Source organism: Staurois parvus, unplaced genomic scaffold, assembly GCF_062004578.1.
Source record: "Staurois parvus isolate SC_StPar_1 unplaced genomic scaffold, SC_StPar_1.0 ptg000351l, whole genome shotgun sequence".
Classification (NCBI taxonomy): Eukaryota; Metazoa; Chordata; class Amphibia; order Anura; family Ranidae; genus Staurois; species Staurois parvus.
In genome coordinates, this window is record NW_028318147.1 from 1,447,635 (window position 1) to 1,519,723 (window position 72,089).

The 72,089-nt window shown below is 44.8% G+C and overlaps 1 protein-coding gene across 1 annotated transcript; it reads right to left on the reverse strand.

The window, feature by feature from the left end:
* Positions 1 to 24,208: 24,208 nt before the first annotated feature.
* PABPC1 (poly(A) binding protein cytoplasmic 1) lies at positions 24,209 to 50,876 on the reverse strand. The gene is made up of 16 exons (XM_089684641.1): positions 50,486 to 50,876; positions 42,865 to 43,083; positions 41,912 to 42,105; positions 41,720 to 41,835; positions 39,767 to 39,906; positions 38,645 to 38,739; positions 36,158 to 36,295; positions 35,428 to 35,523; positions 35,076 to 35,345; positions 34,908 to 34,998; positions 34,308 to 34,421; positions 32,943 to 33,103; positions 32,467 to 32,551; positions 32,259 to 32,389; positions 32,088 to 32,183; positions 24,209 to 24,845 (listed from the first exon to the last, which is right to left on the reverse strand). Exons 2-15 carry the CDS (start codon positions 43,055 to 43,057, stop codon positions 32,091 to 32,093), a joined length of 1,917 nt encoding a protein of 638 aa, XP_089540767.1. The 5' UTR covers positions 43,058 to 43,083; positions 50,486 to 50,876; the 3' UTR covers positions 24,209 to 24,845; positions 32,088 to 32,090.
* Positions 50,877 to 72,089: the final 21,213 nt, after the last annotated feature.

Here is a 72,089-nt window from a genome sequence, read left to right on the forward strand (position 1 = left end):
CTTCAAGTTCATTATTATTCAATTTAGATGAATGTACAACACATGTCTGTAATAAAATATAAAGATCCTCTAATTTCTCTAAGGCCATGACATACAAAGAGAAATTTAACGAGACTGTTAAAAATAACAGCTGTTTAAATGCATAAAACCACGAGGATAAAAAGGAAAGAGCATTGACAGCATGTTCCCCCTGACTTTTCTTTACTGCACTCCCAGATCAGACAGGCTAGATCTGGACAGGTTTCAGAGATGTACATTCAGTAAATCTAAAACCTAATGTGTATAGTTACTTACATACTATAAAAACACACACAAGAGGGCACAAACGTCTTGTGCAATACCTCCATAAAATTTATTCAGATTTTAGAGACAAATGGGTACTCACAAATGATAAAAAATGGCAGGCACATAACATGAATGTTTCAGCCTTGGACGATGCGTCCTATCTTGGAACTGTCTGGTCGGAAACTAACACGTTTCGCCAGTCAAGCCCCCTTCCTCAGAGCTGACAGTTCTGAGGGAGTCAAATGTAGCAGAATAAATGTTGGCCTGAATTTATAAAGAACAATTATTTATTGGCAAAATATTATAACAGAAACAAAGAAAAACGCATTTTTTTTCAATATTTTCAGTCTTTTTTCATTTTTTTAGCAACATTTTGTAAAAACCAGTGGTGATTAAATAACACAGAAATAAAGCTCTATTTGTGTGGGAAAAAAATGATAAAATGTGATATTTCAAATGGCTACAGTGTTGCTTGATTGCACAATTGTCAGTCAAATTGTGACAGTGCTGAAAGCTGAAAATTGGCCTGGACAGGAAGAGGGTGAAAGTGCCTGGTATTGAAGCAGTGAAAAGCCCCTGTATGTTAGTCACTGCTGTGATAAAATGATGCTACCCTAAGGGCGCATTTACACTGCAGCTGCTAAACTGACATCCAGGAGCTGTTCAGCATTTTTTTCAGCAGCCCCTGAACTCCCCCTAATGTTTTCCTATGTGTCCACGTACACATCATCGTTTACAGGCAGTTGAGTTTACAGCCATTTTTTGGAACGCACAAAACTTGCGTTCAGGAGTAGTTTTTATCAAACGCTAAATGCTTGTAAACGCGGTTAACCGTATTTATATGCATTTGGAAGCATTTTTAACTGTTCCATATCCAGATGCTGTCCAGAGCCATTTTTTCATCATCAGAAATGCATGCAAAGCGTTTTCCATATATTCAAATGGACCCGGTACACCAGCGCAGTCATTTCTAGGTTTCGCGTGAAGGAAAAAATGGTAGAACGTGCCGCATTATATTGGGATCCATAGTGAATACAACCAGAAAAGACAGGTCATCTCAACACATACTGCTCTCTCTGCTTCTGCTCTCTATTTCTCTCAAAATGTCTGAAATAGTCAATTATTTACTATTTTTCAGTGCATTCTGGGCATTTGGGAAGGTCTCCTGAGGTTATCTTTTAAAAACGCTTCTGAACGCAAACACGCATAAACGCAGTATGCAAATGCGGCTAAACTGACGGGTTTTTTTACCTACGTTTTCCAGCAGTCAGTTACCATCGTTCAGAAGAGTTTTCCAAACGCCCCGTGTACATGAGCCCTAAAGAGTACAGAGTTTTATGGAGTTTGTCTTTTGTTAGCTGAAGACTCAGTTGCAGTACACACACTGAACAGCAGGTGTAGTCATTGCACATTAACGGCAAGCTTGACTTTTGAATTGCTTATTCTGAGTTAATCAGGCAGCATGAAATCTGGTAAAAGAAATTGCAAGAATGCATACATTTGTTCACGGATGTGCCTCCCTCTGATTACTATACACTATAAAAACAGTGGGCAGCCCTTGCTTGTAGCTGTCCTTGAGCAGCATAATTCTTAAAGTGGAATTCCAGCTTACACCTAAGTAGCTTTAACACTGCCCCCTCCCCCAACACCTTTGCTAACTAACCTGTGTAAGAAAGACATACTGTATATACCTATTTTCAGGCCGTTTCGGTCATATGATTCAAATACCCTGATAGCCAGCGCAGCTGTAGGGGAGAGGAGGGATCACCGACAATGGATGGGTCAATAAAGCCTATAGGTGACATCACCATTCCAGGCTTTACCAGCCATTGTTGGAGTGCACCCCCCTCTTTCCTGCAGCTGCCAATGACTGATACAGGAAATCATGTGACCAGACCGGGCTGAAAATATGTATGTACAGTTGCAAGAAAAAGTATGTGAACCCCTTGGGATTACGTGGAGTTTTGCATGAATTGGGCATAAAATGTGCTCTGAACGGCATCTAAGTCACAACAATAGAAGAACACAGTCTGCTGAACATAATACTACACAAATATTAGATGTTGCCATGGTTTAATTGCACATAACATGTAAACATTCACAGTGCAGGGAGGAAAAAGTATGTGAAGCCCTAGCTTAATGACTTCTCCCAGAGATAATTGGAGCCAGGAGTGAGCCAACTTTGACTCCAATCAGTGTGATGATATTGGATGTGTTGCTGACAGCTGTCCTGCCCTTAAAAAACACACACCTGTTTTGGGTTTACTGGTTTCAAGAAGCACTGTCTGATGTGAACCATGCCTCGCAGAAAAGAGCTATCAGAAGACCTACGATCAAGAATTGTTGACTTGCATGAAGCTGGAAAGGGTTACAAAAGTATCTCCAAAAGCCTTGATGTTCATGTGTCCACGGTAAGACAGACTGTCTACAAATGGAGAAAGTTTAGCACTGTTGCTACTCTTCCTAGGCGTGGTCGTCCTGTAAAAATGACTGCAAGAACACAGCGCAGAATGCTGCATGAGGTAAAGAAGAATCCCAGAGTGTCAGCTAAAAACCTACAGAAATCTCTGGCACATACTAACATTTTTGTTGACACATCTACAATAAGGAAAACATTAAACAAGAATGGAGTACATGGGAGGACACCACGGAGGAAGCCATTGCTGTCCAAAAAGAATATTGCAGTACGTTTGAAGTATGCAAAAGAGCACCTGGATGTTCCACAGCACTACTGGCAAAATATACTGTGGACAGATGAAACCAAGATTGAGTTGTTTGGGAAGAACACACAACACTATGTGTGGAGAAAAAAAGGCACAGCACACCAACATCAAAACCTCATCCCCACTGTAAAACATGGCGGAGGGAGCATCATGGTTTGGGGCTGCTTTGCTGCCTCAGGGCCTGGATGGATTGTTGTCATTGATGGGAAAATGAATTCCAGAGTTTATCAAGACATTTTGCAGGAAAACGTACGACCATCTGTCCGCCAACTGAAGCTCTGCAGAGGATGGGTGAGGCAACAGGACAATGACCCAAAGCATACAAGTAATTCAACAAACCAATGGCTGCAACAGCACAGAATACGCCTTCTGGAGTGGCCCAGTCAGAGTCCTGACCTCAACCCGATTGAAATGCTGTGGCATGACCTTAAGAGAGCGATTCACACCAGACATCCCAAGAATATTGCTACACTGAAACAGTTTTGTGAAGAGGAGTGGTCCAAAATTACTCCAGATCGTTGTGCAGGTCTGATCTGCAACTACAGGAAACGTTTGGTTGAGGTTATTGCTGCCAAAGGAGGGTCAACCAGTTATTAAGTCCAAAGGTTCACATACTTTTTCCTCCCTGCACTGTGAATGTTTACATGTTATCTGCAATTAAACCATGGCAACATCTAATGTTTGTGTAGTATTATGTTCAGCAGACTATGTTCTTCTATTGTTGTGACTTAGATGACGTTCAGAGCACATTTTATGCCCAATTCATGCAAAACTCCACGTAATCCCAAGGGGTTCACATACTTTTTCTTGCAACTGTATATACAGTGCTCAGCATAAATGAGTACACCCCTTTTGAAAAGTAAGATTTTAATCGATATCTTAATGAATTTTGACAGAACTGAGTTTTATAGAACATTTGTTTAGCTCATTACATGAAAGTAAGGTTAATAATATAACTTAGATTACAAAATCTTCAGTTTTGCTCAAATTTATTTTGATGCAAAAATGAATACACCCCACAACAAAAACTACTCCATCTAGTATTTTGTATGACCTCCGTGATTTGTAAGGACAGCACAAAGTCATCTAGGCATGGAATGAACAAGTTGGCGACATATTGCAACATCTATCTTTTTCAATTCTTCAAGAACGACCTCTTTTAGAGCCTGGATGCTGGATGGAGAGTGATGCTCAACTTGTCTCTTCAGAATTCCCCATAGGTGTTCAATTGGGTTCAGATCAGGAGACATACTTGGAGGCTGAATCGCTTTCACCCTGTTCTTCTTCAGAAATGCAATAGTGATCTTAGATGTGTTTTTTGGATCATTGTCATGTTGGAAAAGTGCATGGCGACCAAGGGCACAGAGTGATGGTAGCATCTTCTCTTTCAATATAGAGCAATACATCTGTGAATTCATGAAACCATCAATGAAATGCAGCTCCCCAACACCAGCAGCACTCATGCAGCCCCACAGAAGAACACTGCCACTATCATGTTTCACAGTAGGCACCATGTATTTTTCTTTGTACTCCTCACCTTTGCAACGCCATACAATTTTGAAGCCATCAGTTCTAAAAACATTTATCTTGGTCTCATCATTCCAGAGTAGAGTCCCAGTAGTCTTCTTTTTCAGCATGGGCCCTGGCAAATTCTAGGTGATCTTTTTTGTGCATGGGCTTTAGGAGAGGCTTCCTTCATGGATGACACCCATGCATGCCATTCCTCTGCAGTGTATGCCGCATTGTGTCATGGGAAACAGTCACCCCAGTTTGGCTTTCTACTGCTTTAGCTAACTGCAGTGAACTTGCATGGCAATTTTCTTCAACCCTTCTCATCAGAAGACACTCCTGTTCACTTCTCCGTGGACAGCCTGGACATCTCTGTGAGATGGCTGCAGTTTCATCTTTCTTAAATTTTTGTATCACTTTTGCTACAGTATTCCGACTGATAAGTAAAGCTTTGCTGATCTTGTAGCCGTCACCTTTCTTGTGTAAAGAAATTATTTTCTTTCTCAGGCCTTGTGATATTTCTCTTCCATGTGGTGCAATTGCTGACAGTATGAAATGAGGAGGGGTTTTCTTTGTTATGTAACACCTTTTTATAATCAACTGTCTGCTGGACACCTGTTTAATGAATAATTAGACCTGTAATTGAATTCTTGTTAACCACTTGCCCTCCAGAAGATTTACCCCCCTTTATTATTTATTTATTTCAGGTACTTATATAGCACCATCAATTTACGCAGCGCTTTACATATATATTGTACATTCACATCAGTCCCTAACGCTCAAGGGGTGTACAATCTAAGGTCCCTAATTCACATTCATATACAAGGGCCAATTTAGACAGGATCCAATTAACCTACCAGCATGTCTTTGGAGTGTGGGAGGAAACCGGAGTACCCATGCAGGAGGAAACCCACGCAGGCACAGGGAGAACATGCAAACTCCAGGCAGGAAGTGCCGTGGCTGTGATTAAAACCAATGACTCTAGTACTGCTAGGTGGAAATGCTAACCATTTAGCCACCATTTAGAAATGCTAACCATTTAGCCACCATTTAGCCTCTTGCTGACCAGGTCATTGTTTGCGATACAGTTCTGTGTTACTTTAACTGACAATTGCGTGGTCATGCAACACTCTGCATAAATGAAACTTATGTCATTTTTTTTCCCACATATAGAGCTTTCTTTCAGTGATATTTGATCACCTCTGCGTTTTGTTTATTTTTTGTGCTATAAACAAAAATGTGACAAACAAAAAATCCTTGTTCACTGCGCTCAGTAGCAATCAATTCACAGCTGCACTCAGAAACATCCAGTGTGTAACAACAAATTAACAAAAGATTGTTGTGCTGTGTAACAAATAACTTCCACTGAGATAAATGAATATATATATATATATATATACACATACATACATACAACCACTGTTTACGTGTTAAGTGTATTTCAGCTGATGTTTTCAACAAAATATTTGTGAATGAAGTGACAACAGAAAATCCATCTGTTAAATCACAAATAATTTATGTGATTTAACAGATGGACATTTTATTTCACAGAAACTATTAGTGATTTATTTATGGATTATTTTGTTGTCAATTCATTCACAAATATTTTGTTGAAAACATCAGGTGAAATACATTTAACACGTAAATAGTGGTTGCATATATATATTATTTGTTCACATATTCCCTAATAATTTATCTCAGTGGAAGTTATTTGTTACACAGAGCAACAATCTTTTGTTAATTTGTTATTGATTAAAAAAGACTGATAATTTTGAACAAAAAACAATATTTTTGACTTTTTGCTATAAAATATATCCAATAAATAAAAAATAAAATGTCTTCATCAGCGACTTATAGTGGGACTGCGGTGGGCATTCTGACACTGGGTGGGAACTGACTGCCACTGACATCTCCAGTGACACTCTGCTGTGCTGGGGGAGAGGTTTATGGGAAGGTTGGAGGAGTATTTTAACTAGGATCGAGGGGGAGGGAGAATTAGATTATAACGGGGTACACAGATCATACAGGGGTCTTGGCTTCATTCTTCGCATGACTGGGCCATTAATATTCCTGGCTATGTTCTCTTTCGGAGAGACAGAGTAAATAGGAAAGGTGGTGGTGTTTATCGCTATGTGAGAAGTGATCTCAGAGTGAGTGTGAAAGAGGACCTAGTTGATGGAGAGTGTGATGAAGCTGAAGTATTATGGGTGGAACTGCACATGGGGGTGACTACTACAAAGCTAATCATTGGAGTTTGTTATAAGCCTCCCAGTGTTAATGAGGAGGTGGAGACTCAGCTCCTTGCACAGATCGAAAGGGCTGGGACAGTGATAATAATGGGGGATTTTAACTACCTGGAAATTGACTGGAGTAATGGTACTGCAGGAACAGTTAAAGGGCAAACATTTTTAAACCTACTACAGGACAATTTTATGGTACAGTTCATAGAGACCCCTACTAGGAATGATGCTGTGCTGGACCTGGTAATCTCAAACCATGCAGAGCTTATTACGAATGTCCATATAAAAGAACATCTGGGTAGCAGTGACCATAACATGATTTCATTTATTTTTAGCTGTAAACAGCAAGCACATACAGGAAGAATAAAAACACTCAATCTCAAGAGAGCTAACTTTCCAAGGCTGAGAGCTGCTCTCCAAGACTTAGACTGGCATTGATGAATACAACACATAAATGGGAGTTCTTCAAAAAGTGAACACACTGCAAAATATATTCCCATGGGCAACAAGTTTAAAAGGCTAAAAATCAAACCTATGTGGCTTACGGCCAAAGTTAAAATGGCTATAGATAATAAAAAAAGAGCTTTTATTCAATATAAAAATGAAGGAAAACCATCATCGTTTAAACATTACAAAGCATATAACAAGGAAATAAAAGGAAAAAAAGGCTGCAAAAATTGAAAACGAACGACAGATTGCAAAAGATAGCAGGACCAACCCCAAAAAATTCTTCAAATATATTAATAGTAAAAAGGTCTGGTCCGAGCATGTAGGCCCTTTACAAAATAATCTAGAGTGGGTGACTGGGGACAAAGAGAAGGCAAATTTATTAAATACCTTCTTTAGCTCTGTATATACAAAGGAGCATGGGGGAGCTCATCCATAATGGGCATGGTATTGACACAGCTCCAGATGATCCACATTGGCTTACAATTGATATGATCCAAAAATATTTAGACAGAATAAAGGTGAATAAAGCACCTGGACTGGATGGCATACACCCACGGGTCCTTAAAGAATTGAGCTCTGTCATTTCAAAGCCATTGTTTCTAATTTTTAGGGACTCTTATTAAAGAGTCATTAGACTGGCATTTATCGAGGCCATGAAGTAGTTCGGGGAAAGAAGAGATCTGACTGAAAAGTGAGTCTATATGAAACCTCTTGTATACAATGGACTTGCTCAAAGGCTTGAGATTCAGAATGAGTTTTGAGTTTCCCCAAAGGCTTCCGGCCTACAAATATGCGGGAATAAAATCCGCTGCCTATATGCTGCTCCTCCAACTCCTGCAAGGAAGCAAACAAAGCGGAAGCTTTCTCTGCACATCTCGGGAGTGCCAGTCTTTGTGGCAGGGGTATCAAAAACTCCAGGCAGTACCCCCTTCTTACGATCCCAAGGATAAATTGACTGGGAGTAACCGCTTCCCACTGTGGGAGGTAGACCCCCACCTTCCTTTTATCACAGGAAAACCATTAGGACTTCGAGGACTGCTCAGGAGGATGAAGGGGAGAGAAAGAAGAAAAAAAAAATCGCTGTTCCTTTACTTTTGCCCTCAAGATTCTTTAGCCCTTCCGTTTTACTGGCCTGAAACAGTCTGAGTAGAAACTTCTTCCCCTGCTCCAAAGGTTTTCACTTAATGGGAAAGGCCTTCTATTTGTCCACAGTGCGATCTAATATTGCCTCCAGACCTGGCACAAACAACAGATCCCCTGTAAACGGGAACCTGCACAGCTTGACTTTCGAGGCTGCATCTCCCTGCCAGGTCTTAAGCCACAAGGCTCTATAGCATGGATTTGTTAACGTTACCGAACTCACTGACTCTGCCGAGGCATCTGCAATGTCTGCAGCGGAGTGGGAAAAGAGGCCAAGATTTTCTCTTTGGGTGAACCCACCACGAAGTGGGCCTGAAGCTGCTTGAGCCAATATTCCATATTTCTGGCAACCACAGTAGTGGCCATAGCTGGCTTTAAGTTTGAAAGCGTGGAATCCCAAGACTTCCTTAAGAGGTAATCCATCCTCCTATCCATCAACATCCCCATCCCCTGAAAAGCCAGGTCAGTTTTTCTTGCCACCTGCAAGAAAGCCACATCAAGTTTAGGACATTTGTTCCACTCTGACACTGCATTTTCATCAAATGGGAACCTGCGCTTTAGGGATTTTGCAAAGAAAGGCTTCCTCTCAGGATTATGCCAGTCCTTTTTAATGGACTCCACTAACACTTCATGTACCGAGAACACTTTCCATTTTTGGTCCTCCCATACATCATGTAAAGAGGGGTTTCTCAATCTCAAGTGTGGTGTGAATGGCCCTCAGCAAATCATCCACCTCCTCCAGAGAAAACATACAGTTGTGCTCAAAAGTTTACATACCTTGGCAGAAATTGCAAAATTTTGGTATTGATATTGAAAATATGACTGATCATACCAAAAAAATGCTCTTTTATTGAAGGATGATGATCATATGAAGCCATTTATTATCAAATAACTGTTTGGCTCCTTTTTAGATAATAATAACAGAAATCACCCAAATGGTCATGATCAAAAGTTTACATACCCTAGAATGTTTGGCCTTGGTACAGACACACAAGGTGACACACAGGTTAAAATGCCAATTAGAGGTTAATGTCCCACATCTGTGGCTTTTTAAATTGCAATTAATGTCAGTGTATAAATCGTCAATGAGTTTGTTAGCTCTTACGTGGAAGCACTGACTAGGCTAGATACTGAGCCATGGGGATCAGAAAAGAACTGTCAAACGTACTGCATAACAAGGTAATGGAACTTTATAAAGATGGAAAAGGACATAAAAAGATGTTCAAAGCCTTGGTCGAGGTGCCAGAAAGAAGCTTTTACTGCATTAATGCCACAAAAAATCCCAGTTACAATATGCCTGACAACACCTTGACATGCCTAACCAGGCCTTTTTGTGTCATTGATGCAGTAAAGGCTTCTTTCTGGTACCTTGACCATGCAGCTCATTTTTGTTCAAGTGTCACCATATTGTGCTCCTTCAAAACATCTCACTATTTTTCCAGAGCAGTCTGTATTTTTCTTGTTGTTACCTATGGGTTTCCCTTTGTATCCCAAACAATTCTTCTGGCAGTTGTGGCTACAATCTTTCTTGGTCTACGTGTACTTGGCTTGGTATCAAGAGATCCCCAAACTTTCCACTTCTTAATAGGTGATTTAACAGTACTTATTGGCATATTCAAGGCTTTGGACATCTTTTTATGTCCTTTTCCATCTTTATAAAGTTCCATTACCTTGCTACGCAGGACTTTTGGCAGTTCTTTTCTGATCCCCATGTCCCAGTATCTAGCCTAGTCAGTGCTTCCACGTGAGAAACTCATTGACTTTATAAACTGACATGAATTTCAATTTAAAAAGCCACAGATGTGGGACATTAACCTCTAATTGGCATTTTAACCTGTGTGTGTCACCTTGTATGTCTGTACCAAGGCCAAACATTCCAGTGTATGTAAACTTTTGATCATGGCCATTTGGGTAATTTCTGTTATTATGATTTAAAAAGGAGCCAAACAACTATTTGATAATAAATGGCTTCATATGATCATCATCCTTCAATAAAAGAAAATTTTTTGGCATGATCAGTCATATTTTCAATATCAATTGCAAAATTTCACAGTTTCTGCCAAGGTATGCAAACATTTGAGCACAACTGTATATCTGGAGGAGCTTCTCAGCTCATTTCCAGTCCATTTTCCTGATTTTGCCTGTGAGTCTGAGGAAAAGGAAACATCCTCATCTTCCTCTTCCCTAGGTCCCACCAGTTCCTTCCCACTGGCTGCTGGGGGGACCTGGAGGACTGGCACCACGGCCTGCTAGACTTGGGGGGGGGGACATTCTGGGGCTGAGGTAGAGAAAAGTTAGCCACCAGAGATTTAAAAGACTCAAATGTGGCCGACAATTCCTTAATCAAACTAATCATTACATTGAGAAGGTGCCTGCTGTTTAACTAGCCCTTCAATACAGGCCCCGCATAGCACTTTGGTATAAGAGTCCCTTGGCGTAACCCTGCACTCTTAGTTCCATTATGAGCTTTAGCTTTTTCACTGGCTTTAACCTATGGTACAACACACACAAAGGCAGCCATTAATATGTGACTCCTCCCACCACAGTGCCATGCCACACAGTGCATGGGAGTCCCAAAACCTAAGGCCTCCCACATCCTGTACACTCCAACCACCAGGAGGAACAAAAAAAAACCTCACCCACTGAGCTAGGGTCACTAAAGGCAGGAACAGCCCCCTTGAGCTTCCTCAGCTGAGCTTGTGCTGGCTTAGCCTGGTACCACTGTCTCCACCTCTGACATGTTCACTGGCCCTGGGTGGTCTGCCACTGGGGAACTGCCTCCATTCGCCATAGCAGTCTGCAATCTCCGCCTCAACCCACTTTTACAGTGCTCACGACCAGAAAATGTGCACCAGGGGAAGTCCCACTTCTAACCAAAAGTGGAGTCACCTGCCAGCCAAACATTCTGCAGAGGCAGCCTTCCACCACCATGACTGAGTCTGTGAGAAGCAGACCCCCAGCGCTTCCTCTCCACGTGGAAGCTGAGGATGGATCATTGTGAGCTAAGGTAATCCTGCCTCCTGACCCAAGAAGACATACCTAGGCTCTCTTCCACTCAGGAGACCCCAAAGCCTCCACTAACACGCTGTAGCTCACAAGCACATTGCCCTGGTTTCCCAGCAGTGTCTCCCTCCGGGAGAAACATAACCGAGATCTGGCTGGGAGGCTTTTTTTTTTTTTTTTTTGGATGAAGACAGCATTACCTGCAGAGGAAGGAGCCTTGATCTCTCATGGGTGCTGTTCTGAAAGACACTTAGTTGAATATAGCTGTGCAAAGCTTTCAGTATACATTTTCTCCAGGTGAGTCTAGGACAGGTTCTACAAGTGAGCAAACTAAAGAAAACCTTAGGGTTCCCACCCCAAAGACCATGCTGAAAGCAAACTTAGGCTGCTCTTATGCTGGACAGGGCAGCTATGGTATCCTTAAAGTGTATGTTACCCCAACATTTCATATTCCTGATATAGGTCTGTTGTACTATGTACTTGCATAAAAGAGAACCATTTTCGGGGGCGCTCGTGAGAAGCAGCCAGGATGGCTGCCTAATAATCTTCTGTCTCGGCCACCGGACATATCAGCCGATTTTTGACCTTCAGGGGGGGTCCCTCTGCTTCCTCCCTGGCTCCGTCCCTCTGGCACCTTGATGGGGAAAAAAACGCCGGCCGCTCGCACCTCCAGCGCCCGGCGGACCGTGCGGGAAGTTGCAGCCTACCCGCTGGAGATCGCGGGTGAAGCCGCGGCCTCGATTTTGGTCCGGCCGCCGAAGGCTTCCAGGACCCCGGCCGCGGATTCGCGGATCCCGCCGGGGACAACAGGTGAAGCCCTGGCTGCAAGTTTGGGTCCCCTGCCATCACTAACTGCAGGTGAGATGGATCCTGGCAGTGGAGAAGACCTGGATTCGGAGCCAGCCCGGCAGTCTCACATTCCATCCCTGCGGGATGCTGAGCTCCTGCGCCGCTTCAAATGTATGCTGCAATCAGAATTGTCCTCCGCTACCTCCAAGCTGGCCAACCGTCTTTCGCGGGAAATTCGGGATTTGGGCAATCGGACGAATGATCTCGAGGATAAAATGGACGCTGCGGCCGCGGCCATTGAAAATCACGAACAGGACCTGTGCAACATTAAGAAGGAATTGGCGGACGCACTATTGCGGTTTGAGGATTTCGAAAATCGTTCCCGCCACGGCAATTTGCAGTTAAGGGGTATCCCGGAAACGGTCACGGATCTTACCTCCACTGCTACTGCTCTGTTTCAGGAGCTGACACCCGCTATTCCCATTGATCGGCTCGAATTTGACCGCATACATCGTTCTTTGGGCCCCAGATGACCGGATGGGCCCCCAAGGGACATTATCATCAAGTTTACTTATTACTGCACTAAGAAAACTATCCTCTTGGCGGCCAGAAATAACCCTGATCTTAGCTTCCAGGGGCACCGCTACCAGCTTTTCGCAGACCTCTCTCAGACCACTCTCCAAAAACGCCGCCAGTTGCAGCCCTTCACTTCGGTCCTGGTGAAACAAAGAATTAAATACACCTGGGGCTTTCCGTTCCGCCTCACCTTCACCTACCAGGGCCGCAGTCATTCTGTGGCTACGCCGGAGGAGGCCCATTCTCTCCTGGAATCTCTACATCTTCTCTCGCCGGAAGCTGCTGATCGAAGCCCAGCTCATTCATCTGGATCCTCGGCGAGGCCTCCTCCTTTGGGTCGCATCTGGGAGCGGTCGTCCAATAGGAGGGGGGCTCTCCCTCAGACCCCTTCGCGCTCAAGTCCTTCCTGTTCTTCTCCAGGCTGAAGATGCGCCTTGGAACTCCCACATATCGCCTCACCGAGGGACTACCCTGACAAGATCGTGAGTTTGGCCTTAGGGTCTTCCCGGTTTGTTGACATTCTAGGTTGGGACTGCTCCGGCTTGCTCCTTTGGGTTACATCCCAGGTTAGGGGGGGTCTTTTCCTGGACTTGAGAATCGGGACTTTTTGCTGCCGTAGCCTATTTTGGGTCCATATGATGGTAATTAGGTCTACGTTGGTGGCATTGGGTGATGGTTTCCTTGGGCTCCAGGGTAGGAGGTTGACCCGGTGGGCCTGGTAGGATGGAAGGGGGTTGGCCCCTATGGTTATCCGGGTTTCTATGGGGAGGTTATCGCAGAGGTCCCTGCTCCTGGGACTTTTAGTTTTATTAAGTTTTACTCTATTATATTATGTTCATTGCCTTTTTGCCCCCTGAGGGCTTCTGTTTGATGTTTCCATTTGCAGCCATATGTCCGGTGGTAAAGTTACCCCTAACTGTATCCTTCATGTGTAGGATGCACGTCACCATTGGTGTGACACGATTGCACTGTTGTGTATACTTTTTGTGTCTTTTTCCTTTCTTTGTTCTTTTCTTTTTCTCTGTTTTTTTTCGTTTTTGTTTTCTGCAGGGTTCCGGGACGCCATGGTCCGATCGCCATTGGGAGTGGAAATTGCTGGCTGCTTTAGGCTTTTTTCTGCTGAGCGTGTTGCGTTGATACCACCATGACCTCGCCCCTTTTGAAAATACATTCACAAAATGTTCAAGGCTTCAATTTGCCTCAGAAACGGGCTAAAGTTTTTCATCACCTCAATTCGCAACAAATTGATGTGGTATGTCTACAGGAGACCAGGTTTTCCCAGTCCTCCGCTTCGCGTTATCTTTCACCTCACTATCCCATCTTTTACACGGCCTCGGCTCCTGAAAAGCGTCGGGGTGTTCTGATAGCTTTTAAACGCAATCTCCCCTTTGTCTGTTCTAGGCATTTAACGGACCCCACGGGCAGGTATTTGCTTCTGCAAGGCACCCTCTGGGACCAGGAGGTTACCTTTGTCTCTTACTATGCGCCTAACAGTTTCCAGCATAAATTCTTTTCGCATCTTTGCACCATTGTTTCTCGACACTCTAAGGGTCTTCTTCTTGTTATGGGGGATTCGAATGTTACCTTGGATTCCACATTGGATAGGCGCTACGCACGGGGAGCGACTCCCTCTCATAACTTGGTGCTGGAGGAACGTATGCGCTCTCTTTTGCGGACGGCGGGACTAGCGGATGTCTGGAGGGAACTTCATCCAACTGAACGTGACTTTACGTTCTATTCCAATCCTCATGGCAGCTTTTGTAGAATTGATCATATATTCATGTAGGTCCAGCAGCTCCCCTCGGTCCGGCGGATAACTATTCCCTCCTCACCCTGGTCAGATTATGATCCTTTGGTACTCCACTAGAGATGAGCGAATCGAACATGGCGAAGTGGAATTCGTTTCAAATATTGGGAAATATTCGATTCGCGCCGAATCCGAAAATTAGCCAACTTCGGATGCACGAATCGAATTTTCCCAAAAATGGCGGCGACATGTGTGGCGACGGAGCGGGGATCTCTGGGAAGGCGCGCAGACAAGGCGCGCTGACCCATAATGCATTCATTCATGACATGTGATCGCATTAGCCAATCAGCAGCCAGCCAGCCAGCACTGTGTAATGGTGGAGCTATAAATTGCGGCCATCTTACAATTCTCCATTAGCCTCCGGTCATTCAAGAGAGACAGACCTGTCTGTATTAGGGACAGAGTTAGGGCCAGAGAGACTTTAGGGCCACAGAATCGTTACTTAGGAACACAGAATCGTTACTTAGGGACACAGAATCGTTACTCAGGGACACAGAATTGTTACTCAGGGACACAGAATCGTTACTCAGGGACACAGAACCGTTACTCAGGGACACAGAATTGTTACTCAGGGACACAGAATTGTTACTGAGGGACACAGAATCGTTACTGAGGGACACAGAATCGTTACTCAGGGACACAGAATTGTTACTCAGGGACACAGAATTGTTACTCAGGGACAGACACAGAATTGTTACTGAGGGACACAGAATTGTTACTGAGGGACACAGAATCGTTACTCAGGGACACAGAATTGTTACTCAGGGACACAGAATCGTTACTCAGGGACACAGAATCGTTACTCAGGGACACAGAATCGTTACTGAGGGACACAGAATCACAGAATTGTTACTCAGGGACACAGAATTGTTACTCAGGGACACAGAATTGTTACTGAGGGACACAGAATCGTTACTCAGGGACACAGAACCGTTACTCAGGGACACAGAATCGTTACTCAGGGACACAGAATTGTTACTCAGGGACACAGAATCGTTACTCAGGGACACAGAATCGTTGAATTAAAGAGTATGTCAGACAACACACAGAGGAGTGGCAGAGGAGGCAATGTTTCAGGAGCGAGCAGACGTGGCAGCAGAGGAAGGGGTCGAGGCAGCACTAGTCGCAGCCAGAGGCCAGTGCTCCCGGTGTCATCCAGCGGTCGTGTCTCCACCGACAACCCTGCCGTCATCGATTGGTTGGCTCGGTCGTCTTCCTCTTCCCAGGTCACCTCTGACACCTACAGCCAACGGTCGGTGGGTACGTCAGACACAACCGTTAGTTGGCATGGCCCGGGAGCAAGCCCACTGAAATCACGTGTCCTCTACCTGCCCCTGTCCTTTGGTGTTCCCTCACCAAGCGAAGTATCGCATGCTGTGGGCTCAGCCCCACTGTACAGTGAGGAAGAGCTAACAGAGGGCGGTCAGGAACGGGGGGAGACATCCGCCTCTTCAGCAGCCAGGCGAAGAAGTACTGGCGAGGAGAGTGGCTCGGTAGCCGGTCTAGAGACAGGTCTGTCTCCTGACCCACACGCAGCCGAGGGGGCTAGTAGTGAGGCGGAGACCCTAATTGATGATGATGAGGCTGATCGCACTTGGCAGCCTCGTTGTCATCTGCCAGGCCCGTAATCTGCCATGGGCCCCCGTACCAACTCCTCATGCTGCTGCCAGGCCCGTAATCTGTCATGGGCCCCTGTACCGCCTCCTCATGCTGCTGCCAGGTCCAGAGTGTGTCATGGGTCCCTGTACGGCATCCCATTGCTGCTGTCTCCATCACCACACTCTGCCATGTGCCACTTTCAGGTCTCCTCACACTGCTGGTGGGTTCCATTTTGTCATAGGGTGCTGGCAGATTACGGGCCTCCCATTGCTGCTGCCAGGCCCGTAATCTGTCATGGGCCCCTGTACCGCCTCCTCATGCTGCTGCCAGGTCCAGAGTGTGTCATGGGTCCCTGTACGGCATCCCATTGCTGCTGTCTCCATCACCACACTCTGCCATGTGCCACTTTCAGGTCTCCTCACACTGCTGGTGGGTTCCATTTTGTCATAGGGTGCTGGCAGATTACGGGCCTCCCATTGCTGCTGCCAGGCCCGTAATCTGTCATGGGCCCCTGTACCGCCTCCTCATGCTGCTGCCAGGTCCAGAGTGTGTCATGGGTCCCTGTACGGCCTCCCATTGCTGCTGTCTATATCGCCACACTCTGCCATGTGCCACTTTCAGGTCTCCTCACACTGCTGGTGGGTTCCATTTTGTCATAGGGTGCTGGCAGATTACGGGCCTCCCATTGCTGCTGCCAGGCCCGTAATCTGCCATGGGCCCCCGTACCAACTCATGCTGCTGCCAGGCCCGTAATCTGTCATGGGCCCCTGTACCGCCTCCTCATGCTGCTGCCAGGTCCAGAGTGTGTCATGGGTCCCTGTACGGCCTCCCATTGCTGCTGCCAGGCCCGTAATCTGCCATGGGCCCCCGTACCGACTCCTCATGCTGCTGCCAGGCCCGTAATCTGTCATGGGCCCCTGTACCGCCTCCTCATGCTGCTGCCAGGTCCAGAGTGTGTCATGGGTCCCTGTACGGCCTCCCATTGCTGCTGTCTCCATCGCCACACTCTGCCATGTGCCACTTTCAGGTCTCCTCACACTGCTGGTGGGTTCCATTTTGTCATAGGGTGCTGGCAGATTACGGGCCTCCCATTGCTGCTGCCAGACCCGTAATCTGCCATGGGCCCCCGTACCGACTCCTCATGCTGCTGCCAGGCCCGTAATCTGTCATGGGCCCCTGTACCGCCTCCTCATGCTGCTGCCAGGTCCAGAGTGTGTCATGGGTCCCTGTACGGCCTCCCATTGCTGCTGCCAGGCCCGTAATCTGCCATGGGCCCCCGTACCGACTCCTCATGCTGCTGCCAGGCCCGTAATCTGTCATGGGCCCCTGTACCGCCTCCTCATGCTGCTGCCAGGTCCAGAGTGTGTCATGGGTCCCTGTACGGCCTCCCATTGCTGCTGCCAGGCCCGTAATCTGCCATGGGCCCCCGTACCGACTCCTCATGCTGCTGCCAGGCCCGTAATCTGTCATGGGCCCCTGTACCGCCTCCTCATGCTGCTGCCAGGTCCAGAGTGTGTCATGGGTCCCTGTACGGCCTCCCATTGCTGCTGTCTCCATCGCCACACTCTGCCATGTGCCACTTTTAGGTCTCCTCACACTGCTGGTGGGTTCCATTTTGTCATAGGGTGCTGGCAGATTACGGGCCTCCCATTGCTGCTGCCAGGCCCGTAATCTGCCATGGGCCCCCGTACCGACTCCTCATGCTGCTGCCAGGCCCGCAATCTGTCATGGGCCCCTGTACCGCCTCCTCATGCTGCTGCCAGGTCCAGAGTGTGTCATGGGTCCCTGTACGGCCTCCCATTGCTGCTGCCAGGCCCGTAATCTGCCATGGGCCCCCGTACCGACTCCTCATGCTGCTGCCAGACCCGTAATCTGTCATGGGCCCCTGTACCGCCTCCTCATGCTGCTGCCAGGTCCAGAGTGTGTCATGGGTCCCTGTACGGCCTCCCATTGCTGCTGTCTCCATCGCCACACTCTGCCATGTGCCACTTTCAGGTCTCCTCACACTGCTGGTGGGTTCCATTTTGTCATAGGGTGCTGGCAGATTACGGGCCTCCCATTGCTGCTGCCAGGCCCGTAATCTGCCATGGGCCCCCGTACCGACTCCTCATGCTGCTGCCAGGCCCGTAATCTGTCATGGGCCCCTGTACCGCCTCCTCATGCTGCTGCCAGGTCCAGAGTGTGTCATGGGTCCCTGTACGGCCTCCCATTGCTGCTCTCTCCATCGCCACACTCTGCCATGTGCCACTTTCAGGTCTCCTCACACTGCTGGTGGGTTCCATTTTTTCATAGGGTGCTGTATGGCCTCCCATTGCTGCTGCCTCCACCGCCACACTGTGGCTCCACACTCTGGTTTTGGCCCCGTGACTGCCCAAATGAGTGAAGTGTGCGGTGATTCTAAGATCGACGGCACTCATCTGCATGTCATACTGACTGACAGTATTATTTCTCTTCCCCAGCAGACTCCAAGGGCATTTAAATTAAAGGTACAGTGTTCTGCACTAATATAAAGGCTCTCTGAAGCCTAGAAACACCCTTTTTATAAGTTAAATTCGCAGCGAATATATTCGACTCGAATCAAATTTATTCCGCGAATTCGACGAATCGAATTTTTGAATACTTCGCTCATCTCTATACTCCACCTTGCCCTTTCTGGGTCAGAACGGCGCCCTTTTCATTGGCGCATCAATGACTCTTCGCTGACCACTCAGGCTACCTGCCAACAAGTAGAATTCTTTTTACGGACATATTTTACGGAAAACTCGGGATCGGTCTCTTCAGCAGTGCCCCTATGGGAAGCGCATAAGGCCACGGTGCGGGGTCATGTTATACAGCTGGCTGCAGTTCGGAAGCGGGAACGCCGACTCTTGGAGCTACATTCTCTCCTGGCCTCTGCGGATGCGCGTTGGAAGTCATCTCCATCCGTTGCCCATAAACACGCTCGGGACGCTCTGGCGACAGAATTGGACCTCCTCGCCTCTTCGGAGGCTGAAAGGGCCCTGCATTGGACCAGACATAAATTCTATTCCTGTGCTAACAAGCCCGGTCCCATGCTAGCCAGGAAACTCAATTCTGTGGGGAAACCCCATAAACCGATTCAACTTCGACTTCTAATCCCCAGCAGATTGTTTCCCAATTCTCGGACTTCCTTTCGCGCCTCTATGCTGCCCCAGATCCCTTCCCTGTGGCCCAGGCAGAGGCATTCTTTCAAGACCTCCATCTTCCTGGATTAACCGAGGCAGCATAGGCGGCCCTCAACGCTGGTGTCACCGTACCGGAAGTGCTCCAAGCGATCAAATCTTTACGGTCCTCCGCGGCCCCAGGTCCCGACGGCTTCTCCGGTCTCTATTATAAAAAATTCTCAGTCCTATTGGCGCCCTTTTTAGCGGCCTATTTCAATGAGTTACGACAGGGCTCCTTGCCTTCTCCGGACGCACTTAGGGCACATATCTCTATGATTCCAGGAACCGCAAGCCTTCCGACCCATTTCTCTTCTTAATGAAAACCTTAAGATATTGGGCAAGATCCTTAGTTTTCGCATCAATAAATATTTGTGTAGCCTGGTCCACAGGGACCAAGTAGGGTTCGTCCCCAGGAGGCAGGCGGGTGATAACGTCCGTAAGGTGGTCCATCTTATACATTTTCTGCAACAACGGAAAATCCCAGGATTCTTACTGTCCTTGGACATATATAAAGCTTTTGATTCTCTATCCTGGGAATATCTGCGGTTTGTGCTGTCTCGTTGGGGTTTCGGGGATTCTATTCTCTCTTGGATTCAAGCCTTGTATTCCTTCCCTTCGGCCTCCGTTAAATACACTGGGTATTTCTCGGATCCCTTTCCTGTTGGGCGAGGGACGAGGCAGGGCTGCTCGCTGTCCCCGGCGCTTTAGCCACTGGCTTTAGCGCTCCGGACCGATTGCAATGTATCGGGGGTTCCATACGCGTGACAGGAGTTTAAGCTGAGCCTTTTTGCGGACGATGCCCTCTTGACCCTTACTAATCCTCTGACGACGCTTCCTAACTTGCGGGTTCTTGAGCGCTTCTCCTTGATCTCGGGTCTATGTATCAACTTGGATAAAACCGTCGCTCTCAATATTACTTTGGCTTCAGACTTGGTTTCGCGCCTACAATCCCACTTCCCTTACCGGTGGGCTTCCTCTTCTCTTGAATACTTGGGCATGCGCTTGACCCCCACCTATGACTCCCTTTTTGGTGCAAATTACTATCCTTTGCTTAGCTCTTTATCTTCCCTTATGCATTCCTGGCAATTTCTGCACCTGTCTTGGATAGGACGGGTCCATTCAGTGAAAATGACCATCTTGCCGAAATTGTTATATTATTTTCGCACCCTCCCAGTGCGGGTTCCCCCTCATTTTCTTCGGTTGCTTCAGGCGAACTTTATGCGGTTTATCTGGGCCAATAAACACCCCAGAGTCTCTAGAAATACGCTCTTTACTCATAGACTCCAGGGTGGTCTTGGGGTACCTAATGTAACTAAGTATTATCAGGCGAGCCAGATTGCTCCATTGTCTATGTTGCACGCTTCCTCCGATGTTCCTCTCTGGGTCCTGCTGGAACTACCTAATTGTGCCCCTATCACACTGTTGACACTTCTATGGCTTCCCCCTGCCCTGCGCCCTATGGCGCTGAGTCCGATGTTGCTCCATGGCCTACGAGTCTGGGACTCGGTACGTTACTCCAGTGGCCTGATGTCACCCTTCTTGCCCTTGCTTCCAATCATTAACAACCCTCTTTTCCCGCCGGGTCTAGATCACCCGATGGCATTTTCTTGGTGGGTGGCTCATGGTTTCTCACAGGTGCAACACTTTTTGATTTTTCGGTCCTTTCCCACCTGGAATGTCCTTCGGGAGTCTCGAGATGTTCCCCCAGCGGACTTTTTTCGGTACCTTCAATTGCGGCACTGGCTACTCTCGCTGAGGGCCACTTCTGCTTTCCCATATCAGAAATCTTCCTTTGAACGGCTTTGCCAGCAGCGTCCAGGTGCCCCGGGCCTTATCTCCCTTCTTTACGCAGCTTTGAACAGACGCTCATCGCACACTTCTCTTTCATATGTTGCTCAGTGGGAACGCGACCTGGAAGTGGCTGTGGATCCGGAGGACTGGAATAGGGCCTGGTCACTCATAGCTAAATGTTCATTTAATACGAACATGCTTGAAGCAGCCTACAAGGTATTGTTTCGTTGGTACTGGGTCCCGGCTCGTCTGTTCCAGGCTAACCCTGCCTGTAGTGATCAATGTTTTCGGGGTTGTGGCCATCGTGGCAATGTACTGCATGTCTGGTGGTCATGCCCAAGGTTGGTTCGTTTTTGGTCTCGTGTGTTTGGCCTCCTTTTCACTTTGTTCCATCTCTCCATACGCCAGGATGCTCGGTATGCTTTGCTTCATTGCCCCATACCGGGCCTCTTGGCTCGTCAGCAGCGGTTGGCTTCCTATTTGTTTTTATCGTCCACTAGGACAATTGCTCAGGCCTGGAAGAGTCCATTTGTACTTTTTCAGGGGGTGCGGGATCGTATGACTACTATGATGCTCAACGAGCAGATGTCGAGTATATGCAACGACTCTCAACATACATTTTTGAAAATATGGGAGCCGTGGTTGCAATACGCCTTTCCCACGCTGCCCCCGGCCAGTGTGGGGAGGTAATGGAGTTTGGTATTGGTGTTCGTGGACCCCTGCTCTTTGGTGTGTTTTTTTTGTTTTCTTTCCTCTCTGCTCTTCTCTCGTTTGTTTTGGTGTGACAGTGGACAGCTGCCTTTAGTTGCATTAGTCAGCGTTTCACTGATGTTATTGTAACCTATGTGACATAGATAGCCCCTGCGTGGGCATACACTTTGCCTTATTGGAATTAGAGCGTTGTCTGCTCTATTATGCCTTTTTTATCGGTGCAATTGATAGCCCCTGCGTGGGTGTGTTTTGTTGCCTCTGTTTTATACTGTTTAAAATTAATAAAAACCATTGAAATACAAAAGAGAACCATTTTCTTTGCATTGCTACCTGTGTGATCCTGCTTGTTCCCCTGCTTTCCTATTTCAAATTAACCACGCTAGGCATGGAAGCACATCCAGCCCCGCATGGTGAGTTTGCTTCTTTGTATTCTACTTTGGAGCTCAGCCTGCCTGTCCTCCAGTGGTAAGACTTGTGATTACAACACCCCTGCACAGCTCTTCATTGGGAAGATCAGTGAAGACAGGAGCGTAGGCAAAAAAAAAAAAAAGCCATAAATAAAAGTTGCAGTGTAATGATGTTCTAAATACCCATGTTGAAGCTGCTGGGCAGATATGCTGAATGTCCTGATCTGCAGGAGCATGGATCCCTTGTCGGCTCAGAGAAATCTATTCATTCCCACAACCACACTAAAACAGCATTATTGAAGGATCCTGCTATTATATTCTAACAGACAGCATCCACATCTGACTGTATGTAGCCACTGTTCAGGAAACATTTCCACCAAAGCTATATAAAATGTTTTTACAACTGTATGCACGCCACATGCAGCAGCATTACTTGATACATCACCAATCCTGGCACAGCAGGTGAGGGATGTTAAAGCCAACGCCACAATCCTGAACGGTCACTAAAGTGGTATTAAACCCAAAAGCAAACATTACATTGCAGCTTACCAATTAAATGTGGTGGCTTCATTTTTTTTTTTCAGGCTTAATTTCCTTTATTTTCATCTGGCCAATGAGTGTTTTTCGAAAGAACAAGCTCTCCTCTAAATTTCAGTTGAATATGTAAAGCCAACATTTCATATTCCGTATATGCGTCTGCTGTACCATGCAATTGTATGAAAATATCCTGCTCATTTGTATTGCTTCCTTTTTGTAAAGACCATGGTGCTCCTGCCACTCCCCTCTGCTTTCCTATTAAAAACTGACCACACTAGGTATGAGTGCACAGCTTGCCCAGTTCTCTAGCTGTGCTAGGAATTCAGCCTGCTCCCAATTATCAGACTCATGCATGTTTTACCTTTCATATATATTTTAAGGTGAATGGGTTTTACAAGTTAAGAGTTCACATATACTTTAAAGCAAGACTTCACCCTGAGAGTGGTTATTAAAACCATAACTTTTGTGGGGACACATCATAGGAGGCTACTGAACCTTCCCATAGTAAACATGCCAGCACTGGGGGACCTGAAGACTCACAAACTGGCCTAGGTGAAGACATCACTGTGTCATTGGACATGTAAATGTCTAAGTATATGTGAACCCTCACCTTGTAAAATTCAGTTTAACCACTTGCCTCCAGAAGATACACCTCCCTTCCTGACCAGGCCACTTTTAGAAATACAGCGTTGCGTTACTTTAACTGACAATTGTGCAGTCATGCAACACTCTGCCCCCCCCCCCCCTCTGCCTACAAGATATCACAGATGCTTGGTTTACTTTTGCAGTTCTCAAAACTGAATTTGACTCAGCGGAGATCACAAGCCTCTTCTTCACAGCAAACATGTTATAACATGAACAGAGTTAAGAAAAAGACCTTAATCCTAACTTCTACAAACCTATGAATACAGAATCAACCCCTTCATTGCTAAGTTTCAAGAAGTTCAGTGAATAGAATAGAAACAATATTTTTCTGATTGTTTGGCGTGGAATAGATCTGCACAAGAAGAAAGTGAAACTAAGTGTGAGGAGGAAGGGGCTGACAGTCTAAGTTTCTTAAAATATATATATTTTGTTTAGCCAAATTAGTTAACAAACATGGATGTTTGTTTAAGCAAATAACATATGCTGGAATGTTATTATTTCACTTGAATAAATCTATTTAAATTGTTATTAAGGTAATGATTATTTTTCTCCTTCCTAAGTACAACAGAAAAGTTGTCCAAATATGAATGATTAACCTATTAAACTGGGGATAAAAAAACTAATATGAAAAGTTATTCTAAAAATCTTCATCTACTTGCATATTAAAGTTATACCAGCAAGAATTAGTCTTTATGTAGAAAACTAGGATTTAAATCAAGCCTTACTGACTAGTGATTTAAATCGTGATTTAAATCAGTTTGATTTAAATCAAATCCACCGTTTGCTCCTAGTCCAATGAACACAAAATTCCACACGTGTTTAAAGTAATTTTTATTAAAGCAAGAATTTTATAATCCAAATTATGTTTCATGCTCAGCTATCTTTCCCACGAGATACCAACTGTGGTGAAAATCTGAGCTTTTCCACAGTAAAGAATTACAAAATCAAAGAAAGGAATGCTTAACTTTCCGTACTGTGTTCAAAATGCCTTTCCCCGGGTCTAAAAAAACCATTTCGTTTGTTTTTATATTTTACATTTTTTTTGGTATTTTTTTTAATATATCTAGGACTAGCTGTTTGCCAGTCCTGGCATTTGTTACGTACGTAAGCATGGTAGTTTCCTTTCCTTTTTTATGATTTTTTATTAGGTTTTTGCGGTGTTTTTACAAGATTTAATTTTTTTCGATGTTTTCATAGATTTTCTCCTATGAAGAGAACTTCAATGGTGTTACTTGAAGTTCATTTAAGACCCCCGATTATGTGAACTTTGATGGTGTCTAAGTTCTCTGAAGACCCCATTTAACCCAGAGTTGTCTGAATTTCACTGAAGACACAGATGTGATCAATAATGTTGCTTGAAGTTTATCCAAATCCCAAACTTCAATGATTTCATCAAAATATCAAACTGAACTCCACAGATGGTAAGCTGAAGTTCTGAAGCGTTTTGTGGCCTGGAAGAAGAAACAAATCATTACAAACAGCGTACTAGTTGAAGAGGCATTAAACTCTAAAAACTGCCCAAAGGCAGGAAGAGGACAAAGGACTAATCATTCCCTGTGGTCTACCTACAACTGATCTTTTACCATTACCATCTCCTTTAGTACTTTGGTCTGCACTGTATCTCTGTGGTGGCAGCCATCTTGGTAGAGGCTTTTTGCTTCCCTAAAGACAAAGTAGAGTTTCAGGGGACTGCTTAGGCACATACAGTACATTTTTCTTATGACAAGCGTGTTTAACGCCATTATGCAAACTAGTACATGTACCTAACCTGAATCTTGATAACAGATGCACTTCCAGCACTGCAAAATAGAGTAAAGCTTTGAGTACAGTCACTCCTTCTGCCAAGTCTAAAGCTCAAACGTTACAATCTTATTGCAGTCCTACAGAGCTACCTGCCTGATTGGCAACTAATTGAATGGATAATTTAGGATATTATATTATAATTATCTAAAATTGATTGTACAAAGATTGTGTGGTCAGCTTAAAATGTGTGAATGTGCATATAGGAAGAGTGCACAATCAAGAGTTCCTCTGCCACAGTAACGGATGGGACTTTTAACCCTTTCCCATCTTCCATACACGTGGCCTCTTGGCAGGTGGATTTTAAAAAAAAAAGGGAGCAGCTGCATATAAGCAGCCCTTATATATGTAATATATGTAATCACTTTACTGTGCTGAGAGCACGTTCCCAGCACAGTAACAAGCATGTACTGGAAAGCTCCTGATGCATACTTGTGATTGGGAACTTTGCAATCGTGACCATTGTGACAGCCAATCACAATGGTCACATGATCAGAATGCCCACTTTGTCACAGCATTTAGATCCGCTTAACAGTCCAGGAGACAAAGGCAGGAAGGGGTTAATCATTTGCAGATCCTGCTTGCACACCCATACTTAATGCAAAAAAAAAAAAAAAAAAAAAAAAAACAGGACACACATAGGAAGCACCCTGTGCTTCAGTATTGGGGGTTGTTATAACTCATGTTATGGGTGAACATGGTTCTCAAAAGGTGGACTATCCTTTTAATGTTGCCTTTTTAAAATTTCAAAGAAAAAACATAACATATGAAATGAACAGTAGTCTACCATATCAGAAAAGGGCTCTCTTACAATCATTTTCAGAACACAGGCTGGGACCAAAGAGCACAGTGGTAAATGTAAAGGCTTTAAATTGCAGCTGCTGCAAGTTCTATTCCTATCAGTAACCGGAGGGAGGGTCTAAATATATTGTAATCAATACACTGGTATTTGTAGCTGCCTCTGTGCCTACAAAGTCTCTTGCATACTTGACTGGCACTAAAAAAATTATATACAGTGGATATAAAAAGTCTACACACCCTTGTTAAATTGTCAGGTTTCTGTGATGTAAAAAAAAAAAAAAAAAGAAATAATTTCAGAACATTTTCTACCTTTGAGACCTATAAACTCAATTCAAAAAATCTGAAATCTTTTGAGGGGGAAGTAAACTAAAATAATGTGGTTCCATAAGTATGCACACCCTCATAACTGGGGATGCAGTTGTGTTCAGAATTAATCAATCATTCTGAATCATGTACACACCTGTCATCAATTAAAGTGCCTCTGATTAACACCAAATAAAGCTCCGCTGTTCTGGTAGGTCTTTCCTGACATTTTCTTAGTTGCATCCTACAGCAAAAGCCATGGTCTGCAGAGATCTTCCAAAGCATTAGAGGGATCTCATTGTGTGGTACATGTGACAATCTCCCGTATTCTTCATATGTCTGGGGCTATGGGGTAGAGTGGCAACACGGAAGCCTTTTCTTAAGAAAAACATCCAAGCCTGGCTAAATTTTGCAAAAACACGTCTGAAGTCTACCAAAAGCATGTGAGAAAATGTGTAATGGTCTGATGAAACCAAGGTTGAACTTTTTGGCCATAATTCCAAGATATGTTTGGCACAAAAACACTGCACATCACCAAAAGAACACCATACCCATAGTGAAGCATGATGGTGGCAGCATCATGCTTTGGGGCTTTTTTTTTTTTCAGCTGGAACTAGGATCTTAGTCAAGTTTTGAAATGATTTATCTTTGTCTCATTTTTTTTACATCACAGAAACCTGACATTTTAACAGGGGTGTGTAGACTTTTTATATCCACTGTACATTTCCTGTGAGATTTAAATGGAAGCAGAAGATAATGAGCAACTTTCAGGTCCAAGTGAACAAGACTGAATTATCTATCTTTAACATGGATGTTGAAGTTTTACAAAAACAGGTAACAGTCATAGTTTTGACTGGGGCTCAACTATTCTGAGGCAGAGATCGCTAGATGTGATATGTTTAAAGATTAACTCCTTCGTGCTGACGGTACGCATATATGCGGCCTCTCAGCAGGTGGACCTTGACGCCGAGACCACGGATATATGTGTACCAAAATGTAAACAAACCTGTACTGAGTGCGTGAGCCCTGCATGTTCCCGACAAAGTTTCTGGCATAAAACCGAAAGGTACCAATCATGTAACCGCTGTGAATCACGGGCATCACATGATCATAAACCCTACTCCCAGCATCAGAAACCCCTTAAAGGGGACGGGAGGTGTCAGCATTAAGGGGTAAAATGTGTCTACTGTCAAGTATGGGTTTATTGGAAAGCATATTAAAGTTTATTTCTTACATAGACTTGGGACAAAGCTGTGTGATAATTTTATCTTTCAACAAGTGACATTTATATATTGAGCTCAGGCATAAACAGTGTAGAAATTTAAAGTATTTAGTGTTTAATTACCTTAGTTTGTCATGTGACCGTGTAGTAGGCCCTTGTGACTTGTAAAGTCAATTCTGGTGTGGTTTTAATTGCTCATCTTTATTAGTGCTGACACATGTAAAATATCGCAAAGGATTACTTTTGCTTGTGCATGGTAGCCAAACAGCTTTTCAAGTGTTACTAAACCCAGGACCCTGCATTCACTATCTGGTCTCACAGTACACGGAAGTGAAATTATTTGAGTAAATATAAAAAGCTAAATACCTTAGCAGTTAGAGCAGTCTTGTGATTTCTATCAGTGTCCAGCAGAACACATGTTAAAGCTTGTAGGAGTTTTCATTTTGCTGTAGGAGGATGCAGAATCCCTGACCTCTGGACAGTGCTGATTGGCCCTGTGCTGATCACATCTACCTCTCCCAAGAAAACCGCTCTAGCAAGACACACCAATCTGAGCATGTGCAGTGACTCCACACAATGTTTTATCAGGAGATATGGGGGGACACTGAAGGAATGGGAGGATCAGAGGTCAGATCAGCCTTTTTACACAATGCAGAGGATTAACCCCCTTTAGGTTTCAGTGAGTAGAACAAGCATGCGTTACTGCAGATACAAACTAATTTTATTGTTGTGGGTTTAGTAACACCAACTTCAGCTAGTTCAATTAAGCTTTGACTAAAAAAAAAAATTCAGGAAGCGGATTGGTTTCTATACAGAGCTCTACCAGATTTCACACTCCCCAGGTTTAGTAAATAACCCCTTAGGGTCACTATATACATTGCAATCTGACCACACAATCTTTTTTAGACTTACGAAAAATATTGATTGCTCTATCCACATGCCGCCCAGCCACTGTAGAAATACGGCGGCAGGGCGGCACGGCTGGGCAAAACCACATTTTAAAACAGGTAGGGGGCACGCGCAAAGCAAAATCCCAGTATCTTTCCCGCCATTTGCAAAAGATATAACTTTCACGTAAACCAATTTACACGTATTGGGTTTTTTTTGTAGCAAAGATACCGTATTTTTTGCTTAAGACAACGCACTTTTTTCCCCCCAAAAAAGGGGGGAAAATGTCAGTGCGTCTTATGGAACGCATGCAAAGCGGCCGGTCCGGTATTTCTGCTGCCACCATGTCAGAACACCGGGCCGGCCGCTCAGCTGTTCTCTACTGCAGGACCTTACCTGTTCCTCGCTCCAGCGCTGCAGTCTTCTGTGACAGCCGGGTGCCCACTGCGCATGCGTGAGAAGCGCCGTGCTTTGTGAATGGTCCGGTGTCTTCTGGGACACGACATGTCCCAGAAGGCTCTGGGCCATTCACAAAGTGCAGCGCTTCTCGCGCATTCGCAGTGGGCACCCGGCTGTCACAGAAGCCGCCGCGGGAAGGAGGGAGAACTCCGCGGAAGTGGGAGCGGGTACCTGTCAAATTCAGGTACCCGCTCCCCCTCCCTCCCCAAAGGTCTGCTGTCCCTGGCCATCCCCTGTACTACGTCCGCAGTCCCTGGCCATCCCCTGTACTACGTCCGCAGTCCCTGGCCATCCCCTGTACTACGTCCGCAGTCCCTGGCCATCCCCTGTACTACGTCCGCAGTCCCTGGCCATCCCCTGTACTACGTCCGCAGTCCCTGGCCATCCCCTGTACTACGTCCGCAGTCCCTGGCCATCCCCTGTACTACGTCCGCAGTCCCTGGCCATCCCCTGTACTACGTCCGCAGTCCCTGGCCATCCCCTGTACTACGTCCGCAGTCCCTGGCCATCCCCTGTACTACGTCCGCAGTCCCTGGCCATCCCCTGTACTACGTCCGCAGTCCCTGGCCATCCCCTGTACTACGTCCGCAGTCCCTGGCCATCCCCTGTACTACGTCCGCAGTCCCTGGCCATCCCCTGTACTACGTCCGCAGTCCCTGGCCATCCCCTGTACTACGTCCGCAGTCCCTGGCCATCCCCTGTACTACGTCCGCAGTCTCTGGCCATCCCCTGTACTACGTCCGCAGTCTCTGGCCATCCCCTGTACTACGTCCGCAGTCTCTGGCCATCCCCTGTACTACGTCCGCAGTCTCTGGCCATCCCCTGTACTACGTCCGCAGTCACTGGTCATCTCTTGTACTGTGTCTGCAGTCCATTGGTTCAGAATATTTTTTTTATGGAGCGAAAAATACAGTATGTCGCAGAATGCATTTTGGCAGAAATTTATGACTAAATTTGATTTTTAAATTTTTTTTTACTGGACATGTTTTATAGCAAAAAGTCCAAAATATTGTTTTTTTTTTCTCAAAATTGTCAGCCTTTTTTTATAGCGCAAAAAATAAAAAAAAAAACGCACAGGCGATCAAATACCACCGAAAGAAAGCTCAATTTGTGGGGGGAAAAAAAATGTAAATTTCATTTATGTACTATATTGCATGACTGCGCAATTGTCCGTTAAACTAGCGCAACGCTGTATAGCAAAAAAATGGCGTAAATTGCAGTATCTATACCAGTTTGTAGACGCTATAACTTTCACACAAAGCAAACACTTATTGGGATTTTTTTTTACCAAAAACATGTAGCAGAATACATTTTGGCCTAAATTTTTAACTGAGTTTACTATATATTTTTTATAGCTGAAAGTAAAAAATATTGTTTTTCTTCAAAATTTTTGGTCTTTTTTTGTTTATAGCGTGAAAAATAAAAAGCACACAGGTGATCAAATACCACCGAAAGAAAGCTCTATTTGTGTGAAAAAAAGGATGTAAATTTCGTTTGGAAGCAGCATTGCATGACCGTGCAATTATCAGTTGAAGTAGTGCAGCGCCGAGTAGCAAAAAGAGGCCTGGTCATTAAGGGGGGTAAATCCTTAGGAGGGGCAAGTGGCTATATAGACCTTTTGTTAGACCTCATTTAGAATACGGTATAAGTTCTGTAGACCTCACTTACAAAAAAAGATAAAGACAGTCCAGAGACTGGAAAAGTAAGATGGCAGGGTTTTTAATATAAAGCCAAGATCAAGAGCATGTGGACATGACTTCAAAGTAGCAGGATTAGAATTCAAAACGAATCTTAGAAATTGTCAATTTACTGAAAGTAGTTGATGCTCTGAATAGACTCAGCAGAGGCAGTCAGTCAGTCAACAGTAAAACGAAGTGGACTCATTAATGGGACAAACAAATCAATACACAAAAATAAGACAATGGTGCAGACTCATCTTTTCTGCGTCACTTTATATTTTTCTTTCATGAAAAAGTCACAGTATTTAAGTCAGTTATGTAAAAGTTTCTAACACTTTGCAAGGACTGGCAAAATGGGAACAGTTCAGCCAAAGTGGCCACATGCAACCAAACTTCAGGCTACCAATGTCCAACAGTTGGTCCACAACCCAAATTCTGTCCATGTTTCTGCTACCTATCCACTAATCAAGCATGTAACCGGGTATTAGCCATACTTAAGGATGTGTGATTTTTATTACAACATACATTTCATCGTAAGGTTCATTTATTCACCAAGACAACAGCCACCTATTGGGATTCTCTGACTGGAAAAGCAACACTCGTGTGACCAATATAGGATGGTATTTTGCCCCATTCAGAAATCGGTAACTTTCACATATACACAAAAAAAAATTAAAAGCAGACTTTAAAAGGTACCTGACAACTTAACAGTATTTAAATGGAAAATTTTTTTATTTACATCTTGATTAAAAATGATCTGCATCATAAAAAATAGAGCAGTTCATATTACACACCAGTAAATAACAAAGCCTTATTTATGAAAACACTCTTGATCCCAATATTATGTACACAAAAAATCCAAATAACATCAATACTAAAGCATACAAATTGTTGTTTGGTTAATATCCGACTGGGAATAGTTTGACTCGACGTTTTTCTCGGAATAAAGGTTCCGCTTATTCAGGAGTGTGAATGAGAATGATAAAGAACGTCTGAAGCAATGCCGAAAAAAGTCATTAGGGCAATTGCCACAATTGGCAAGGAATAACACAATAAGGCAGGGGATAATATCAATACAAAAAGTTTAATAATGAGAAGATTGGCCTTGTGCATAAAAGTCTTAGACTGCTTGAAGAAATCAATGTCTTAATTGCAGGTATATCCCACAATCAAAGTTCCGAGCACAAGCCAAAATTGTAGAATCACTAGTGTCAGGGGGCACAGGTAGTGAGATCATGTACGGAGGATACCCAAGGGGTATTTTGGGAACAGTAGGACTTTCTGGTAAGGGCAACCAGTGTCACTATGTATAAAAGCAGCAACTCCAGAAGGCAGCAAAATTTAAGGAAAAAGGGCCTCAGTGGTAAGCCAGCGGTCAAAATACCAGAGACCTAGCAGATTGCAGGTACTCATCCTAAAAGAGCAGAATACATGTGTGAAAATCCATGCCAATACCAAGGTAACTGCAGAAATCCTGACGACAGTTTGAGAATTAATCACTTCACACATGAAATTGTGAAATAAAAGTCTCCCCAGCTTACATATTAGACTGCTGCCACTCCAGTGGCATTGTTAACTGCCTTCTGTGCAGCTTCCTTGGCTTGATGGGCTTGAAGGACGGCGACTGCTTCGTCAACCTGGAGAGAGCACATTTTTAGAAATGCAGCTTCTACACCAATTTGTCACGTGTTAAAGCAAAAACATTCACATACCTTTGATCTAAGGGACTCTGGTGACTCAAGCATGTGGAGTAACTCAGAATTGTCAATCTCCAACAACATTCCAGTGATCTTTCCAGCAAGAGTCGGGTGCATAGCTTGGATCAGTGGGAAAAGGCGCTCACCTAAAAATAAAGCAATGGTTCAGCCACAATCCTGGAAGTCAGATTGGTACAATATCATGTAAGCCACAACTACCTACCAAGCATTTGCTTTTGTTCTTGGGGAGGTGCCGCAGCCAGCATAGAAGCAGTCAAGGGTTCCTGACCCTGAACATGGACAGCAGGCTGAAAAGGAAAACACACTGATCAGCAATAGTACTTATGAGACAAATACCCCAATTCTTCAACAGCAGCTCATAAAAAGTACAATAGTCCTTAAAATGTAAAATGGATATTAAGGCCATTTACACAATGAAAACTGTTCGAGCCCGGTCCATGTGAGACTCGCTGAGCACTTCCCAATCAAAACAGAAAGGGTTAATGAGCTAGTCAGAAGCAGGAGAAAACGAAAGGATGTTGACGAGACAAAACACTTTGTGCATCTCTACAAGACCCTACAGCAAGTATAAGTTGCAAAAATACTCAGTTAATTCACGTTTTAGGCTTCAGATGGTAAGTTACTGTCAAAGGCAGCTGTCAAGAACAGAATCCCAGCCAGAGGACAGTTTGTAATTACCTGCTGCATAGCAACTTGTGGTTGAGTGTTAAGGTGTTGCTGTGGATTGCGCACACCAGCAGCATACTTGTACTGCGGGACAGTTCGTACTGTTGACGTTGCAGCTGCAGCAGCCGCAGCAGTTGCAGGACGAGGACCCATTGTCTGTGTTGAAGTGTTAGCTGTAGAGGGGGAAAAAAAAACCCAGCAAAGTTAGATCAAGTCAATCCCTAGTCACTGAAACGAGGAACGTTCCCCAGAGTTTACAATGAGAGCAGTTTACTAGAGAGTCCCTGCTCTACACATACTCACTGCTCAAATATTAAGATCTGTGTATTGTCTTTCTGTACCTTGTAGGAGGCTTGCAGCAGGAAATCAAAAGAATGGCTATCTGGTTAGAAATCCAGTATTTAACAGTATTGTAATCATTTGCCCAGACATGCAGTTTTAAAAGTTTAGTACACTAAGCACACTATTTTGGGAGTCTACAATGGCCAGAATGCATGTTAATGTGCACAGTAAAGGCCCATTACAGCATGGGCATGAGAAAGGACCTAAGATACACGAACAGAGAAACTATTTCAAATGCAAACTCATTGCAGTCTTTGGGGAAGGTTTTTACTTGTCACCCTCTGAAGTGTGATCCATTGTGGATTGCTCTTCAGAAGGCATTTTACAGGCAAGGATGTGGCATATGCCGCTTCCTCACCACCCGTATTAACCTCTAAAAACCCACACCATCACACAAGGTTGCTGTGCAGCCCCATGCAGTTGGATCAGTCATATTTGGTCCGTGGTACTAGGGTTTTTACCTCACTGACCCCCCTCCCCTTTCTGCAGGTGTAAACAAGGTCTTAAGGAGAAAGTGCAAAGTCTTTGACCTTTAATCTCCTTGCCCAGCAGCACATTTTCCTCTTTGCCTTCATACCAGTTACACAATAGAAGCTGGTATATCAAACATGAAACTATTTACTAAAAGTTATACTGGTATACGAAGTTTAAAAACCTCAAGTGTTTGCCTGTCCTGGTGCCCAGTCTTCGAATTTTCACTCAACCTAGTCTCCAGCAGAACCTCCACATCTGACACTTCTAGGTGTTGGCTGCCTGCATCCCTTGCCCTCCACTGTGGGGCCCATCCGCCTCTCCCTATGTCATTGTATATTACAGTGGAGAGCCTGGTAAGTGTCAGATGTGAAGATTTCCAGAGTCTGCAACTCTGCAATGGAGCAAAGAATGCGGAAAACCGGCATTAGGACAGGAAAGTATAACTCTTGTACTTTGTATTTAGTTTTTTAAAATCTACAATAGAACTGCTTTAAGCATCAGCTGCAAATAGTCCCTGTGCAAGTCTGCCAAATTGTAACCACAGTTGTACTTCGAACTTACCAACACGCTGAGCTGAAACAACGCGTGGGACCTGAGAAGAGGTTGGTCTCATTGTGCTGAAGGTCGGTGGACGTGGAGCAGCAGGGCGGATGGCTCCTGGCATGTTCTGGAATGCTGCAAGAACACGTGGATTTTAAGAAAACTAGCATACCAATTACAGCTCTCACAACTATAAGGTCATCCAGCTGTGCAGTAGGTATGATTTATTCAACCCCTGTACTTTCCAACACTTTTTCTACTGTCAATGAAAAGGGGGCGATCACTTGCAACAGGAGAAATGAAGGTAGCAACATATTGGGGCAGGATTTTAATCTGTCCAACAGTTACATTGCATGTACAATCAGCGCCATTCATACACTGTAAAGTATCGTCAACTGATCTGGCTGCATCACCATCTTTGGCTGCTAAAGACCAAAATAGAAAAACCATGCATTTCAGCCACGGTAAAAGCAGAGAAAATTCCTTAACGCAAGCACAAATGATTAGAATAACCTAGATAGTAAAAGCACCATTAAAACCCATACCAATAATATTGAAAATGACTAACTGAACAGGCTTGCCTTGAACTTTAGATATTAACACAGGTAAGGTTTAACTTACGGTGTGGTCTGGCACCTTGTGCGGTCCAGCGAGGGTTTGGTCTAAGCTGTGCAATCTGTCCAGCTGGATAATATGCAGCACGGTTTTGTGCCTGCAAGAAAAAGGATATTAACATCCAATCTAATGGCTTTACATTGACTGTGCATGTCTAAGTGCATGAATACATACCGGTGGAAGGGCAGCCATGAAATAACTTGATGGTGGTGGCTGGTAGGGATTGATGACCGGATTAGGCACAGCCCTGACACTTGCCATCCTCTGCATGTACTGATTAGTCAGATGAGCCTGACGCTCCTCTTTACGCTGAGCCAGTGCAACATACAGGGGTTTTGTTGCCACAATTCTGCCATTCATTTCTGTTACAGCTTTGGTTGCTTCTTCAGGAGAGGAGAAACATACAAAGCCAAAGCCCTTACTGCGCCCTCCTTCCATCATGACCTGAAGGATGAAAACATTTTTAGTTAAGGAAAAACTGATATCTAGACGGGGTCCTTTAAAAGGCAAACACTAAAATGCTCACCTTAGCACTTGTAATGGTGCCAAAAGGGGAAAATTCTTTGCGAAGTCGCTCGTCATCTATGCCATCATCCAGATTTTTTACATAAAGGTTAACACCCTAAAAAAACAAAAATATAGAGCTTCATGTACTTGCGCATATGCAAATTGAAACGGTTTCCGGCAGCATATTTACCCCTTATACGCATGAAAATGAACCTCCAGGTGCAGTATGCAATTATAGGGCATGCTTTATTATACAACCTGTGCTTCCTGCTTAGTGATGCTTTACTGCTGATCTCAGGGTCATGCAACGTACTGTCTAAAACTAAATATATTGCCAACTTCCTTTATCACAGGCCAACAAGACCTCAAACGACCAAGCTACGCATCAAGATAACCAACCACAAACTGTAGATGTCCTGATGATGAAAATATGAACAGGTAGACTGCAACTCACAAAATATGCAAACCTTTATACTACAAATACTCTGCAATCACACATTCCCTTTCAAGAGTTCCAGACATTTTCTTCAGGTTTTGATATAGTAAGAACAGGACAGAATTGTGGTTTATTGCCATGTCTTGGCCTGTTGGGAGAGATTGCCCTCCCTTTCCATCCCAACTACGGCTAGCCACAAACAGGACAGTGTCAACAAGGACGCAGATAAAAACAAGACAGATGCCAACCAGTTTTAACTTGGTGCTTGATCAAAGTTTTGACTGGAGTCAACATGTAAAAACAAGCCACTAACCTGGTATCTGGTGATGCGATCTTGCTTCATTTGCTCAAACTTGCGTTTAAGCTCTGTCTGCCGCTCAACTTTCTTCTGGGCACGACCCACATAGATGGCTTTGCCATTCATATCTTTACCGTTCATTTCATCAACAGCCTGAAAGGGAAAAAAACAGTCAACAGACTTCCCAGACCTAAAAGTGTATGTAAGAAAATTATAACGAACTTGCTCCTTTGGTCTGAAATGTCACAGAGTTATCAACCAGTTCAGAAAAACCTTAATCTAGTCAGAAACAGATATCCTAGGTTATCTCCAAGAGGCTATTTAGCTTCACAGTTCTCATCAAGGTCTATAAAATAATTTGTTTTTATATTGTAGAGATTTGAGAGTGGAATTGTAGTTGAGCAGAGTACAATGGGCAGGGCTGACACTCAGTCCACAAATATTCTGTGTAGTGTCAGCTCACAACAGGGGTGCATTACTGACAAGGAATTTTTGTACTTGCAGGGTGTTTGAAGGGAACAGAACATGGGAAATATGCATGTATTGCAGAGAAATGAAGCGTGGAATTTTATTTTGACAGAGTTTGAAGCAAACCATTTAGCCATTGTAAACATTCCAAGGGTAAAGAATATCTGAGCAGATGCCATACAGTGCCATCTTAATAAATTAGAAACCCCCTTTGTTGGTATGAAAGCATTACCAGAACATTTATAACTGAGATAATACACATTTACCCTCACATTTAACAATGTTATGCGTTAGCGTTGAGGCGGAGGGTTAAGGGTTGTTTTTAAAGGAAATGTGTCAGACAAGACTGATGTACCCACTGTTAAAACATTACAGAATCAAAAAATTGAATATTGTAGTTTTCATATGTCTGTCATATTGTCATTATCTACTTTGAGATGTCCTCATAGGCAGCCTCAATGCTTTAAAGTACAGGTTGCCTGGCTGCTATTCCAAACCAAGTGACAGCCAGTTAGCATTCTCAGAAGTCTGACAAGAATGGCAATTTCCATGTTTCTTTCAGGCTATAGTCATTTAAGTATTTGCATGTTCTACAGCCAGTAGTAAAGATAGTGGTCTACGGCTCTGCTCACTCCACTTCTCCCCCAGGACTAATATGGCAGCATACTAATGTAAATAGAGAAGGAAGGAACACTACTCAGAAGGTTAAATTTACAGGGCAAAATTTTTAATATCACAGCTCCTGCTGCAAAGTAGGGGACCTAAATACTAGCATACAACAAAGTTTTCAGGAAGAAGGGGAGAGAAAAATTCACTTTCACACTGTATTTTATACTAGTACTTCATGGGAAAAAAATGTTAATACTGAACTTTTAGGTTTCACAAAAAAAATGCAAAAAATTAGATCTGTATTTAAAAAACAAACATTCTGCTTAACACAGAATTCTAACTTGCCTTTTCCTGTCATAAGCAGCCTCTCCTCCTGTGTTTACACTTGCAACTACGGTCTTTCCTGCATACTTTCGTTTCAGCATTACTTGAGTAAGAAGGAACCACCCTGAGAACCGCCCAGTTTCCAAACAAGAAGCTCTGCTTTACCAGGCATGCACAGATGCTGCTACAGTTCTGATCACTGCTAGCAGTTCTACTATTTCATCTGAGTACATAATTTTGACTTTAGTGACTCAATATTGAGCTACATACTTAGTCTCTGCTGACCACTGAACTGTGCAATCCATCCCCACAGCGGACCACTGACAGTAACCCTGTGTGCACTCCAAAGACATGCTGGTAGGTTTCTATCTAAATTGGCCCTAGAATGTGTATGTATGAATGTAAGTTAGGGACCTTAGATTGTACGCCCCTTGAGGGTTAGGGACTGATATGAATGTACTATATATGTAAAGCACTACGTAAAAATTGACGGCGCTATATTAGTACCTGAAATAAAATAGGAAATCTCTGCCTTAAAGGCAGGAAGCATTGTAGATATACTGTAAATATCCTGCACGTTTATTTCTGTGTGCACCTGTATGATACGCTTCTACATTTAAATTTTGCATTGATTTGAAGTATATTGGCTACACCGTGTTCAACAGAATCCATGTACAGCTGGGACATTCACCAGACAGGATTTGCACAGGAACAGTGAGGGGCATTTTATGTTCCCCTGGCAATGGCTGCGTAGCTGCAAACAAGCCCACCCACCTAGGAAAACCTAGCATGAACATTAACAAGACAGCCAACTGAATGGGCATGCTCTGGGGGAAGGGGGGCGACAATGGGGAAGGCTGTGGCGACCTATGGACTTTTTGAAAGCCCCTCCCACACAACCAGGGCTGCGGTAGAACACAGGAACTGCTGGAAGCCAATACATTATCATGGCTGCAAAAAGGTCTGGATTGTGAGGAGAGGGTTATGATGCATCAATTTAATTGATTCATGATCAAGAAGGGAAGGGGCTTTCAGGGAATACGTTTGAGACCTAAAACTTCATACACTGATTACATTAAACTTTGCAACATCTCAATTTACCTTCTGAGCATCCTCGTGCCGCTCAAAACTGACAAATCCAAATCCTTTGGACTTCCCACCATCGTCAGTCATAACTTTAACACTGAGGGCAGGTCCTGAAACAAAAAGTTGCATTTAGCATAGTAATATCTGGGAAATTTAAGGTCCTGTGCTTTAACCACTTGCCCTCCAGAGGATTCACTGCATTCCTGACCAGACCATTTTTTGCAATACAGCGCTGCATTACTTTTCCAATTGCGGTCATACAACGCTGTACATAAATTAAATTTATGTAATTTTTCACCCACAAATAGAGCTTTCTTTCAGTGGTATTTGATCACCTCTGCAGTTTATTTTTTGCACAATAAACAAAAAACACGATTTTGAAAAAAACTTTTACCTTTTGCTATAAAACATCCAATAAAAAAAATTGGAAAATCAAATTTCTTAACACATTTAGGCCAAAATGTACTCTGCTACATGTCTACACTAAATAAACTCCCAATACATAAATTGGTTTACAGGAAAGTTATTGCGTCTACAAATGGCGGTATATATAATGGCGTTTATTTTTTAGACTGGTAATGGCAGCGACTGATAAAAAGGGACTGACGGGCGATCTGACATTGGGTGGGAACTGCCACTGACATCCCCAGTGACACTAATATAGTGATCAGTGCTAATAAAAAGTACTGTACTAATGGCACTGGGCAGGAAGGGGTCAACATCTAGGGCAAAGGGTTAACTATGTTCTACATTATGTGCTGTGTGTTTTTACTAGGGAGACATGCTGCTTTGTATTTCTCTGCTGTGCAGAAAAATAAAAAGCAGCATGTGTTTATACTCAGGTTTCTCCCGTCAGCTTTCCCCGATAACCGCCGGTGAGGAATCTCCAGCCGGAGATTGACATCTCTAGCTGCCAATGGTGGCGCAGGTAGGGGGATGGGGGGGGGGGGGGGGGGAACATGTGCGCTCTAACCGGAAATGCAAATATACATACACATGTCACTTTGCACAGCCCTGTAGTAGTACTTCTGCTATAGGATAGCGGGCAAGCGGTTAAAAACAGTATGATCTTAAAAACCTTTACCCACCCAGAATATTATAAGTTAAGTGATCTGAGAACATTAAGGGGCAACTCACCATATTTGCCAAACAGCTCCTTGAGGCGTTCATCATCCATGTCTTCACCGAAGTTCTTGATGTACACATTTGTAAATTCCTTGGCTCTAGCACCAAGTTCAGCTTCTCTTTCTTTGCGAGATTTAAAACGGCCAACAAATCTGTAGAAGGAAAATTAAAACCTTTACCTCACTTTAACCAATCTACATTCCCAATCCATACCATTAACCACTTTATTAACCATACCATTTTCAGGGCCAATTCTGACACTTCTCTCATATGTAAAAATTACTACAACAGGTACTTGTATAGCGCTGTCAATTTACATATATATTGTACATTCACATCAGTCCCTAACCCTCAAGGAGTGTACAATCTAAAGTCTAACTTACATTCATATATACACATACTAGGGCCAATTTAGACAGGAGTCAATTAACCTACCAGCATGTCTTTGGAGAGTGGGAGGAAACCGGAGTACCCGGAGGAAACCCACGCAGGCACAGGGAGAACATTCAAGCTCCAGGCAGGTGGTGCCATGGTTGGGATTCAAACCAGCGTCCCTAGTACTGCTAGGTGGAAGGGCTAACCATTTAGCTAGCCACTGTGCTGCCCAAAATCAATGTTTTTTGCTGGAAAGTTACTAAGAACCCCCAAACATTTTTTGTAGCAAAGGCCCTAGAGAATAAAATAGTCGCTGCAATTTTTTATGTCAAATGGTATTTGCGCAGCAATGTTTCAAACAATTTTTTGAGGAAAAAATACACTTAAAAAAACAAACAACTTTTGTAAAATATGAAAGATATTACACTGAGTAAATAGATACCCAACATGTTTGTGCACACTCGTGGAATGACGCTAAACTATGGTACTTAATAGCCATAGGTGACTACATTTCTACAGGTTAACAGTTTAGGAGGAGGAGCTCCAGTGCTAGAATTATTGCTCTTGCGTTCACAGCAATACCTTACTTGTGGTTTGAACACCATTTACATATGTGGATGTGACAGACGTACGTGTTCACCACTGCACGCAGGCATGGGGGAACAGGAACGCTTTATTTTACACAGACCCTTTCAATTTTTTTTTAGATCAGACCTTGTTTACATTAGGCCAGAACTGGAAGTGATGTAATGAGATCGCTGTGGTCCTCCTAGGCCATAGATACGTGGAGGCCATCTTTCCTCCACTCATCTTTGCCCACCTGCAGCGATCATCAGATTGGTTCTCAGGCTCGCCAATCATCCAGGTAAGCCAGAGAACCGCAGGAAAGTGGCAGGAGGGGGTTGCAAGCACCACCTCGCCACTTCTAAAAGTGATCCAGCAGTAAAACTGCTGCTAGGATCACTTCGAAAGGGAATTGCCAGCTGAAAAAATACCGGTGTTATGGCACGTTGCTGTAGCCATAACCCCAGTATTCCACTTCCAAATGAGGATGTATTTTTACTATAGACCGCTTGGGAAGTGGTTAAAGTGAACATGCAAGTTTCAAAAGGAAAAAAACAAAAACAGGTTGTGTGATGTATTGTGACCCTTACTTTTGTTAATTTAGAACTAAGTCACAGTTTCAACTGATGGTAAGGCCTTCCAGCAATAGATGGTCTACAGAGGTCCTGCCACTGGACTTTAAGGTGTTGGGTGGCAAAAGGAACATGGACTTTCAAAACTTAAGTCAAGGCCAGCATATTGTCTGAAGCTAAAGGCAAATTAGAAGCGGGTTAATCAGAATTTGACTTGCTTCCGAGCATAATATACATGTACAACTGCCTTGAGAACTCAAACTAGTCATCATGTCACCTTAGAGATTACTCATTGATCTATTATTTTTAGGAAAAGGCGTAATGGATATAGGTTCTAGGTGGCTGAAAGATTTCTAGATCCTATACTAAGTAACATATGGTTCAAGCCAAATATGCAATAACTATCCTGCAGCATCAATTTGAAAGGAAATCATTGCTATAACTTAATACATACACTTTACGATCATTCAAAAGCATGCCATTCATTTTATCAATTGCTCGTTCGGCTGCCTCCTGGGTCTCAAAATGGACAAATCCATAACCTTTTGATCCATTTTCATCACAGACCACCTGTAAGAGATAAAATCATGAATACCATTCTCCGCACTGAGTTAATCAACTAGTGCAAAGCTCCAAATTTACCAACCTTGCAAGACAAGATGTTTCCAAAGGCTGAAAATGTGTCATATAAAGCCTTATTGTCAATGGACTTATCAAGGTTTTTGATAAAGATGTTTCCAACGCCACTTTTACGCAGAGATGGATCACGCTGGGACCACATGATGCGCACTGGTTTGCCTTTGATGACATCAAAGTTCATTGTGTCCAGAGCACGCTCAGCTGAAGAAAAAAGTTAACTCCATTAAAATGCATTTTAATCAGAAATACCTGAAAGTCATTTTGTCAACCTATTCACTATCCAATGGATTCTGTTGGTACTGCACTGGTTGCTAAGAATACAAAAAACTAGGATAGGGCATGCAGGGCACATGCATGGGGCATTGGGTATATTGTGTGGCTCAGATATCAATCTGCATACACTCCAGACATGAATTCCACAATATTTTATTAGGTAGTAAGTAATGAAGGGGTCAAGGACAAAATATACAAGATAGACAAATTTGTAAATTTATGTGGCAAGATGTGCCAATTAGAGATCACATTTAAGTTTAAGGTGACCTTAAAGCAATCTAAGTAAAACGTTACAAGAATTGTGCAACAATTAAAGGCCATCAGCTGTTATGTAAAGGAGACTTTAACAGTCATTTGCATCACACAGGTGACGTCATCTGAACTAAACCTGATGCACACCAGATTTAAACAATTCCACTGCTGTTGCGCAAATGGGCAACACTCCTTCCCAACTGAAAACATTATCTCACAAGTTGGGAATGCGGGACCAAAATTGTAACACTCATCAGAATGACATTTAGTACTTAATGTATTCTGTGCTAGGCACCAGCACCTAAATGTGAGAGCCATCACTTGCTATTCAATCCATATAACAGCAGATATGTGGATGCTTACAGACTTCTGTGTCAAGCACGATTAATACAGAATGCATACAATATGGATGGGGAAGTTTCAACAGCAACTTACCATCCGCCGGCTGCTGAAAATTAACATAAGCATAGCCAAGAGATCGACGTGTAATCATGTCTCTGCAGACTCTAATGGACAAAATCGGCCCAGCGGGGCTAAACTTCTCATAAAGCATAGCCTCTGTAACATCAGGGTGGAGGTCCCCAACATAAAGAGATGCCATAGGGTAGCTAGGAGCACCTGGATTCATGATGACTGCTGGTTATTTGTACACAACTGAAAAATAAAAAATGTAAAAAACACATCATTGCAGTAATGCAAGTATAGGGTTAACACATCAACTGGGCTGCATGTAGCAGGATGATTAATACAAAGTCACATGAGCAATAGCTAACAAGTCACACATGCAGAGGAAACCTGCACATCACTATGGCTGAAAGTTATAATACAGATCTTAAGAATGCTCAGCCATGCTAATACATTAACCAATGTATTGCAAAAAATGGAAATTGGGAAAGTTCAGTCATACATAATGTTTGGCAGCAAGTCAGCCACATTTGAGTCAGAATCTCAATGTGCTGACAAGTAGGCAGTATGTAAAAACCATCACAATCTGCATCTACAGATAAGATGAAAGATTAAAAAACCTTCCCACCCTGCAATTTTAGAGTGGTTTAAGCCGGACGCCAGGAAAAGCAACTAAAAAAAGCTTACCAAATTTAAGCACATAACACATCCACTAATTTACTTTGTCTCAGAACTTTTCTACACAATTTTAGTCATTTGATACCTCTGCATTTTGGGTTCATGTGGTACATTACAGAGTATTTTACCGTGTTATAGTTCCTCCCTATGGAAGCAAACATGATTTTTCATGTCACACACCGAAAAAGACAGGTGTCTGAAATGGACTCTAAAGCCTAACTCTTCATTTTGTAGTAAGAAGGAAAACTTTCTACTCTACTTCCAGCCAGGGAAAGGCCAGGTGAGCGGCACAGGCTCAAGGAGCAGCCCAGCTGCTGCAGATGCTTTGGGCCCCACAAGGACATACGACTCAGAGGCCCAGCATGCACTATGGCAAGTTTGGGCCTGCCTGGTGCCAACAGTGAATGGGCTGACAAAAGCCCAGGTGCCAGGACGCAATTTCTAGTCGCAATGGTAACCTGGGATTTGTTGAGCCCTGGCTTAACCCATCTAAACATGCGTTAATGCTTGGTGGGTCAAGTGCTTGAGTATTAGCTCATTTCGATGGACAGAATAAAACCATTATACACGCTAATGAAATGAACACTCAAGTGCTTGATGCACCTAAACACGTCTAGATGAGTTTGCACACAAAGCGTTTTCTGCAAAAACTTTCCTGCGTTTAGGATGGCTAAGCAAGCACCTTGTGTCCATGGGGCCTCAATACAAACTTCACAAGTTCTAAACTTTTCACTATCCAAAACAAAGTTGTGTCTTTACATACAGATGTTAATGTAAGGACATTGCAGAGACTGCAGCCACAAGCTGCACATACTGCAAAGGCTACGCTTGTCAGATACAGGTAAATATGCATCTGGGGCAGGGGAGGGTGAGGTACTTTCAATCAGGATGGCTCTGCAAGCAGTAGAAGTGTACTTTAAATGTGAAGTCATCAGACTAGTGCTCAGTTCCAAATATGTAGATCACAGCTCTGTATTATGTGAGCTGCCAGAATAGCTTTACTATGTCAGTTATGAAATCAGTGTCAAATTCTGCTTTGCCTTTTAACTACTTGCCAACCACAGATAGCCGAATGATGGCTACACTGCGGCTGGCTAGTTCTGGGAGGGCGTCATATGACGTCCTCCCAGAATGCACTCTCCTGCGCGCCCCTGGCGATCACCGTGCGTCCTACGGACACAGCTGATCACACGATGTGGCAAAAGGCCAATCACAGCGGCCTTTTACCACGTGATCAGCCGTGTCCAATGACACGCTGATCACCGGGAAATGCAATTGCCGGTTCTCGGCTGCACTTTCCTCACGCTGTCAGAGCATGAGGGAAGTACTGCCGAGAACCGGCAGCTGTCAGAGCAGGGATCGGCACCGATCATCAAAGCACTGATGATTAGTGCCCTGATGATTGGTGCCTAGCAGCGCCGCCCAGCAGCGCCGCCCACCTGTGCCCAGCAGCGCCGCCCACCTGTGCCCAGCAGCGCCGCCCACCTGTGCCCAGCAGCGCCGCCCACCTGTGCCCAGCAGCGCCGCCCACCTGTGCCCAGCAGCGCCGCCCACCTGTGCCCAGCAGCGCCGCCCACCTGTGCCCAGCAGCGCCGCCCACCTGTGCCCAGCAGCGCCGCCCACCTGTGCCCAGCAGCGCCGCCCACCTGTGCTGCCGCTAGTCAGTGCCCAGCGGTTGTGCCAGTCAATGCCCATCAGTGCTGCCCCTCAACGCACATCAGTGGAGAAAAATTACCTGTTTGAAAAATTTATTAGAAACTTTCAATTTTTTTGCACACTTTTTGTTTATAGCGCAAAAAGTAAAGCGCCCAGTGGCGATTAAATACCACCAAAGGAAAGCTCTATTTGTGAGAAAAAATGATAAAAATTTCATATGGGTATAATCTTGCATGACCGCACAATTGTCAAAGTGCGACAGCGCTGAAAGCTGAAAATTGGCCTGGTAAAGAAGGGGGTATAAGTGCCTGGTAGGCAAGTGGTTAAAAACGTGTTGAAAGCAACAGTTCCAGGAAACCAGCTTGTGCCTTAACTGCAGGCAGGAAAAATGTAATCACTCCATGGGAAGAAAAAAAAATTAAAATGTGAAATTTTTTTTTAAGAGAGGCCCTATAGAAACTAAAATGGTGCATGTTGCAATTTTTTATTTTATGTCACATGGTATTTGGGCAGTTCAGAAAAAGCACTTTAATTTTATTACACACTATATAAAGCGTACATTTCTGTTAAAATATAAATAATGATGTTACACCGAGCAAATAGATACCAAATATGTCATGCTTTAAAATTGTGTACTCTAGTAGAACAGTGCCAAACTAAGATACCTAAAATCTCCATAGGTGATGCTTTAAGTCTTTAAAGGTTACCAGTTTAGAGTTATAGAGGAGGTCTGAAGCTAAAATTATTGCCCCCGCTGAAGTTCATAATACAAAAGTGTGGTGCGCTGACAGTTTACATATGCGCGCAGGACTTATGTATGTGTTTGCTCATAAACATGGGGGAGGGGCACTTTTTATTTTAATTTTATTGCTTTTAGCAATACAGTCAACATTCCTTCCAAAGTAGTGATCGAGTGGCTTCAACTCCATCGAATCACTTCTGTTGAAGGCAGCTGCAGCCGCTCCATGGAAGTGATTGAGTGGCTGTTCAGAGCACAAGTTCACCTCCAGCTGTGAAGCCCAGAGCAGTCAAAGCTGGCTGCCCACAGTTAAGATGCCAATGCAAGGGACCAAAGAGCAGTGAAGAAACCCACTCAGGTGAGCAGTGCTGGATCACCAGAAAGGGGAGTGGCTGTGTTTTTAAAAGTCTGCAGCTACACCCCCAAAAACACAGGGTGCTCTATACTGAGACAGAACAAGTTTTGTGGTCTGAGGCACAGACTTCATCTCTGCCTGCCAGATGCACCTTGGCAAAGCCTCATTGTGATGGTGTTCTGATTAACCAATACTTTAGCCAACCATAGATGGATCAAATCTTGGCCAACTGAGCAGGGACCGGGCCAAGATTCAATCCATCTATGGGCAGGCTGATTGTACCAAAGTCTATCCATTGATCAACTTTGGTACAACCAGCATGTTAGATTTTTAGAATGCAATTGCCAGCGGCTATAGGCACTAGCAGTAATTGTGTTATCCCAGCAAGGACAGCTCTCCACAACCCCCCCCCCCCCCCCTCCCCTACTGGGAGATCACAATAGCTCCGCAGAAGTCATTCAGTGTTTATAGGGGAATTGAGGGATTTTCTTTCCTGCAACCACAATCTTTGGCCTGCCAAAGGCACATCTAGCAAAACTTGGCAGAGCCAGCACCAGTCAGGAATCATGCAGAGTGCCATTTTTATTCTGCAGTAAACAAGGATTAAAAGGCTGTCACCTATACATAAACTCCAAGCAGAACCAGGTTTTATTATACTCTATTACAGAAACTGAGGTCTGGAAAGGCAAGAGACAGGCAACAAACTGGTCAACAGTGTTGGCTGTAGTCTCCCAGCAGCTGATTTTTTTCCCCATTACTGACTTGCCAGGTCTGCATGGGACAGCCATCCTGGTAGAGCCAGGGCATTGCTTCCTTTGTTTCTATAGTGAGCCTCATCATGCCTTATGCTGACCATAGATGAGACGTTTACCAGACGAATGGTCGGCCGATAAATGAAAAAAATCGGTCGTTCAGCTGCCACGATGCTTACGAAAAACGTCCGTTTTTCGTCGATTTTCCAGCATGACCGATAAAAAGAAACAAGAACCGCGAAAATCAGCCGACGACATTGCCCCACTAATGGTACGAATATTGGCAGATTATTCGTTCGGACGAAAATTCGGCCAATAAACGGCCCATCTATGGCCTGTATGTATTACTCCAATGCTGACTTCACACTGGTCCAATTGTAAAAGATATCAGCCCACAACCCTCCTCCCTTTGCCCAGATCTTACAATCTAGAGTAAAGTGCTAAAATAGAATACACAGTTCTAGTATTGCAGAACGTCAGTTAAAACACCTGAGCAATAAGTTCCATATGACTGGCAGCAGTTTAAAAAAAACTGCATGGTGCACACCTCGGCTGGCATATTCTAAGAAATAAATCTGCAACACCCAACTACTATCAAATGTATGTATGCTAGCTTACATCCCACCATACACAACTATGTCACAAGTAATTAGCACTTTGACCCAATAACCAAAGTTCACACGGTTTACACTACAAACATTTAAACTAGGATCTGAGCAGAGAACACAGCCTTAAAAAGGCATTTGCAAGCACTTAGGTGTGGGGCCCTACTGGAGTAACTCTGCAGGGGGAGGGAGCTGAGAGGTCTGGCAATGACTTTCTAAATTTAGGCTGAAATCACACCTGTGTGCTTTTCCCCCCAATGAGTTTCCCCTGAAATCAATAGAAACTAATCAAACATTTAGTACAAATACATTTACATCACCGTATTTAACATTACAATGTACTCTGTATTGGATACCAATGCCCACCATAACGCATCCACATGTCTAACATACCTTCACGTGTGTTCCCACTGACTTCAATAGAAAATGCAACAAGCACTGAGCCAAGGTAAAATGTGTATTTGTGAGTACAGTATGGCATGACTTTGGCTCATCAATTAGCTGTCCCGCCTCTCACTGTGAACACAATGGTGGGCTGGATGTAGTGAGGAGGCTGTGCCTAGAAAAGTAGTTACTAATATGAAGGTTACACCTGAGACACACTAAAGGCCAATTTACACTATGTGGTGACAGACGTTTTACTGCATGTCATACATTCCAGGCTTCTTCAGGAAGGATTTTCAGCAAGGAAGATTCTTCTGCTTGCATGCCTCAGCTAACGGCAGAGAGATTCCAGGGAGTAAATATGAATCATCTGCCCTTACTCAAGAAGGCCATCAGAAATGCTAGATGTGTGATTTTTAAAAGTGATTGTCTCCATTCTTTATTTTGCTGAGAATGACGGATGGGGGAGTTTGCTTTAACTGCTTCCCGACCGCCCTATAGCAGATATACTGCTACAGGGCGGCAGGGGTGCGCAAAACCACATATATATATATATATATATATATATATACATACACATACACACATGTGATTTTATGTTTCCGGGTAGGGGTGTGCGTGAGAACTACCTGCACCACCATTCGCAGTGGTCAAATCACCAGGTCTCAGTGATTACTGAGCATCTAACCCTTTGATCACACATCATGTTGACCCCTTCCTGCCCAGTGCTATTAGTACAGTATGTGCTTTTTTTTAGCACTGATCACTGTATTGGTGTCACTGGTGATGTCAGTGACACCAAGTCAGTTCCCCCCAGTGTCAGAATGCCCACCGCAGTCCCGCTATAAGTCGCTGATCGCCGCCATTACTAGTAGAAAAAAAAATTCCAGTATCTATACCGTCATTTGTAAATAAACTTTCATGTAAATCAATTTACACGTTTTGGGATTTTTTTTTTTCTTAGCGAAGATATGGAGCAGAATAAATTTTGATGTAAGTTTTTGTAGTTCCACTCTGAGTCCAGCTCCTCCATAATATATCAACCTACATAACAGTACCTCCTTCACCCCAGACTACTGGGACACCCGGCTCTACCAACGCTTCCTGAAGATCCTCCCAATGTCACCAGGACACCTGCTGCTTCCCCCCTACAGGAGGCATCAGTCCCCTCTTCCCACATTTTCTCTTTAGTTTATCCTGGTGATTGTGCCATTAACACCCTTCCTGTCCTAGTGACACTGAGCAAAGTTGTTACATGGAGATAGCAGGAAACAATGCCAACTGATAACAGTCCTAAGGCTGCATACAAGGAAACAGCACATAGATGAGATCAACATCATTTCTGTGTACAACCAGGCTATCCTAGTTGAACACTAAGGGCCACACTGCGCTGCATGCTGTCCTGAGGCAGCCCCATTCACACCCACTGCTAGAGCTGCAGAACTGCCCCTCAAACATGACAAGGAGGTGATGTATGTGTGCAACACCAACTGGCTGCCCTGACAGCTTGAGGGGGTGGTAAAATCCTGGCCCATTTCTACCACTACCCTAATGCAAATGTAAACACAACCATAGCTCAGTATCATTCTAGTCTACTGCCTCTATAATTTTATATATTGTGAACGCCCCACAACACTGCCAGACACCCCACAACACTGCCAGACACCCCACAACACTGCCAGACACCCCACAACACTGCCAGACTATTGCTATAAACACCACTTCTAAATGCCGCCACACACCCCACAATACTCCAAAAACACTTCTATTGACCATCATATACTACTGCCACAATACTGATATACACCACCATACACCCCACACCATTCCTGAATACTGCCCCACACCACTTCTACACACCCCACAACAAACCCACACAGTCGCCATACGCCCCACAACAAACCCACACAGCCACCATACATCCACACAGCCACCATACACCCCACAACAAACCCACAATAGAACCCCACACTACCATAATACTTCTGCACACCCCACAACAAACCCGCAGTACCACCATACACCCTACACTACCATAAAACTACTGCACACCCCACAACAACCCCACACAGCCTCCATACACCCCACACTACCATAATACTACTGCACACCCCACGCTGCCTCCATACACCCCACATCACTCCTGAATACTGCCCCAAACCACCTCCATAAATCGATATACACCCCACAATCCGCCCATACACTGCACAATACCTATAAATGCCGCCACACACCCCACAATGCATAGTATACAATAATAAAGGATGAAGTCGGCGTCCTCGTCAGTACTTCCCCCGGTGTCAGCACCTCCCGGGCGAGAAGTTCCGTATTCCGGTTCGGCAGCGTCTGTCCCCGGCTCTGGGCCCTCAGTAAGCGGCGAGACCGCGGAGCTCCCGGGGCCGGGCCCCGTATGAGGCCTCTCCGTGGAGCTCCATGGATCCCTGCAGACCCCTCACCCCCTCCCTCCCCCGTCCCCGCTTACCTGTAGTCGGAGAGTCCTCGGGTCTCTTCTGGTTTCTCTTAATGGTATTTTCCGTTACTTATTCCGCTTTTTTTTTTCTTTTGTATTTTACGGAGTGCTCGAGCGTTAAAATCAGAACAGAGCCGGGCTGAGAAGGATGAGGGCGGCGGCGGGAAACGAACGTCTCTTCTTCGCTTTTAAAATCAAAACGCAGAAAAAAAAATAAAACGTGGCGTGATGAGGGGAGAGAATAGGAGCGGACGGGGATTTTTCTGGGTTTTTCGAGGGATTTTGTGATTTTTTTTTTATTTTTTAAATTTTTTTTATGAATAAGAAATGTGTGCCGAGGCCAGGCTCCGGAGCACACACTCACACACAGCACTAACAGCCGGGGTAGAGGGGAAAAGGCCGCAGCCCTTCCGCGTAATATTTATAGGGGCGCACGCACGCACGGCGTGCTTTGACGCGGATGACGTGGACAAAAAAAAAAAAAGAAACCCCGCCTTGGAACTCCTGACTAACGAAAAGAGGGGGAGAAGGCGTGGCCAGCGAGCAAACGAACGTGACACGGTGGAGTTGGACGGCCACGCCTGGGGGTTGTAACAGGCGTGTCTTGAGGGATGCAGAGCAAGGAGTAGGCGGTGTCGTCGGCCATTTTGTGGACGGAATAGGGTGACGACATTGCAAACTCGAAAGGCAGAAATAAATATCCGTGTGCATAGCTGCCGCGCTATCAAAGGCTAGGAGAACTCCGCATAGACAGAGCTTGGGGCTGGGCAGCGAAGGCGTCATGTGGAGACCGAGATGTTAGTCACAGCCCGACTCATGGCAGGGCATGCCGGGAAATGTAGTTCACCGGACTGAAGGATTTGACCTCACGGGGAGGCGGGGTTTGTTAGTACCACGTGTGCTGCACATGGTGTGTAGAAAATGGAGTTAACTTGGAAATGCTGAATATATATATTTAATAAATCTCACGTGTCTTCTGTTTTCTCCTTATCTAAACAAAATAAAGTGTCATTCCAGCCACAGCTGTTGGTATAAGCCCCTCACTCAGTTTTGTTGCTGTGTCTCTGTGGGGCAGATTTACCTAACTTGCTGTCCTGGTGACCCCATGTATGGAGAGGAAGTACGTCATGTCAGCCTGATACTGAAACCCCATCACTTCCCAACAAACCCAAACTGACACCATACACCCCACAACAAACCCACACAGCCACCATACACCTCACAACAAACCCACACAGCCTCCATACTACCCACAACAAACCCACACAGCCACCATACACCCCACAACGAACCCACACAGCCACCATACACCCCACAACGAACCCACACAGCCTCCATACATCCCACAGTATCACCCCACAACAAACCCACACAGCCACCATACACCCCACACAGCCACCATGCACCTCACAACAAACCCACACAGCCTCCATACACCCCACAACAAACCCACACAGCCACCATACACCCCACAACGAACCCACACAGCCACCATACACCCCACAACAAACCCACACAGCCACCATACACCTCACAACAAACCCACACAGCCACCATACACCCCACAGTACCACCCCACAACAAACCCACACAGCCACCATACACCCCACAACAAACCCACACAGCCACCATACACCTCACAACAAACCCACACAGCCACCATACACCTCACAACAAACCCACACAGCCTCCATACATCCCACAGTACCACCCCACAACAAACCCACACAGCCACCATACACCCCACAATACCACCCCACAACAAACCCACACAGCCACCATACATCCCACAATACCACCCCACAACAAACCCACCATACACCCCACAACAAACCCACACAGCCACCATACACCCCACAACAAACCCACACAGCCACCATACATCCCACAACAAACCCACACAGTTACCATACATCCCACAACAAATACACAGCCACCATACATCCCACAATACCACCCCACAACAAACCCACACAGCCACCATACACCCCACAACAAACCCACACAGCCACCATACACCCCACAACAAACCCACACAGCCACCATACACCCCACAACAAACCCACACAGCCACCATACACCCCACAGTACCACCCCACAACAAACCCACACAACCACCATACTCCTCACAACAAACCCACACTGCCACCATACACCCCACAACAAACCCACACAGCCACCATACACCTCACAACAAACCCACACAGCCACCATACACCCCACAACAAACCCACACAGCCACCATACACCCCACAGTACCACCCCACAACAAACCCACACAACCACCATACTCCTCACAACAAACCCACACTGCCACCATACACCTCACAACAAACCCACACAGCCACCATACATCCCACAATACCACCCCACAACAAACCCACACAGCCACCATACACTCCACAACAAACCCACACAGCCACCATACACCTCACAACAAACCCACACAGCCTCCATACATCCCACAGTACCACCCCGCAACAAACCCACACAGCCACCATACACCCCACAACAAACCCACACAGCCACCATACACCCCACAACAAACCCACACAGCCACCATACACCTCACAACAAACCCACACAGCCTCCATACATCCCACAGTACCACCCCACAACAAACCCACACAGCCACCATACACCCCACAACAAACCCACACAGCCACCATACATCCCACAATACCACCCCACAACAAACCCACCATACACCCCACAACAAACCCACACAGCCACCATACACCCCACAACAAACCCACACAGCCTCCATACACCCCACAACAAACCCACACAGCCACCATACATCCCACAACAAATACACAGCCACCATACATCCCACAATACCACCCCACAACAAACCCACACAGCCACCATACACCCCACAACAAACCCACACAGCCACCATACACCCCACAACAAACCCACACAGCCACCATACACCCCACAGTACCACCCCACAACAAACCCACACAACCACCATACTCCTCACAACAAACCCACACTGCCACCATACACCCCACAACAAACCCACACAGCCACCATACACCTCACAACAAACCCACACAGCCACCATACACCCCACAACAAACCCACACAGCCACCATACACCCCACAGTACCACCCCACAACAAACCCACACAACCACCATACTCCTCACAACAAACCCACACTGCCACCATACACCTCACAACAAACCCACACAGCCACCATACATCCCACAATACCACCCCACAACAAACCCACACAGCCACCATACACTCCACAACAAACCCACACAGCCACCATACACCTCACAACAAACCCACACAGCCTCCATACATCCCACAGTACCACCCCGCAACAAACCCACACAGCCACCATACACCCCACAACAAACCCACACAGCCACCATACACCCCACAACAAACCCACACAGCCACCATACACCCCACAACAAACCCACACTGCCACCATACACCTCACAACAAACCCACACAGCCACCATACATCCCACAATACCACCCCACAACAAACCCACACAGCCACCATACACTCCACAACAAACCCACACAGCCACCATACACCTCACAACAAACCCACACAGCCTCCATACATCCCACAGTACCACCCCACAACAAACCCACACAGCCACCATACACCCCACAACAAACCCACACAGCCACCATACACTCCACAACAAACCCACACAGCCACCATACACCCCACAACAAACCCACACAGCCACCATACATCCCACAATACCACCTCACAACAAACCCACCATACACCCCACAACAAACCCACACAGCCACCATACACCCCACAACAAACCCACACAGCCACCATACACCCCACAACAAACCCACACAGCCACCATACACCTCACAACAAACCCACACAGCCACCATACATCCCACAACAAACCCACCATACACCCCACAACAAACCCACACAGCCACCATACACCCCACAACAAACCCACACAGCCAAACACCCCACAACAAACCCACACAGCCACCATACACCCCACAGTACCACCCCACAACAAACCCACATAGCCACCATACTCCTCACAACAAACCCACACTGCCACCATACACCCCACAACAAACCCACACAGCCACCATACACCTCACAACAAACCCACACAGCCACCATACATCCCACAGTACCACCCCACAACAAACCCACACAGCCACCATACTCGTCACAACAAACCCACACAGCCACCATACACTCCACAACAAACCCACACAGCCACCATACACTCCACAACAAACCCACACAGCCACCATACACTCCACTACAAACCCACACAGCCACCATACATCCCACAATACCACCCCACAACAAACCCACCATACACCCCACAACAAACCCACACTGCCACCATACACCCCACAACAAACCCACACAGCCACCATACACCCCACAACAAACCCACACAGCCACCATACACCCCACAGTACCACCCCACAACAAACCCACACAACCACCATACTCCTCACAACAAACCCACACTGCCACCATACACCCCACAACAAACCCACACAGCCACCATACACCTCACAACAAACCCACACAGCCACCATACACCCCACAACAAACCCACACAGCCACCATACACCCCACAGTACCACCCCACAACAAACCCACACAACCACCATACTCCTCACAACAAACCCACACTGCCACCATACACCTCACAACAAACCCACACAGCCACCATACACCCCACAGTACCACCCCACAACAAACCCACACAGCCACCATACACCCCACAACAAACCCACACAGCCACCATACACCTCACAACAAACCCACACAGCCTCCATACATCCCACAGTACCACCCCACAACAAACCCACACAGCCACCATACACCCCACAATACCACCCCACAACAAACCCACACAGCCACCATACATCCCACAATACCACCCCACAACAAACCCACCATACACCCCACAACAAACCCACACAGCCACCATACACCCCACAACAAACCCACACAGCCTCCATACACCCCACAACAAACCCACACAGCCACCATACATCCCACAACAAATACACAGCCACCATACATCCCACAATACCACCCCACAACAAACCCACACAGCCACCATACACCCCACAACAAACCCACACAGCCACCATACACCCCACAACAAACCCACACAGCCACCATACACCCCACAGTACCACCCCACAACAAACCCACACAACCACCATACTCCTCACAACAAACCCACACTGCCACCATACACCCCACAACAAACCCACACAGCCACCATACACCTCACAACAAACCCACACAGCCACCATACACCCCACAACAAACCCACACAGCCACCATACACCCCACAGTACCACCCCACAACAAACCCACACAACCACCATACTCCTCACAACAAACCCACACTGCCACCATACACCTCACAACAAACCCACACAGCCACCATACATCCCACAATACCACCCCACAACAAACCCACACAGCCACCATACACTCCACAACAAACCCACACAGCCACCATACACCTCACAACAAACCCACACAGCCTCCATACATCCCACAGTACCACCCCGCAACAAACCCACACAGCCACCATACACCCCACAACAAACCCACACAGCCACCATACACCCCACAACAAACCCACACAGCCACCATACACCTCACAACAAACCCACACAGCCTCCATACATCCCACAGTACCACCCCACAACAAACCCACACAGCCACCATACACCCCACAATACCACCCCACAACAAACCCACACAGCCACCATACATCCCACAATACCACCCCACAACAAACCCACCATACACCCCACAACAAACCCACACAGCCACCATACACCCCACAACAAACCCACACAGCCTCCATACACCCCACAACAAACCCACACAGCCACCATACATCCCACAACAAATACACAGCCACCATACATCCCACAATACCACCCCACAACAAACCCACACAGCCACCATACACCCCACAACAAACCCACACAGCCACCATACACCCCACAACAAACCCACACAGCCACCATACACCCCACAGTACCACCCCACAACAAACCCACACAACCACCATACTCCTCACAACAAACCCACACTGCCACCATACACCCCACAACAAACCCACACAGCCACCATACACCTCACAACAAACCCACACAGCCACCATACACCCCACAACAAACCCACACAGCCACCATACACCCCACAGTACCACCCCACAACAAACCCACACAACCACCATACTCCTCACAACAAACCCACACTGCCACCATACACCTCACAACAAACCCACACAGCCACCATACATCCCACAATACCACCCCACAACAAACCCACACAGCCACCATACACTCCACAACAAACCCACACAGCCACCATACACCTCACAACAAACCCACACAGCCTCCATACATCCCACAGTACCACCCCGCAACAAACCCACACAGCCACCATACACCCCACAACAAACCCACACAGCCACCATACACCCCACAACAAACCCACACAGCCACCATACACCCCACAGTACCACCTCACAACAAACCCACACTGCCACCATACACCTCACAACAAACCCACACAGCCACCATACATCCCACAATACCACCCCACAACAAACCCACACAGCCACCATACACTCCACAACAAACCCACACAGCCACCATACACCTCACAACAAACCCACACAGCCTCCATACATCCCACAGTACCACCCCGCAACAAACCCACACAGCCACCATACACCCCACAACAAACCCACACAGCCACCATACACTCCACAACAAACCCACACAGCCACCATACACCCCACAACAAACCCACACAGCCACCATACATCCCACAATACCACCTCACAACAAACCCACCATACACCCCACAACAAACCCACACAGCCACCATACACCCCACAACAAACCCACACAGCCACCATACACCCCACAACAAACCCACACAGCCACCATACACCTCACAACAAACCCACACAGCCACCATACATCCCACAACAAACCCACCATACACCCCACAACAAACCCACACAGCCACCATACACCCCACAACAAACCCACACAGCCAAACACCCCACAACAAACCCACACAGCCACCATACACCCCACAGTACCACCCCACAACAAACCCACATAGCCACCATACTCCTCACAACAAACCCACACTGCCACCATACACCCCACAACAAACCCACACAGCCACCATACACCTCACAACAAACCCACACAGCCACCATACATCCCACAGTACCACCCCACAACAAACCCACACAGCCACCATACTCGTCACAACAAACCCACACAGCCACCATACACTCCACAACAAACCCACACAGCCACCATACACTCCACAACAAACCCACACAGCCACCATACACTCCACTACAAACCCACACAGCCACCATACATCCCACAATACCACCCCACAACAAACCCACCATACACCCCACAACAAACCCACACTGCCACCATACACCCCACAACAAACCCACACAGCCACCATACACCCCACAACAAACCCACACAGCCACCATACACCCCACAACAAACCCACACAGCCACCATACACTCCACAACAAACCCACACAGCCACCATACATCCCACAATACCACCCCACAACAAACCCACCATACACCCCACAACAAACCCACACAGCCACCATACACCCCACGCTGCCAGGAGGCGGGGTTTGTTAGTACCACGTGTGCCACACATGGTGTGCAGAAAATGGAGTTACTTGGAAATGCTGAAAATATATATTTAATAAATTTCACGTCTTTTGTTTTCTCCTTATCTAAACAAAATAAAGTGTAATTCCAGCCACAGCTGTTGGTATAAGCCCCTCACTCAGAGTTTTGTTGCTGTGTCTTTGTGGGGCAGATTTACAGTGGGGATCGAAAGTTTGGGCACCCCAGCTAAAAATTTGTATTAATGTGCATAAAGAAGCCAAGGAAAGATGGAACAATCTCCAAAAGGCATCAAATGACAGATTAGACATTCTTTTAATATGTCAACAAAAGTTAGATTTTATTTCCATCATTTACACTTTCAAAATAACAGAAAACAAAAAAATGGCGTCTGCAAAAGTTTGGGCACCCTGCAGAGTTAATATCTTGTACTGCCCCCTTTGGCAAGTATCACAGCTTGTAAACGCTTTTTGTAGCCAGCCAAGAGTCTTTCAATTCTTGTTTGAGGTATCTTTGCCCATTCTTCCTTACAAAAGTCTTCCAGTTCTTTGAGATTTCTGGGCTGTCTGTCACGCATTGCTCTTTTAAGGTCTATCCATAGATTTTCAATTATGTTGAGGTCAGGAGATTGTGAAGGCCATGGCAAAACCTTCAGTTTCCGCCTCTTGATGTAATCCCCCATGGATTTCGAGGTGTGTTTAGGATCATTATCCATTTGTAGAAGCCATCCTCTCTTTAACTTCAGCTTTTTCACAGATGGCATCAAGTTACCATCCAAAATTTGCTGAAATTTTATTGAATCCATTTTTCCTTTTACTCGTGAGATGTTCCCTGTGCCACTGGCTGCAACACAACCCCAAAGCATGATTGATCCAACCCCATGCTTAACAGTTGGACAGAGGTTCTTTTCATTAAATTCTGTGCCCCTTCTTCTCCAAACGTACCTTTGCTCATTCCAGCCAAAAAGTTCGATTTTAACCTCATCGGTCCACAGAACTTGTTTCCAAAATGCATCAGGCTTGTCTATATGTTCATTTGCAAAGTTCAAACGATGATTTTTGTGGTGAGGACGTAAAAGAGGTTTTCTTCTGATGACTCTTCCATGAAGACCATATTTGTACAAGTATCTCTTTATAGTGGAATAGTGTACCACAACTCCAGTGTCTGCCAGATCTTTCTGGAGGGATCGTGCAGTCAAACGTGGGTTTTGAATTGTTTTTCTCACAATCCTGCGAGCTGTTCTGTCTGATATTTTTCTTGGTCTTCCAGATCTTGCTTTAACTTCCACTGTTCCTGATGACTGCCATTTCTTAATTACATTCCGAACAGAGGATATTGACATCTGAAAACGCTTTGCTATCTTCTTATAGCCTTCCCCAGCTTTGTGAGCGTCAACTATTTTCAGTTTCAGCTTTCTAGACAACTGCTTAGAAGAACCCATGGTGCTGACTGTTGGGGCAAGGTCAGATGAGTCTGGGCATTTAAAACCTTTGAGATTGACATCACCTGGTCTTCCCAGACGATGATTGATTTTTTTGTTTTCTGTTATTTTGAAAGTGTAAATGATGGAAATAAAATCTAACTTTTGTTGACATATTATAAGAATGTCTAATCTGTAATTTGATGCCTTTTGGAGATTTTTCCATCTTTCCTTGGCTTCTTTATGCACATTAATACAAATTTTTAGCTGGGGTACCCAAACTTTCGATCCCCACTGTATCTCATTTGCTGTCCTGGTGACCCCATGTAGGGACTGGAAGTAAATCATGTCAGCCTAAGACTGAAAACCCATCACTTCCCCACTGGGGGGGTAAAACCTAAAACTGGCCAGAGGTGGTTCAGTGGGCTAAAAAAAGACCAGATTCCCCCAGCCACATCATGTGTGGATGTGTAACTGCCCACCACAAACCATCAGCGGTCCAGACATGCCTGCAGCCACACTTATTCACCTCCCCAGTATACGTGTGGCCGCAGGACGAGGAATGCATGCGCCGCATCTGATTGGTGCAGTGACAGCTTCCTGGCGGGATCGCTCAGGTGAGTCTAAACCAGGATCAGAAGACTTCCTGAGCTCATCCTCAATTGCTAGGACGCATTAACTATCGGACACTCACTTCCAGCACTACAGGAGCGAAATACAATGGTCCTAGCAACAAGGCAGGATGTAGGGATTACTGACTGGAGTTTTTCAGCCAGGTTTTCAGAGGGACCCAAATGGTCTTCAAGTATGACAGTGGGCTCCATTCACAAAGCCGTGTCCTAACACAACCGACTATGCAGTAAGATACTGCACACCATTTTTAATGCCTGCTTATTTATTTACAGTAGTAAATGTCATGGTTGTTAAGGAGCAGGCGGCCGCCGCGTCCTTAACAACTGTTGAGTCGTCAGCTTTGAGCGGGGTTCCCCACTGACAGCTAAATGTAAACACAACAATTACCAGTAATTAAAAATTATGGGGAAAAAAAGCTTGCACCCCCCCTTCCCATCCATGCCAGGCCCTTCAGGTGTGAAATGGATTTTAAGGGGAACCCCATGACAATTGTTTTTCAAAAAATGGTGTGGGGGTCCCAACTAAAATCCATAGTAGATTCACACAATGGGGAGGGGGTTTAAAGAGGGCTTTCCAATTCCAATTAGCCCCCTGTCCACAGACCCCACAACCACTGGCCAGGGTTGTGGGGAGGAGGCCCTTATCCTCATCAAGGTGCTTAGGGGGATGGGAGTACCCCCCCTCCCCATGTTGAGGGCATGTGGCTTGGTATGGTTCAGGAGCGCCCCCTTTTTGACCTGCCGGGCTGCATGCTCGGATAAGGGTCTGGTATGGTTTCTAGGGGGACCCACACACCATTCTTTTTTAATTTTGACATGGGGTTCCCCTTAAAATCCATACCAGACCTGAAGGGCCTGGTATGGACTGGGGGGCACGCTGTGTTACTGAATTTGATCTCTTGATTGACTTCAGTACAACCAGCCTGTTGTTTTTTTTCCCCTAATTACTGCAGGCGGTTATAGTCACCAGCAGTGGTTACTGTATTCTGCCACCAAGGAAGGCTCCCCACTGGCATAACACAATAGTACTGCGTGAGGGATTCCCCCCATCAACAACTGCTTGTATTGCTGAGGAATCAAGTGATTGAAGGACAGAAAATTGCATATTCTATGGCCTTCCTTAGTGCGGAAATCACACTTTGGGTAATTTCCTTGAAATTCCTGTTGCGTCCCTGGGACAGGAAGTGAAGAAAAATGTCCTTAATGATATACAGGCAGAAAAAAAAAAACTGAAAGGATGGTGGAACCCTTCCCCCACTCTATCAAGAAGTGTCTGCAATCACAATTGTCCAAAGTTTGTTTGCTGTCATTTATGGAGCACTTGTTACTATGTGACAGCTTTCATAATGGGCTGTAAAACACACAAAGAGCCATACCAAGTAGTGGGACTTGTCTGTGATCCCGAGGGGGGGGGGGCGACTGAGAGGTAGCTGGGCTTGTCTGTGATCCCGGGAAAAACTGAGAGGTAGTGGTACTTGTCTGTGATCCTGGGGGGATTGAGAGGTAGTGGGACTTGTCTGTGATCCCGGAGGGAACTGAGAGGTAGTGGTACTTGTCTGTGATCCTGGGGGGACTGAGAGGTAGTGGGACTTGTCTGTGATCCCGGAGGGAACTGAGAGGTAGTGGTACTTGTCTGTGATCCTGGGGGGACTGAGAGGTAGTGGTACTTGTCTGTGATCCTGGGGGGACTGAGAGGTAGCGGGACTTGTCTGTGATCCTGGGGGGGACTGAGAGGTAGCAGGACTTGTCTGTGATCTTGGGGGGACTGACAGGTAGTGGGACTTGTCTGTGATCCCGAGGGGACTGAGAGGTAGCCGGACTTGTCTGTGATCCCGGGGGGACTGAGAGGTAGCAGGACTTTTCTGTGATCCCGGGGGGACTGAGAGGTAGCGGGACTTATCTGTGATCCCGGGGGGATTGAGAGGTAGCGGGACTTATCTTTGATCCCGGGGGACTGAGAGGTAGCGGGACTTGTCTTTGATCCCGGGGGACTGAGAGGTAGCGGGACTTGTCTTTGATCCCGGGGGGACTGAGAGGTAGCGGGACTTGTCTGTGATCCTGGGGGGGACTGAGAGGTAGCGGGACTTATCTTTGATCCCGGGGGACTGAGAGGTAGCGGGACTTGTCTGTGATCCCAGGGGGACTGAGAGGTAGCAGGACTTGTCTTTGATCCCGGGGGGGAACTGAGAGGTAGCGGGACTTGTCTGTGATCCCGGGGGGACTGAGAGGTAACGGGACTTGTCTGTGATCCCGGGTGGACTGAGAGGTAGCGGGACTTATATTTGATCCCGGGGGGAATGAGAGGTAACGGGACTTGTCTTTGATCCCGGGGGGGACTGAGAGGTAACGGGACTTGTCTGTGATCTCGGGGGTACTGAGAGGTAGTGGGACTTGTCTGTGATCCCGGGGGGACTAAGAGGTAGTGGGACTTTAATGTGATCCCGGGGGTGGGACTGAGAGGTAGAGCAGATTACCTTCATGTTTGGTAAAAAAAAAATCTTAAGGCCCACTAAGTAATTGTGTTGTTGATGGCAGCATGTGTTGCCGTCGTGTTGTTGATGGGGGTCCCAGAGCTGGTCCCCCTCTCATCTTGTGTACATGGGCCAGAGGGTCCTTGTGTAGTTGTATAAATGGTAGTTGCTCCCCTGCATACAGCATCACTCCCTTTTTGGCCAAAATGCCCCCCAATCTCTATCACCGGTGATGGAGTGGCAGAGCCCTGGTTGAGGGAATGGACTCCATTGAAACTGAGTGTTTGCACTATTAAGCTGTCCATAAAATGTAAGGTTTCTCTTGTTCAGCCTCATGTTCCCCCACCCATGCGAACCAGTGTGGATGGACGGATCTTCCCTTTCAGCTGCCTCCAGCAACAATTCTTGGTGGCCCATACAACCAATGTTCAGTTGACCATTTCCACCTGGCTCCACTGAGTTTCAGATTCAAGATTTTTGAGTGGGAGTGTGCTGACAGAACCACCCTTATCTCGAATTTCCGATGAACCAGCCAAACTTTGCACATGCCTGGGGCCGTATGATGTCAATTTTGATTGTATTTCCCAACCTGGTAGCCACAATGCCACATACATCTGCCCATTATAGGTTGCAGCTGTTCACAAGTATAAGCCCAGAGGTGTATGTCCATACTTCATCAGGCTGGAGACAGCTGACAGGGGAGATCTGTCCATCCACACTGGTTATCATGGGTGGGGGAACATGCCTGATGAAGGGGTCCTGCGAGACTCCGAAACGTTGCCTTGCTGTAACTATGTGATCGTTTATTAAAACTTTTGGACCTATACTGGTGATCCTCGGTGTGCTGGTGACATTCTCCCATACTGGAAAACTGGATACTTACCTGATGGTAATTTTCCTTTCCTGAGGCTTAAAGTAAAATGCCTTTTTCATTAAAATATTTATATAACTGCTACACAAGCCAATTTGATGTTATTGAGAATACCTTTCCTTTTCATTTTTTAAAACTGTCAAAAAATGTAAAGCAATATGGCAATCTGGAGGCATTCTGTACAGGGTTGGTGTACGGAATGCCCTCAAAAATGTCACTTCTTGTGTCATTGGTTCACTGATTTTCTTGAAAGTCTGCACTGAGGTATGACCGAAATGTAAAGAATAACTAAAGGCATTTTTTGGTTTGGATAGACTGAAGGCGGATTACATCACCTGTCAGGTTTTTATTGTTGTCTGTGTCCCCATTAGGGAGATTCACTCTCTCTATTCCTCCTGTTAACTGGTATTATTGAAGTGAAGGTAAAAGAAAATCCCAAATTATGGGTTGTCCCCAGAAACATAATAGAGGGAAAATCTTCCAATAGGGAATCTAGTTCTGGTGACCTGGGCACCCCAAAAGATTCCTTTAATTTGCAGGGATTTTTTTTCTCACTTCCTATTTTGGCTATGGGACAGCAAAAAAAGAAAAATCTGATAGGAGTATAACCCTGCTTTAGGCTAGGTTCATATATATGCAGAGTGCAGTTGATGCATTTTCTGGGTGCATTTTGCGTTTTTTTCACACCCATGTTTGATGCATTTTTTTCACTTTTTTTATGCATTTTGTGCTTTAGCTGGTTGTTAAGGATGCAACAGCTGCCCTCTCCTTTAACAGCCATATTGTTTACTGGTTGTTAAGGCAGCCGCCGGTCGCTCGCTCCTTAACAACCAGCTTAAAGTCACACAAGCACAACACGCAAAATGCATAAAAAATGCATAACAAATGCAATACTTGCATTTTTGGTGAAGTTCCATTGAAGTCTATTACATACAAAATGCAATTTGCTGCGGGAAAAAAGTCTGTGACCCTTTCAAACATCTGTACTGACTAAAAACGCACAGATGTGAACTAGATCCATAGGAAATCATTTTAAATGAACTGTAGTGTGTTTCTGCAAACTGGGAAACGCACTGACATTCACATGAGTGTTAATCTAGCTTTATCCAAAATGAAAAATAAAACGTTTTGCCTAAAGTTCTACTTTAACTATTTTCTGCAATAGTAGTTTCATTTTTGGTGAGATACTGTACTTCATAGGGTTTAAATACAAAATAGGTGCACTGTCTCTTTAATGCTCCATTCAGACCAATGCATTTTTTTAGTGCTTTTTTCAGAAATGCACAAGTCAGTTTAACATGGTTTCTTATGGAACATGTTCACATCTATGCTTTTTTGAGCTGCTGTGTTTTTGGAAAGGGTCAGGGACTTTTTTAAAAGCATAAAAGCAGCATTTTTGCTACATTAGTATTCAATGGAGAAGCTGCTGAAATGCATGGTAGTGCGTTTTTGCTGCATTTTGAATTTTTATTCTGTCCAGCAACAAAAAAAATTCCATTTAAAAAAAAAAAACTGAACAATGCAAAATGTGGTAAAAATGCATCAAAAACGCATGTAGAGAAATGCAAAACAAACTGCAAAAAGCACTGGAGAAAGCATCAAACGCAAAATATATACATGTGAATGGAGCCTAAGTGCTCATAATTCATGGCAAAAAATATTCAGTTTAGTACATAATAAATTGTATATCCCAAGTAAAGTGCATCAGTGTAGAATAAATAAATCAATACATAAATAATGTGTGAAAAATCAAATAGTGCACATGATCAAAAGTTTATACTTAAAAAAATCCATATTACACTATCCAAAATATGGAACTTTATCCCAAACCGTAAATACCGTGCATCAGCATTAAATAAATCAAGCAAATAAAAAAAAATTCTATATAACATTAAATAACATAAAATAGCCAAAAGTTTATGCTCAAAAGTCCATGTAACATTGCTATAACGGTGTTTTGAAAAAAGCACAGCAAATCCTGTGAACCTCCAAGTGCTCCCACACCTCCAAGTACACAGGCTTCACCAGAGACAAAGACCCTCTAGGAGGTCAATGCAGCCTGTAATAAATTTATCAGCAATCTCCACCACTTGGCAGATCCAATACCCCCAGGGGAAGCCCATACTCTCCTACCGCATCAGCCGATTATTAACCCCATGGAAAAAATCTAAGAAAACTACATTGTGTAATATTATTATTATACAGGTTTTATATAGCGGCAATAGTTTGCGCAGCTTTATAACATAAGGGCAGACAGTACAGCTACAATTCAATAGAAGAGGAATCAGAGGGCCCTGCTCATTAAAGCGTTCATAAAATACAATTTATTATCACTCCAAGGTACTCACAATATTACACGGTAGAGACAAGCAAAACCTGTATCGAGGAAACCAGAGCGCATGTGTGATGATGTTACAACTAGGCCTATTTTGTATTTATATCTATGTACAGGCGTACCTCGGTTTATGAACGTCTCGGTTAACGTAATTTTCAGTTTACAAATGAAAATCCATTGAAAATAATACCTCGGTTTACAATTTTTTTTGCAATACAAACGGATTAATTGGTTTTCAATGCATTTACAAATGTTTTTTAATCATGTCCCTGTACAGTACTATGCCTTTAAAGTGCACTTTATAAAGAGTTTTGAACAGATAAGACTTTTTTCTGACCTCCGGAACGGATTCATTGATTTTCAATGCATTTACGATTTTTTTTTATCATGTCCCTGTACAGTACTATGCCTTTAAAGTGCACTTTATAAAGAGTTTTGAACAGATAAGACTTTATTCTGATCTCCGTAAAGGATTAATTGGTTTTCAATGCATTCCTATGGGAAACCGCGTTTCGGTTTACAAATTTTTTGCAATACGGAAAGTCCCGCAGAACGCATTAAATTCGTAAACTGAGATACGCCTGTATCTAGTATTCGGATACTACAGTGCTGTGTTCCTGGCACATACCATTTTAAGACACAGAGTGCAAGATTTTGGATTGATTTTTTTTCCCAAGGGTTGCCTACCTATAAAGGGTTTCAGACACAACAGCTTTCCACAGTAGAACCTTGAAACCGGTGTAGGTGGTTATGCTGAACGATAGCTCCCTCTTCCCAATTCAGAAATCAGTCTAGAAAGGGCATAATGAAACACAGCTATTACTTCAGAACAGAGACAGTTAGGGATCTGTAACAAAGTTTCTAAAATACTTGCAATTTACCTAGTCCAGCTACACGGATTTGTTTTTTTAATCAACAAAAGTTGAGTTACAATTAAGCATGGCTGCGTACTCATGAGTTCTAGCCCTCTTTCCAACAGGACAACTACAATGTTTCCATTTTCTGAAACAAATATTGCAATATACTCATAGTATGTAGTAAGTAAGACAAGGGTGGGTCATGCAAGAAATGTAATGAACAGCTATTTCAGATGCACATTGCAGCACATATCTTACAAACAAATTATTATTTAGGGCTCATGCACACTGGACGTTTTGCAAATTTCTCCTAGGCATCTTTCCTCCTGGCAGCACAGTTGCGGCAGAAAATAAACGCCTGACGCTTGTAAACACGCGTAACAAGCCAAGTGCTTGGGTGTTAATTCATATCATTGGCCAGAATAGTAACTTATTCTGGCAACCGAAATTAATTGACACTCAAGTGCTAAACGTGCCTAGCATTAAAGCGCATTTAGGTATGTCAAACATTTTTTAATCTGTACAGTATTCATCCGTAAAAAATTGAGCGACCAAGACCATGCATGCTCAGGAACAAAAGATTACATTACAATACATCACATCGCTTGCAAAGTTGTACTCTGTTGTATGAGAATTTTCGTAACTTTAGTAACCTCTTCATTTTCAATATCAGACTAGCATGCAAAAAAAATAAAAAGACAATCATTCATGCGATATTCTAATCATGTGTACCAGGCTTAAGGCTACCGGGTCCACCAAGTAGTGTGCCAGAAATGAGCCACAGGTCAACCAATTTGCCATGACCCTTGGGCTATACACTATAAACTATACAATTTTATGTGCAATTTCTGCCCAATTTCTGTTAGATTTACCTTGAACTATGTAGTACAAGAGCCTGCCTAATTGGATACAATTGAAAGTGTTGTTAGTTTTTACCTCCTATTATATGGTTTTTGGTAAATCTAAAGCACAATTCTCAAGAAAATTGTATAATGTATGGCCAGCCTTGGAAATATTACCTTGAAAGCTGCTCATTAGAAATGCATTCCTCCTGTTTGCCTTCAGACTGTGTTGGATGCATTTGATAAAGTAGCCTTTTCAAATTTGCTTTGACTAGCCATACCCCCCACAGTGCTAACAAAAACCTGTTGAACCTGCCATGCATGTGCCTGATGGTAGGAGTAACAGATTATCAGTAGACCTCCAAGCCATAGTTATCTGTGTACTTTTTAAGGATCATACCAAAGACATGAGGAATCTTGAAAGAGTCCTCCTGAAATATTAGTAATAGAGTGAGGCTGATGTACTAAAGGCTTTGAGAATGTTCTCAAAATATATAGTGTAAAGATTCACTTTAATTGTCCAGTCATGTGAAAGGAAAGTCCCTGTTTCTTTATTTCATCTACACATGTCTATACATGCTAAGTGAATAGTTACACATTTTATTGTACGAACATTGGCAAATCCTTTAGTAAAATCTCAATATTTCATCTTAGGTCAAATGCAGAGCAAACCTTTGGCAAAAAAATATGGTAATAGCTGTACAACTCCCTGTCTAGGGAAAACGGCATAAATATGTTTTGTCAAACACAAGGACCAGAATCTACAACATTCTACAGCCTAAGTTTATGACTGTTAGGAAAACTGCATTTAAAGTGACAAGGATAAGGTCCCTTTCACATGAGCGGTTAGATATCAGCTTTTAGCTGCGGTTAGAAGAACTTATATTTATTTATTTCAGGTACTTATATAGCGCTGTCAATTTACGCAGCGCTTTACATATATATTGTACATTCACATCAGTCCCTAACCCTCAAGGAGCGTACAATCTAAGGTATATACAGCAGCTAAATGCAGACAATGCATCCCTATGGCTCCATTCACACACTGAGTTTAGCAATGTTTTCATAACATACGGTTTTATGCATTAAGAAAAAATAAAGTTGACTGCGTCCAGGAGCGCTGTACCGCAGCCATCTGTATATAAACGTAGTTAATCGCAGTACAAAGAAAAACAGAGTAAACAGTTGCTGTAGAAAAGGCAAGAATTTACTACTGCAGCTAAACACAGCCACGTGTAAACGCACGTAATCACTGATAAATGCAATGTACAAAACGTAAGTGATCTCTGTGCCAGGAATGTTGGAATTTCAAAATAAAAAAACCATGCATTTACAAGCGGCAGAACAACCGGCTTTTGGAGCTTCATTCTCTCCTGGCCTCTGCGGATGCACGTTGGAAGTAATTTCCATCCGCGGCCCATAAACGTGCACGGGATGCCCTGGCAGCAGAGTTGGACCTTCTTGCCTCTTCGGAGGCGGAACGGGCCCTGCGTTGGACCAAACACAAATTTTATTCCTGTGCTAATAAGCCGGGCCTGATGCTGGCCAGGAAACTCAATTCTGTGGGGAAACCCCATAAACCGATCCGACTGAGACTTCCCGCAAGTGGCTGTACTTCTAATCCCCAGCAGATTGTTTCCAGTTTCGCAGGCTTCCTTTCGCGCCTTTACGCTAAACCAGATCGCTTCCCTGTGGCTCAGGCAGAGGCATTCTTTCAAGATCTCCGACTTTTTGGATTATCTGAGGCAGCACAAATGGCCCTCAACGCCAGTGTCACCGTATTGGAAGTGCTCCAAGCTATCAAATACAGTCCAACGACGGCTTCTCCAGTCTCTATTATAAGAAATTTGCAGCCTTGTTGGCGCCCTTTTTGGCTGACTATTTTAATGAGTTAGGACAGGGTTCCTTGCCCTCTCCGGACACGCTTAGAGCGCATATCGCCATGATTCCTAAGATGACCGATGATGTACAGGAACCGCAAGCATTCCGGCCCATTTCTCTTCTTAATGAAGACCTGAAGATATTGGGCAAGATCCTTAGTCTTCGTATCAATAAATATATGCGTAGCCTGGTCCACAGGGACCAAGTAGGTTTCGTCCCTGGGAGGCAGGCGGGTGATAACGGTCGTAAGGTGGTCCATCTTATACATTTTCTGCAACAGTGGAAAATCCCAGAATTCTTACTGTCCTTAGACATATATAAAGCCTTTGATTCTCTATCCTGGGAATATCTGCGGTTTGTGCTGTCTCGTTGGAGTTTTGGGGATTCTATTCTTTCTTGGATTCAAGCCTTGTATTCTTCCCCTTTGGCTTCCGTTAAATACGCTGGGTATTTCTCGGATCCCTTTCCTATTGGGTGAGGGATGAGACAGGGCTGCCCCCTGTCCCCGGTGCTCTTTGTTCTGGCACTTGAGCCACTGGCTTTAGCGCTTCGGACCGATTGCAATGTATCGGGGGTTCCATACGTGGGACAAGAGTTCAAGTTGAACCTTTTTGCTTGACTCTCACTAATCCCCTAATGACACTTCCTAATTTGCAACAGGTTCTTGTGCGGTTCTCCTTGATTTCGGGTCTCCGTATTAACTTGGATAAGACTGTCGCCCTCAATATTACTTTGGCCTCAGATTTGGTTTCGCGCCTACAGTCCCACTTCCCTTACAAATGGGCTTCCTCTTCTCTTAAATACCTAGGCATTTGCTTGACCCCCACCTATGTATGCTGTAAATTATTATTCATTGCTTCGCTCTGTGTCCTCTCTTATGCATTTTTGGCAATTTCCGCACTTGTCTTGGATAGGATGGGTTAATTCAGTGAAAATTACCATCTTGCCGAAATGGTTATATTATTTGCACACCCTCCCAGTGCGGGTTCCCCCTCATTTTCTTTGGTTGATTCAGGCAAAGATTATGCATTTTATCTGGGCCGATAAGCTCCCCAGAGTCTCCATAAATACGCTTTTTGTTCATAGACTCCAGGGTGGTCTTGGGGTGCCTAATGTAACTAAGTATTATCAGGCGAGCCAGATTGCCCCGCTGTCTATGTTGCACGCTTCCTCTGACGTTCCTCTCTGGGTCCTGCTGAAACTACCTAATTGTGCCCCTATCGCAACATGGTTTCCCCCTGCCCTGCGCCCTATGGCACTGAGTCCGATGTTGCTCCAGAACTTACAAGTCTGGGACTCGGTACGTTACTCTAGTGGCCTGATGTCACCAATCCTGCCTTTGCTCCCAAATATTAACAACCCTCTTTTCCCTCCGGGTTTAGATCAACCGAGGGCGTTTTCTTGGTGGGTGGCTAAAGGTTTTTTGCAGGTGCGACACTTTTTGATTTTTTGGTCCTTCCCCACCTGGAATTCTCTTCGGGAGTCACGTGTGCCGTGAGGCAATGCGTAGGTGACGTGGTGACGCAATATCCGCTGTGGACGCCATCTTTGTACTCCATACGAACCCATGCAGCAAATACACCCATAGCATGAGGTTAAAAAAAGGCCTGTATTCTTCTGACAAAAAGAGAGTGGAAAACTGGCTTATTTTTGGATCTATTTATGCATTAAACAATATTACACCATGGAGGCTCTCTCTTCCATTTCTTTATTATGAGTCCTGTGGGAGCTGGCTGTATTACTCATACCTAAAGGGGAACTTTTGATGTGATGTTATACTGCTATCTGGAAGGATTCCATTAAAAGGGAAATCACACTTGGAGGATCCAGGGGTGATCCAAAAGCTTTTTGGCCCATTGGGTCATGAAGAGGTGAGGAGGCAATTCAGATATTTTATCACCATTTATCACCAGCGGCTGTAGTTCACATCCACAGCACCATTTGCATGTTTATTTGTGGAACACCAGGTTTACAAGCACTATTTGTGTTGGACTTTTTTTCAAGTGTTGCGATGTATATGTCAACATAAGTTTTGCTGTGTGATTAATTTATGTTTTTTAGGTATAAATGTTGGGGATGAGATTGTGGGATATTATAATATATATGTGATTTTTTTAAGTTTGTTTCACTAAGCACTGTTCACCTTATTTGAATGATTTATCCCCAAGTGCTGGGATCACCTGTTTATTTTTTCACTGATTTTTTTATCATCAGTCACTGATCCTAATTAAGGATCCTGGTAGTTGTGAGCACATTCTTTGTATAAATATACCACATTGGGTATATTTTGAGATCACATTCTTTGGTTGTTTTATTCACTGTGTTTTGTTGCTTTCAGATCCCGGATGGGATCAGGGCACTATTGAGATATCACTTATTATTACATATGATTGGTTGCAATTAGGTCATTATTTTGTTATTACTGTGTCATTATATATATTTTTATATGTTACACCATTTATTTATTTCTGTTTATATATGAGCGCTACACCATTTATTTATTATTTAGTATCAATCACTTATAGGTAATAGGTGTGGGTGTTAGCTGCCGTCACTTATTTGAATTGTTGTACACTTCTAAGCACAGGAGGTATATATTATATATTCCAG

Coding starts and splice junctions, on each gene's coding strand:
- PABPC1 (XM_089684641.1), bottom strand. CDS start 43,057: ATGAATCCAGGTGCTCCTAGCTACCCTATGGCATCTCTTTATGTTGGG. Junction 41,836..41,911: donor GAAACATCTTGTCTTGCAAG/GTTGGTAAATTT, acceptor TATCTCTTACAG/GTGGTCTGTGATGAAAATGG. Junction 32,184..32,258: donor CAGAGTCCCTTAGATCAAAG/GTATGTGAATGT, acceptor TGCTCTCTCCAG/GTTGACGAAGCAGTCGCCGT.